General features: G+C 39.1%; 2 protein-coding genes across 2 annotated transcripts in view; both read left to right on the top strand.

Annotated features, from left to right (window-relative positions):
* Nucleotides 1–3051, top strand: part of LOC120441988 — a 5265-nt gene extending 2214 nt beyond the window's left edge. The window contains exons 2-6 of the mRNA XM_039617680.1: nt 634–954; nt 1143–1400; nt 1509–1658; nt 1794–1907; nt 2277–3051. Coding sequence (XP_039473614.1) covers nt 634–954; nt 1143–1400; nt 1509–1658; nt 1794–1907; nt 2277–2452 — 1019 coding nt within the window. The 3' untranslated portion in view covers nt 2453–3051. The remainder of the gene's footprint in view (nt 1–633; nt 955–1142; nt 1401–1508; nt 1659–1793; nt 1908–2276) is intronic.
* A 9736-nt stretch (nt 3052–12787) lies between these two features.
* Nucleotides 12788–41733, top strand: LOC116315123. The gene is made up of 8 exons (XM_039617672.1): nt 12788–12880; nt 13117–13306; nt 35996–36201; nt 38883–39203; nt 39409–39666; nt 39775–39924; nt 40059–40172; nt 40540–41733. Exons 3-8 carry the CDS (start codon nt 36153–36155, stop codon nt 40713–40715), a joined length of 1068 nt encoding a protein of 355 aa, XP_039473606.1. The 5' UTR covers nt 12788–12880; nt 13117–13306; nt 35996–36152; the 3' UTR covers nt 40716–41733.
* Nucleotides 41734–72089: the final 30356 nt, after the last annotated feature.

The raw sequence follows: 72089 nt of genomic DNA, 5'->3' as shown, positions 1-72089 counted from the left end.
GTCATCCTTCCTTTTCACCTGGACTTTTACTCACCATGTTAAGGTGGCCTGTCATGTTAACAAAAATGTTAACATTATCATATTTCACGGGTTGCATTTTTCCTTTTTAGAAAAGCGCAGGCTGCTTACAGCAATAAAAAAAATGAAATAAGACTATAATTGCATGAAAATTAATTAATAATTGTATAATTTGAATTTGTCATTTTCCAGTTGTAGTTTTTAAATGTTCATCAGCACAAGGAAAATAGTGCTGCTAGGTGAACCTTAACTGTGATTCACAGACCTGTACAATGTTCATCTGCAACAGACAGTGGGCCCAAAATGTATTTATCATTTGGATTTTTTATTTTCTGGCATTGTTTTTCTAACTGTTTAGCTCAACAAAGAACAGCATGAAGAAGAAGCAAATGGAAAATGGTTCTGTTAGCTAGTCTCTTAATGTGTATTAGTTACAAATTCTCCATTGCAGTGTTCACTGAGACAAACAGGGAGACCGTAGCCACATAACCACTATTTTTGTTCATGGTAAACATTTGCATATGCTACCACAATCCTTCTGGTCATAGAGGCTGAACACACTCGAAATTGTGACAATTTTTTCTTGTGTTCTTGTGTTTGCTTTTTTATTTACAGGTGTGAAAACTCACTGTGATGGCAGACAGGATGGAGCTCAGTGTTATGGAGCTTTGGGAGGAACTGTGGACATCCAGCTGATGGACAGCACCTCAGAAATACCTAGATACCAACTGTTAAAGAATTCATTAGTAGTACTATTCGTCAGAAATAATAAGGTTCTTTCTAATACCACAGAACGCAGGTCTCTCTTTTTTTCCAGTAATAGAACATTTAGGATCAATAACCTGAGCAGGAATGACAGTGGTAAATATACCCTTCAAACCTTTGATTCAGATGGACATTCATCAGGCGAGTGGACTTTACAGTTGTTTTTTCAAGGTAAATGTTGAAACCATGAATGAAACCATTAATAGTAAAGTAATATTGTTTTGGTATACTATATATCACATCTCACACATCTCAATTTCAGATACTGTGTTTTGTGCGTTCCCTGTTTTTCATTAGAGACTATAAAGAATGACCAAGATACCATTTTAAAAAACGTCATCTGTGTGTGTTTCTCTCAGCTCCTGTGTCCTCTGTCCTGCTGCTCTCTGAGTGTCTGTCCCAGGGAGAGAGGAGGGTGTCCTGCTCCTCTCAGGGAGGGGACAGTCCTCAGTACAGCTGGACTCTGGATGGACGCACACTGACAGATGCTGAGCTCCTTTCTGTAAATAATAAGACTAACATCATCACTCTGAAACAGCACGTCCTAGGACGTCTGGTCTGCTCAGTCAGGAACAACGTCAGTAATGTCCCCAAAGAAGAGATGATATCTACCTGTGGTGAGTGAGAACATAAATAATCTGATATATATATGATAATTACTAATTCATTAATTAATATGGTAACTTTGCACATCTTTAACAAATTATGTGTTTTTTTGCTCATAGGCTTTATTTTCATTAACTGTACTTCAGTCAATGGGACAAAGATATCAGAGTGGGTGTATGAAGCTAATAACACCCTGTGTACTCAACCAAAACAGACTTCGATGGGTAAAGACTATGGAACTACCATCAGTGATGAACCATGGTACATTAGTAAGTAAAAAGTAACTCTGTTACTGCAGATCCATTGATGTAATTTTCTCCTTTCCTCATTCTCTGTCTTGATAAAAAACAACATGTTTTTTGATTCAACCTACTATGTGTTTGTGCCTTTTATTTTTGAAACAGGGAATTTGCCACTGATAGGTGGTGTTCTCTCAGCGCTGGTAATTTTCTTGGTTGTTGGTGTAGCAGTCATATGTGCTCGGAGGAAAAAGCAAAACAGCAAACCTACAAAAAAGGGTACACTTGATTTCATCACTTATTTTGCTCAGATTGCTTTTTTGTTTTTTAGGATATACAGAATAGTTTAGCATAGCATTTTAAATACATTTTTGATTTCTTGTCAAGAGTTTATTGATAACTCTGTCATATATCAGTTAAATATGCAGATACTGCTGTCCTGCTACATTTAACACAAAAACTGGGAAAACAGCTCTGTCTAAAGGAAACAAAATCCACAAACTATAAACTCTAAAGCTCGCTAAAGACCCCATTTTAAAAGTCATATTTCGTGTGAATAATTTTACATTATCTCCTGTCTTTGTATTCCTTTAATCATTCACTTATTGTAATACTATATTTAAACCATCCCTTTTTGTTACTCTGCAGAGGAAGAAGATGACCAGGAAGTCTTTCCTGATGCCAAGTTTGTCAAAAGGCCGGCAAACCAAGCTGAGAAAAAAGTGGCGGTGGAGTACGGCCAAGTCAAGTCTGCAAAGCGACCTCGGAAGCCTAAACCAACAGGAACTGATTGTGTGTATGCTAACGTCCATAAAGTCAGGTGATGAAGTGCTCAGTGCTTTTAGACAGACAGCTCCACTGAAGGTAGTTGGAGTGAGGAGCTGATGTTAAGATATTCCTAAAGGTCCTTCATTTAATGTAAATTCCCAGCATAAAAATACAAACCATAGCTTATAAATGTTAATTTACTGGATTATTTAACTTTTAATGCACTGCTGTATTATATCAGGTTATTAACACATCTGTTGTTATATGACCTCTTGATTTAATTACAAAACACTGAGTGTTTTCTGCATCTGTACTCTGTGGAAGCCATATATAACACAGGTTATGACTGCTATTTAGGACTCTTTCTCTTTTAACTTGACTAGTTTTTCACTTGGTAAAGGTTCGACTAATGTGTAAATAGAGACATGATAAAGAGAAAGCACTTCATCCTTTAGGAAAATATGACTGTATAAAGTCATAAAGCTTCTTTTGAACCATACATGTTATGTAAAAAAAAAAAAAAACATCACTGGCTTTTAATATATTTTTGCTTTTGCAAAGATACGCTTTAACAATGTACTTGTATAATATAAATTGGATATATATACCCCTGAGAGTGAGTACATAGTAGTGATGGACAAGTAGAGGAAAAAGGCTGTAGTGACAGATGTAGCTATACCAAGTGATAGCAACATCAGGAAGAAGGAGCACAAGAAGATCGAGAAATACCAAGGGCTGAAAGAGGAGCTAGAGAAGATGTGGAAGGTTAGGCCAACAGTGGTCCCAGTTGTAATTGGAGCACTTGGGGCTGTGACTCCCAAAATGGGCAAGTGGCTCAGAGATTCCAAGAACAACATCCAAGATCTGTGTCCAGAAGAGCACAGTCCTAGGAACAGCAAAGAGACTGCACAGGACCCTCAAGCTCCCACACCTCTGGTAGAAGACCCCAGTTGAAAAAATAGAGACCACCCACAGATTGAGTGTGGAATTTATATATATACAGTGGTGTAAAAAGGTGTTTGCCCCATTCCTGATTTCCTTTTTTTGTATGTTTGTCACATTTAAATGTTTCAGATCATCAAACAAATGTAAATATTAGACAAAGATAACAGTAAAGTAAACACAAAATACTTTAAATAAAGGTGTTTATTATTAAGGGGGAAAAAAAATCCAAATCTACATGCCCCTGTGTGAAAAAACTGTAGGACTCTTAAAGTCCTATTAAGATGGCTTACAGCATTTGACACATGACAGTGCATATTCGGGTGTGGAGTTTGCTTGCCTGATATACATCCACTTCAACAAAAGGGTTCAATTATATATTCACCGCTATTTGTCCTTCTCGGGTTATTGATCTTAATTTTTGCATTAGTGGGACCAGAAACCTGTTTTTATGGTATAAAGTAGAACCTTATTGTTTCTCCCAGCGAGTACTTTTGATTGATCCTTTAACAGCTGGTATTTCAATATAAGTGCTGTCCATCACTTAAACAGCCACAGTTCCCCCCAAAGCTTCATAGTGCATCCAGTCTGCCTTCACAGAAAATTTCCACACCTGCAAATAGAAAAAGAGCAAGCATCACTATTTTGAGTTTTCAGTCCCGACCAGAAGGACTCTAACCACAACCTGTAAATGTGTACCTAAAACAGAAAAAAGCGTTTGGTTGCACCCATCTGCCTTAGTCCATGCTATGCAAAGGTGCTTTATGTAAGTCTGTGTCTGAAACACATTTAGGGTTCAGCTAACAACACTAAAGAACAGCTAAATATTATAACTGGAAAAGTCCATTAAATTACTTACATTTTATTTACCTGTTTAGCTTCATGTGACAAGCTCATAGCCTGCTGGGGCGATCGTGGCTCAAGAGTTGGCAGTTCGTCTTGTAGTCAGAAGGTTACCGGTTCGAGCCCCGGCTCGGACAGTCTCGGTCGTTGTGTCCTTGGGCAAGAAACTTCACCCGTTGCCTACTGGTGGTGGTCAGAGGGCCCGGTGGTGCCAGTCTCCAGCGGCCTCACCTTTGTCAATGTTCCCTATAGCTGTGGCTACAACATTACCATGTGACCTACTTGTGTGTCTGTTCACTTAGTGCGAAACCCACAAACCCACACACACATGAATACAAAAATACTCCCCACTGGAAAGTAAGCATACATTTCAGCCTCATCATCAAAAAGAGGGTGCATGATGTCTCCCTTCCTGATTCACTGGATGTTGTAGCTTAAAGATATTTAGTATTGAGTAAAACGCCTTGTTTAAAAAAAATGCAAATATTTTAACAAAAATAATGGTAATGATAAATTTAGGTTTTGCCTTAGAGAAGGAAAAGAATAAAAGCATGAGTTTTAGACCAGTGTCAAAAGCTTAGAGTCTACTTCACATTGCTGCAGGTGCTGTAGCGCCCCCTGTTGCAAAAGGCAGACATCACAGCATCCCCTGCAAATGCAAAAACATAAAGAAAGAAAAATGTTTTTAATAATATTCTTGTTCTTTTTCTTCAATGTGTGTTATCCAGTCATGATAAAACAATAACAATACTAAGCATTATGTTCAACTAATGTAATATAACCTAGTAAGCACTAACATGAACTACCAGCTGTTAACTGTCACAGCTATCACAAGGTATCACAGTAGCATGGAAACAAATTTCTGATATCAATTTTTTTTTTTTTTCATTTTTGGTAACTACCATCTCATAAAAAGAAAAAGCACAACGCCATCAGCAGATGTTCACAGAGGCTGTTGCTCTGTCTACTATTATCAGTGGCCTCATCTGAGTGATTAATTCTCCCACTTACAATAAAAACATGGTTACATCCACCATGATGCAAAAGTGACTCACACACATTTTAAACACTTTGGACACAGGCATCCATCATGAGGAAATACTTTGGCTGAACCTCTGAGAACTGAGCATTATAACCTCACAACCATATGAAGGTAATGCTGTGACTTATTATGACCTGCCGCCAAGCAGCTTAACATTATCAGTGGACATGTTTATGTGTTATTTAATCAGGACAAGTGACTCAAATCTAAAAATAGGCATTAATGTAAAGTACCACAGTAAGTACCAAACACCTCTCTCCTTTCCTCTCAGCTGTCATAGTGCCATAATGCTGTCAAACTAATTGCCTGTTTACATCCATCTTTTTCATTACTGTCACCTTGTGGCCAAAATCAGCTATTGTTGCTGGAAGCGACCTTGACCTCAAGGTAAAGGTAACATGTCAAGTTATCTGAAAATCTTATGAATGCGATAACTTGAGAAGGAGGCAATGTAGGATTTTGAACTCGAACAGGTGCATCTGCTAAAAAACTTGGACATGTTCAAATCCTGGTGATCTTGACCTCAATCTCCTCAGAAATACCTAGATACCAATTGTTAAAAAATGCATTAAATATACAGAATGTGAGAGAGAAAGGGGTATTTCTAACCCCACATCACATAGATCTCTCCTTTCTCCCAGCAACGGAACATTTAAGATCAAGAAACTGAACAGGAATGACAGCGGTAATCATAGCCTTTAAACTTTTGATTCAAGTGGAATATCATCAAGGAAATGGACTTTACAGTTGTTAATTCAAGGTTACCCCTCCACCCCCCCATTTGGAAGTCAGCCATAAATAGATTAAAAAACAAAGCAAAACATTATTTTGCAAAACTATATAATATGTGTCAGGAAATGTTAGATATATGTATTTTCTGTTTTCCCTATTCTTCATTAGAAATTATAAATAGTGATCAAGGTCCTGTTTTAAAAGTATGATTCAATGCAGAGAGGTCTATTAACACATAGTGAGTGAGAAAGGTGACTGAAGAAATACTCAATGCATCATGGGAATCCCCCAGCAGCCTACACCTATTGCAGGATAACTAAGGGAGAATTCAGGGTCACCTGGTCCAGCCCTAACTATATGCTTTAGCAAAAAGGAAAGTTTTAAGCCTAATCTTGAAAGTAGAGATAGTGTCTGTCTCCTGAATCCAAACTGGAAGCTGGTTCCACAGAAGAGGGGCCTGAAAACTGAAGGCTCTGCCTCCCATTCTACTTTTAAATACTCTAGGAACAACAAGTAAGCCTGCAGTGCGAGAGCGAAGTGCTCTAATAGGGTGATATGGTACTACAAGGTCATTAAGATAAGATGGGGCCTGATTATTTAAGACCTTGTATGTGAGGAGCAGGATTTTGAATTCAATTCTGGATTTAACAGGAAGCCAATGAAGGGAAGCCAAAACAGGAGAAATATGCTCTCTCTTTCTAGTCCCTGTCAGGACTCTTGCTGCAGCATTTTGGATTAGCTGAAGGCTTTTCAGCGAGTTTTTAGGACATCCTGATAATAATGAATTACAGTAGTCCAGCCTGGAAGTAATAAATGCATGAACTAGTTTTTCAGCATCACTCTGAGACAGGATATTTCTAATTTTAGAGATATTGCACAAATGGAAGAAAGCAGTCTTACATATTTGTTTAATATGTGCGTTGAAGGACATGTCCTGGTCAAAAATGACTCCAAGGTTCCTCACAGCATTACTGGAGGCCAAGGTAATGCCATCCAGAGTAAGAATCTGCTTAGATACCATATTTCTAAGATTTTCAGGGCCGAGTACAATAACCTCAGTTTTATCTGAATTAAGAAGCAGAAAGTTAGCGACCATCCAGGTCTTTATGTCTTTAAGACATTCCTGCAGTTTAACTAATTGGTGTGTGTTACCTGGCTTCATGGACAGACAGAGCTGGGTGTCATCTGCATAGCAGTGAAAATTTGTGCTATGTCTTTTAATGATGCTGCCTAGGGGAAGCATGTATAATGTAAACAGAAATGGTCCTATCACCGAACCCTGTGGAACACCATAATTGACCTTAGTGTGTGAAGAGGACTCTCCATTTACATGTACAAATTGGAGTCTATTAGATAGATATGATACAAACCACTGCAGTGCAGTACCTGTAACACCTACAGCATGTTCTAATCGCTCTAATAGGATATTATGGTCAACAGTATCAAACGCAGCACTGAGGTCTTGCAGGACAAGCACAGAGATGAGTCCACTGTCAGACGCCATAAGAAGATCATTTGTAACCTTCACTAAAGCTGTTTCTGTGCTGTGATGAGCTCTGAATCCTGACTGAAACTCTTCAAATAAGCCATTCCTCTGCAGATGATCAGTTAGCTGTTTGACAACTACTCTTTCAAGGATTTTTGATATGAAAGGAAGGTTGGAGATTGGCCTATAATTAGCTAAGACTGCTGGGTCTAGAGATGGCTTTTTAAGTAAAGGTTTAACTACAGCCACCTTGAAGGCCTGTGGTACATAGCCGATTATTAGAGATAGGTTGATCATATTTAAGATTGAAGAATTAATTAATGGCAGGACTTCTTTGAGCAGTTTTGTAGGAATGGGGTCTAAAAGACACGTTGATGGTTTGGAGGAATTAATTATTGAAGTTAACTCAGAAAGATCAATTGGAGAAAAAGAGTCTAACTTAACATCAATGGTACTAAAAGTAGCTGTAGATAATATTACATCTGTGGGATGATGATTTTTTCTCTAATGATAAGAATTTTATTTGTGAAGAAGTTCATGAAGTCATTACTAGTTAACGTTAAAGGGATTGTTGGCTCAGTAGAGCTCTGACTTTTTGTCAGCCTGGCTACAGTGCTGAAGAGAAACCTGGGGTTGTTCTTATTTTCTTCAATCAGTGATGAGTAGTAAGATGTTCTGGCTTTGCGGAGGGCTTTCTTATAAATCAGCAAACTATTTCTCCAGGCTAAATGATGATCCTCTAAATCTGTGACACGCCATTTCCTCTCCAGCTTACGAGTTATCTGCTTTAGGCTACGTGTTTGAGAATTATACCACGGAGTCAGGTACTTCTGATTTGAGGCCTTAGTTTTCACAGGAGCTACAGTATCCAGAGTTGTACGTAGTGAGGAGGTAAAATTATTAACAAGATGATCGACCTCTGTTGGAGTAGCGTTCAGATAGCTGCTCTGCTCTATGTTGGTACAGGGCATTGAAGATGATAACAGTGGGTGGATTATATTCTTAAACTTAGTTACAGCGCTTTCAGAAAGACATCTACTGTGATAAAGTCTACTCTCCACTGCTGTGTAATCAATTATTGTAAATGTAAATGTTATCAGGAAATGATCAGACAGCAGAGGGTTTTCAGGAAACACTGTTAAATGTTCAGTTTCTATGCCATATGTTAAAACAAGATCTAGAGTGTGATTAAAGTGGTGGGTGGGTTCTTTTACATTTTGAGAGAAGCCAATTGAGTCTAATAACAGGTTAAATGCAATGTTGAGGCTGTCATTTTTAGTATCTACATGGATGTTAAAATTCAAATATCAACGAAATACATAAAGTCAAAATAAGATTTATGCAGCTTAACTCTGCTTCTGCATTCATATTGAAGCTGAAGATGAAAGACTAGATACAGAGAAATAGTCAAAATGGTGAGAGTGGTTTTATCTGCTTGTCATCAGAAAACATCTGTGTCATATTTATATATTGATTAAAACTATTGCCAGTCACAAACCTGGAGCATCATGGTGCATCATGAAGGACATCAGGAGTAAAATCTTTACCATGTCAAACATGGTAATATGTCAAACACATATCAATTGTGTCAGTGGCCGTGTTAACAGCAACCTCCTCAGGTGCTGTTTGCCAACAGACTGCCAGTGAAAACTGTGACAAAGCAAGAGTGCATGTCCAACAAGTTGGATGTCAGAAGAGAGAGAGGAATTCTGGAGTAAGTCGGAGTATTTGTACCCAGGGATGGAGGCAGTGGTTCTTGGGCATATGAATGAAACAGGGATAATGACTAGGTGCTGCGTAGGTATGGTGTTATGTGGAGAAATGCAGAAAGACAGATGTTCATGGATTTTCCTAGAAGGTCGAAACTGGTTGTGATGAACATTTCCTTTAAGAAAAAGTTACATTTATGAGCTAAACCTCTGAGAACCTAATATTATAATCTTGTAACATAAAGTAACAGATAGCAGTATTTGTATAACAGTGTGATGGTAAAAAAAAAAAAAAAAAAAAAAGAGAGATGAAAAGACTAATGATTGTATGTTATGAGAGTTTAAACAGGGTTTGCTTCTTTGTGTGTGTGTGTAACTGTTGTGCTCTTATAGAGGATACGTTTGCAGATGAGATTCCTGCAGTGACCGCTATTCTTCTGCCCATGCAAAACATCATATTTCTTCTACCTATGGACTGGATAAAAATAGTGACCTTAAAAGTTTTTCTCAGTCAATTTGTCTCACAGTAGAAAAATCATTCTCATCACTCTTCATCCAGTTCTCAAAAGAGTTAATGCATTTTTCATGACACAGCCTCACCTGGACAGAAGACACACGACAATCAAAACCTTTCTGACATCTGCCAGACTATGAATTGTCATTCAATCACTTCAACTCTGTGATGAATGAATACAAAACTTTATACCACACTTTAAAGGAATAATCATTAAGTTTTCTTTTTCAAAACCTTACTGTCATGGTCCTGGGTCAGTGACCATGTGTTTTCTGTTTTGTGTCATTAATCTTTGATTTCTTGATGTGTCTTTGTTAGTTCTTAGGGTTTTGGTTCTTGTGTTTAGTGTATTATTATTCCAACCTGTGTCCTCCCCGGTGCTATGTTCGTGTCTCTGAGTTTGTGTTTGTAAAACAGTCTGTGAATTTCCTGTTTTACTTTGAAGGTCTGTGTCTCGTCAAGTCTAATTAGGTTCAGCTGTGTTCCCCTCTGGTGCGTCATTCCCTCGTTACCTTGTGTGTATTTATAGTGTGTGCCTGCCTGTGTTCCTTGTCGGCTTGTCTGTGTTACTTGGTGTATATCTGTGTCTCTCTGCTCTACATTCTCAGTGTCATTTCTGCGTTTCATCCTGTGTCCTTATGGTTTGTTCATTAGTTTTTCCCAGTCTAGGTTTTGGTAGCTCCCTGTTCCTTATTTCCTATTGTTGTCACTTTGCCATCACTATAAATAAACGCTCACTCGCATCCCTGCCAGTACCTGAATTTTGGGTCCTTTTCTCACAACACCACACGACTGCTGCTCCAGCCGTGACACTTACAGACTAGAGAGAGTACAGCAAAAATGTAGATGTAATGTAGAGTAAAAACAATTCAGACACAAAAAGGAAACATGAAGCACTTTTTTGATATGTTGCAAAATCAAGAAAAGCAAAATAATACTTGTTAAACTATATGAATCAGAAAAGAGACAACAAAAATATAATTAATCTAAAAACATAGCACCAACTGCTGTATAGTCCAGTAATTTACACTACATACATTCTGCAACCTCTTTATTAGGTACTAATTACAGTAATCAAAATATCTAATTAGCCTTTACATGAACAGCATGTCAAAGCATTTAGCATGTACAAATGGTCAAGTTCAAACCAAGCATCAGAATATGGAAGAAAGATGATTGACCTCTGACAGTGTGTTTCTGTATTTGTTCTGTCATACATATTTGAAAAAAAAAATGAATTTGATTATTGCAGTTTTTCTTGATTGCTTTGACCTGCCTAAAGATGCTGGGATCCCTCAGTTTTCATCATCATTATATCAGTAGTACAGAAGACACCTCTTGGAAATGTTTTAACCCTTTCTCATTGGATTGAAACATTTTTCACAAAATTTAGCAAAACAGTTAACACGGATGTCATTCAAGCAGTCCAAACCTCGCTGCTATGGTAACCAAACAGAAATCAAAAGGTTCCACATCTGTGTTGTTCTTTACCAGCATGTATGGAGGAGGTCTAAGGCAGATGAGAGTGAGTATCAAAAGTGGCAGTTTCTAATGCTGTAATAGATTTTATTTTGGTTTACATGTATTTTCTGTAATATTTCATGTATTTCAGTTTTCAGGCATTCTCATATTCAAGTGAGAAATGCATCAACACAGTAACAAATATCTTTAGTGGTGAAGTATGTGCAGAAACAACAGTAGTTTGTGAAAACGATGAGAATGATTAATGTGTTACTGATTTCAGAACTGCATTAAGAGTGGTGAGAATCATGTTTCTGCTGTGAGAATTGTGCAAATGCAATTGATAATATGTATATAAAATCAATTTAGTTAAGCTGTTATGTTTTGTCAGGGATCATGTTTATAAAATAAAGCAAGGCAATTAAGGTGGCCAGTAAAGAAGTCCAAAGCTGTATAATTTGTAATCACTAGAGGACGCCATTATGTAAAAATGACTGAGCTGATGGTGTTTCCATTATGAATTCAGTGTTCAGGTTTTAAAATCAAATGTTACATTTCAAACCAAGTTTGGCTTAACTATGTTTTTGTTGAGTGCAGGTAGGGTGGAGTGTGTGGAGATGAATTTCAGGTGTGACAGAAGGATAGCAAGAAGAGCGAAAGTGAAGGTTTGCAAGATTGTAGTGAGACATGCTATGATTTACGGTTTGGATCTGGAGGTTAAGATCTTCAATGGGAGTAACCCGAATGTACAAGACTTGAAATAAGTATCAGAGGGAACAGCTCAGGTTGAGGATTTTGGAGACAAAGTTAGAGAAGCAAGTCTGAGAGGGTTTAGACATGTGGTGAGCTTTTTAAATACAGGAGAGGTGTAATCAAGGGTGCTGAATATCGAGCTGCCAGGCAGGAGGAAAAGAGGAGGCCTGTAGAAGTAGATAATCTACCATGGCGAACTCTAGAGGGAGCAAACAAAAGAAGACAAAAAAGCTGTGGTCTTCCTGATCTGCCCAGGCAACTAATATATAATATCAGAGATTATATTTCAATCTCCACCCACATGTTCTGCTTTGGTTTTCTTCTTTCAGCATCTATTTTCCTCCACATACAGTATCATATACAGAAGTAATAGTTTGAACACACCCACATTGCCTAAACTATTTTTATTAAAAATCAAAAGCAAACAAGTAAAACATCAAAAAGCAGTTGTGTAGCCTATGCTCATCAGTCTACATTGAGCAGGAGCAGAATATAACCAAGAAGAGTTATTGACAGGCTCTGTGTAATAAAAGCTGCATGCATATTTGTGGTTTGAATGGTGACACTTTTTTTTGTGTTTCACTTCTTTCTGTGTGCAGTGACAGTAACAGTTGGTGTGCAATGACAGTGATGTCTCACATTATGCTGAAACCTAACATGAGACCTCGACACACAGAAATTTGGTACATTTCAAAACCACTGAAAAACACAACAATCATTAATGCCTGTAAAAATGTTTCAAGGTTTGACAGGTAAAAAAGAATTGACAGTTTTTCATTAAATTGGTAGGCAACTTCTTTCTTTTGTCTGTCTTTGCAGCTCTATTGTAGTCACATTAGTCACATCCTGCCTGGTCAGTGTTCACACGTTCTTATATGAAGATGATCACTAACAGGAAACATGGTCAGTGTAGGTTGTGCCTGTTTACATCTTGGTAAAGTAGAAGAGTTTGTCTGAAAGCTGCCTGCTGAATAGGCTGAAAAGAGAAGAAACACAGTTTGTGTAGGTGATGCTATTATCATATTGTTATATTATATTACTGTTGATGCTATTATTGCATTATATCTGTGGAGAGCTGTATTTAATTGTTTGAAATATGCAGCAGCTGTGGTATGAAGTGTGGTCACTGAATCGATGTTGATATTATCCTTAGTGTTCTGCAGCTTAAAGGTTGAGCTACACTTACGATAAATTTACACAAAAATAAAATTCATTATAAGTTTTCCTTGGATTTACAGTTGCCTGGATATTAAATGAAAGCTTCCTTTGCTACAATTTCCACTGATGTTTGTGGATGATTACTATTTACACTTATCACATGTAAGGAATCACTTGGACAGCTAAAAACTGTACCAGCACACACTGAACAGTGAGGAAAGATGGAAGCTGTGCTTGGATTGATGATTATTCTACTGGGAGTTGCTCATGGTGAGTTTTTCAGCTTCTTAGATGCAAAACTTTTATAATGTCAAAATCTTATATATCAACAGTGTGTTTTGAAGCCATGGCATGTGTTAGTAAATTTGACTACTTGAAAACAGCCAAGAGATCTCTTGTCTTTTATTTGTTTATAAGTTCAGCTTATTTATAGTATGCACTTAAGGTAAAAACAAGCAGTGCTGAGTTAAAGTAGTCATGTTGGCAAATACAGATTTCCAACATGATGAATGTGTTCATCAGTTTCAGTAGCTGTATGATGCAGTAGTGTTGAATCATATTTTTTTTATACTGGAAAAAATATAGCTGCAGATAAATGGAGAAATTGTTTACTCTGTGCATTTCTTTGTAGAATTTAGGCTGTTTTTCTTCATCCTTGCTGCACAAAACCAACTTCTGTCTGTAAAACTCTTATTAGTTTTTGTGGTTGAAATGGAATTACCTCATAATGGAATCTTTATACCTATTTTCTCTTTTTCCCCATCTAAGGATCTTTACTTTTTCAACTAAATGTTAAAACTTTAAATTAAAATTTCTTAAGGTACAAAAAGTAGCTTGGTTTATTTAAAATTTTATTGCCATGATTTCGTAGTTGTAGTTGTCATAGGTGACATATTATACACTGTTTACTTACCAAATTGCTTTAGTAGTACTCTATTTTCCGTACTATAAGGCGCATTTAAAATCCTTACATTTTCTCAAAAATCGGCAGTGCGCTTTATAATCCGGTGCGCCTTATGTATAAATTCTGGTTGTGCTTACTGACCTCGAACCAATTTTATGTGATAATCCATGCTCAAAAATCTGTCAAAAAGTTTTTTAGTATGACTTTGGTAAGCTACGAAGCCGCACTGTTGTTGGAGCATTATGGCTAACATAGTCAGGAGCCTTACGGAGTAATCTGGGTCCAAAACTCCGTCTGTTTCAAGTCCCAAAGTAAAATGAACACTGCGGCATCACTGGGAGTTAAAAACTTTCTAAATTCTTTCATCTTTAATAAAATGATCAGCATTGCTGCTTTACCAGGTGTAACAATTAAGTTCAAAATCCAGGCATCCATGAAAACAGAATTTATTAAATGTAATGGAGTTAGAAGTTACCGAGGAGTTAGCTTGCTAGTTTCCACCTAAACATGATATAACATGTTCTGACTGACAGATTTCGTAATCAAATTAAGACGTACAGCTCTGCTATCACTTCTGACATAAATGAAGACAGAAAACTAAACAGCAGTGACGTTTGTAATGTACACTATGTAAGCGGTATGTATAGACAAAGGCATGTCTTAATATTTAAATTCAGGTGTTTTCAGTTACATTTCCACAGGTATATTAAATCAAGCACCTAGCCATGCAGCCCACTTTTACAAACATTTGTGAAATAATGCAAAGCTCTAAAGGACTCCATGAATTGATCAAATAATGAAATAATACAATAAATCAAAATTCAAAGGATAAAACTAGGGACAAAAATTTTATAAAAAATAAAATGAATTGCAAATAGCATTAATAAAAAGACGAAACATGAACATAGCTATCAAGTTGAAGCCTTTAATTTGACACTATTATAAACTCAGTGTGTTTGTCTCATATGACTCTAATTAAAGATGTAGGCCTGTCGCTGCTATTATTACAAAGATTAATGATGTGAAACCTTTCAAGTATAAAACTAGGGACTGCTATCACTTCCAACATAGATGAAGACAGAAAACTAAACAGCAGTGACTTTTGTAGGGTTACTGAAGTTGGGCTAGCTGGTATATAATGATTTGCTACACACTGTTAGCCTTTGCAGTAATTTCCATAGCTTAGTACTGCAAAATCAACAGTAAAAAACTCTAAAGGATGTTAGCAGTTTAGTACTGTAATTTGCATGTAATTGTGGGAAAATTCCATGAGATTACATTATTTTTACGGTAACTCACCGTACTCATGGAAACAGCTGTAAAATACAGCAAATGTAACAACTGGTGATGTTACTGAGATTATACTATTACACCAACCGGATTTCTGTTGTTTTCTACTGTAGATCTAAGAGTAATTACTTAAATCCTCATTCAGAGTGTATTACCATAAAATGTGATTCACTGTGAAAGTAGTATAACATATAAACTACAGCATAATTTTTAACTTAAGGAGTAAGTTGCAGCCACACTAAAATTTAATTCCTTGAACTGAATGGAACCTCATATATTGATAAATGTATTTGTTAAGTCAAACAATGTGAAACATCAGTAATACTATTAATTAATAGTATACTTGTAAGGTTAGTATTGTGATAGAGTCGCGTATATTTTAATTATACTCTTGTAGACATTATGACATTATGCTAGTACAATTATGGTGAACAAAAAGTACATCTAAAAGTTAATTTCAAGAATACTGTTATGTACTAAAAACGGGGCCAATATAGTCCCAAGAAGCATTATTAGTATACGTACTAGGTAAGGTATACTTGGGAAATATAATTGAAGTATACTTATTTTTGTATGGCCAGCAACAAATACTAATGGCTACATTTAGAGTAATGTTTAAAAATGACTTAATTTAGCAGGGTGTTCCTTTTTTCTCTTCTTATTCTTTCTGGACCTTCATTTGTTTTGTATAAGGTGGTTCTTTTTAAGACACCTCTGCCTAACTACAGTGAACTAACCTAATAATATGCTCTGCACATTATCACAGTTTAGCGCGTTGGGTTGTGTTTTTAAAGCAATTGTTACGTTTTTAAAGCTTTTTAATGCGACAGGTGTGATAGCCGACACCACACCTTCACCTGACGTACAACGTGACGTATGATGCACACGTCGGGTATTCACTTTCAAAACAACAATGGGGATAGAAAGTATTGCTCGAGTGGTTAATGCTCCTTTCGCTGGTTGCCAACCACCATTAAATAACAACAAGAAGAAAATATTGATCTGCTTCTCTTAGTTTTGCACGTTTAAGCCGCAATTCACACTCAAACAAAGCTGCAAAGCAGGAGAACAACATGACCATCAACTATTCTGTGCCACAGATCCAGTTCGCTGCAGCACAGAGTGATGATGAGGCCGTTAACATGTGCAACTTAGAAGTAGTCAGAGGTAACTGGATGTTCAATCGGGTTAAATGCAAGGTTGACTGGATTATATCTGAAGATCGTATGCTATTCGTGATAACTCTGCTAGACTCCAAATTGCTCGTCCATGCGGGAGTATCCCAAAATTAAATGAAACCACTTAACACTTTTTCCTAAAACGGACTGACATGGGACACATTAAAGTTGGATCGGAACCAGCTAATCAGTCTGAAGGTAAGTGTTTTTTCACTTATTCGAGAGAAGTCCGAAATGCGTTCTTATTACTGTTTGTTTTGACTTTTAAGCTACCCTACCAAGATATTTCCATTCAAATGCTAAGACAAAATGTCAATAGCTATGAATGTGGAGACTCAAAAGACTAGTTAGGTAATAGTTGCCGATGGATTTATGAGACTTGATAGAAACTTGGGACGTTTGCAACAGGTGAATCGGTGAACTACCGAGGTTGCGCCCAAATGCTTAAAGCTGTTAGCTGGTCAGTGTTTTTTCAGGTGTGCTTGTACTACCTGTACGGTGCGGAGTGCTGACTAAGTCATGTTAAACCCATTAAAGCGTCGAGCTCAAATATCTTTTTGTTTTTGTGCACTGCTCTCTTGTCGGCACACATTTTCTGTTTATTGAAGCCTTTTGTGAATAATTTTGATCATGTAAAAACTGGGAATTGGTCCCTATTGACAATACTCTTATTTTTGCATTGCATATGTCATTCAGGAAAGGTAATTGGTCACTGAACTTTTGCAACTGTGTATTTCTAAATTTTGTGGCTTCAGTGCACGCAAATTTATATTGTTCAGTTTGCATGTTAAAAGCCTGCCAAGCACCCCAAGGCTGATTATGCTTGGTAAGAAGCCATTTATGAAATAGAGCTGATTAGACCATATTAAAATTTCTGTTTGGCACAGGAGCTTTTTCGTGGACACAGGTATCCAGTCTCTGTTTTGTTAGCTCAAATTTCTGTAATTTCCTTTATAAACCAAGGTTGTTGGACATGTGTCTCAGTGAATCCAGCAAAGTAACAATATCAAATTTCACATTACATATTACTGATCAACATAGTAATCTAGCTACACCAACAGCAAAAATACTGAAGTCAATACTGTAAAGTTTAACAGCAGAACAAACTATAAACTCCAAAATAACCATACAGTTGATTCATCTCTGGTAATTTAACTGGGCTGACTCTTTGTTAGGTGTGTTTAATGGGCAGAATAATTCCCAATTATGTACAATTATAATATGTTAAAACGGACTTATGTACATAAGGCCATTAATAATTAACTGTACAAAGCTATTTGCTTTATGACTATCTAGACAGTGTGAAGAAGTGAAGTATTGAAATTATTTTATGTTGCATAATGACAACATGTTGCCCCTATACATTTAAGGACAAAGTTCAATGACCGCCACCTGCTGGATGGTGAGTGCAGAGGGGCGTGTAATTGTTGAGCTGGACAAAGAGAACATCTTTGCTGATGCAATGTCAGTCTTCTTTGGTTCATTCTATGTATTGAACCTGGAATATCAGGAGTCAGCGTGTGCAAGGTTTTTGTAAGGATAAACCCTGAAGAGGAACAAAATGTACCTCCAAGGTTGGGACAAGCAGAAAGACTGGGACCACTGTGAAGTTAAAGGTTGTTCACATTAACCCTCATGTCACAACTTTCCTCCAGTGGCTTACTGAATTTGAGTGGAGAACTTCAAATTAGGTAACTGTTTTGCCACTTTTAGTGAATTTCTTGTATAATTTAAGTGACCAATGTGTTGTTACCTGTGTCTCCACAGATGATCCATGGCCCATGCTTTCTGGACATTTACACAAGATGAGCAACAATGAAGACAAGCTCTCTTGCCATCTTGCAAGACGCTGTCTCTGTCCAACAGGTTTTTGAGTGCAACAGTGTTGATTTTTTTCCTTCTTTTACCCGTTTGTTAAAAATTATTGCAGCTACTTACACTTTAATTGTCACATGTATTGGCTCACCCTACAAATCAATGAACTCAGTCCACAAAGCAAGATCAGGGTTCAGTGCAGGTCAGTCAAGTTCCTTCACACCACACACGCTCATCCATGTCCTTGTGGACCCTGCTTTGTGCATTGATTTGGTGGTGTGAGCCAGTATTTTGGACAAAGTGTATATAAAGGCAGAAGTGTGGGGCTTGATATTATATTCATTACAATTCAGTTTATTTGTATGGTGCCAACAAAATGAATGCCAAGGCACTTCACATTGTAGGTTTAAGACCCTACAAAATATAACTGAGAAAACCCAACACTTGAGCATATGTTGTCTGCCATGATATGGATATGACATAATATCGTTATTGTTTGTACAACCATCTGAGAAAATAATGGATTACATGGTTTAGTAAAAACAAGTGCTTCCTCAGTGAAAATATGTTTTCAGTTCTTTTCAGTTTTTGATTTTGGAAATGTGTATTTCTGCAGAGGAAAATCAGAACTGAAATAAAAAGTGGTGTAAAGCACATGAATTATATTTTGTGTGTGTGTGTCTATCTATCTATCCATCCATCCATCCAGTTTTTTTGGAACCCTCCAGTCTCTTACAGTATGTTACTGTTAACTGAAATTACGGTAAATTACGACCTGTTAAACAGTAAATGACCGCCTGTTGGGACACGGTATCCTCTAGCAGAGATGAATATTTTTGGTACTGATGATGCGTGATAACGGTAAGTTACTGGTTAATATATTGCAGTTTATTACCTTGCAGCGGGCTTATAGTGACATACCGTGAATAAACGGTAGTATACCAATTTCTTAATCACAGTATGATGTTACTTTGTTGACGTAATTTACGACATAACGACATAACGGTATCTCACCGTAAAAAAAAGCTACGGTGCGTTACCATAATTTGTCCAAGAGTATTATACCACACCAGCAAAAAACGGTATCATCCTGCAGAACGGTAAGCTACCGTAACACGGCGTCACGGTATGACGCTGGCAACAGTGACGCCAGTATGTTACCGTAAAGTGGCGATGAAAAGTCTAACAGTGCATGATCGCTAGCGACACAGCTATGCTAGCGTAACATAAACACAGTGAAGCTAGAGCAGTGGTTCCCAAACTTTTCTTGCCAGGCCCCCCTTTTTTACAAGAAAAATGTTCGCGCCCCCCCACCACCTAACCCCCGCACAAACACATCCTCCAAACACACACACCCATATTTTGTTTACAAACTCCATTGCAGTATATTTCACACCTCAAACATTTAGTAAACAATTAAGCAAATAACGGCAATAAATTACAGGTAGTAATAAAATATACTACTAACTCTTTTACGCTACGTCCACACCTACACGGGTATTTTTGAAAACTCAGCTGTTTCTATGCGTTTGGGCTTTTCGTCAACACGTAAAAGGCGTTGCAATTCACCGAAAACGGAGATTATTTAAAACTCCTTTTTTGCGTTTACGTGTGGACGAGGAATACAGAGTTCGTCAGGCAACGTCAAAGGTATGTGCCTCTTTTCACGTACGCTGTGCGCCACTTTATTGTTTACATGAGATGAATTGCAGAATGGCAGATAGAGACAAAATACTGTTAATCTGACTATCTTCAGGTTTTACAAATACAAATACACACGCAGTTACTGATCCTCCATGAAAGGCAGAGGCGTCACGGTGTAATTATTTTACGTGTAGTTGTTTTTTTTCCTGTGTAATAATATTCAACATTGCTATCAATACATTTTTCAAAAAATGTCTCTCTGTGCAAAATGGGTTTAAACACATAAACAGCTGTGGGATACTGTTTGTCCCTGATTTGAACCGGGGGAACAAATTACGGCAGGATCAGCCTGATATTATTTGTATCCCACTGTAACTTTACTGCATAAAGAGCTAACATGTCCAGAATGTCAGGAGTAGTGAGTTATTACAAGAAGTGTTTGTGAACTAAAAATCAAGAATGTGGGATACTGTTTGTCCGTGATTTGGAGAGCCCAGCGCTGCTCCCGACGCAGGGAAAACTAATTTTGCAGGGGAGACCTACCTTGGCACTTGTGCAGGTGAAGCCAAAGGGAAGATATGCTTCACCATATTTTCCTGTCTTTGGCTTGGAAGGCAGTTGGTTTGGAAACATATTTGGCGATGCTTCATCTCCTGCTTTGCGTTTATGTGGGAGCCCCGTCAAAAACCTGTCCACAGTGTCCAAGCGCTCTTTTTTTTTTTCTTTTCATACCGCGCCCCCCCTGCAATGGCTCTGCGCTCTGCGGGCCCCACACTTTGGGAACCTCTGAGCTAGAGGATGAATGCTAACTTTTTTCCACTCGATTAAAGTTAACGTGAGGGTTCCCGATGGTCAGGGACAAATGCAATCGCATGGCAGGATGCTATAAACAGACCAAACTTCAGTCAGGAGAACAACTGATATAACCCATCCACAATACGAGGTTAGTCATTAATATACTGCAACAACACAGGAATAGAGCAGCTGCAAGAAGATTCAACATTCATGAATCAATGGTATGGAAGTGGAAGAAGCAAGAAGAATGAGTTTGAGTAAAATTGACTTATCTGACGCTTATCTGATGTGCCTTATGTAATGAAAACAGACCCGTTCATGGACAGTGCACCGTCAAAGTCAAAGTCAAAGTCAGTTTTATTTGTCAATTTCTTCAGATGTACTTGCCATACAAAGGAATTGAAATTACATTTCACACTGTCCCATGCGTAGACATAGACAACAATAAAGTGCAGATGCACAACATTTAGGTAACATACAGGATATAACAAGACAGGACCTACACATAACATATAATAAAGTGTTCCACAGTGCGCCCTGGAAAGTAGTGTACTAGTCTACTTGACGTAGTCCCAGGTTGTGGTTGGTAAGTGTTTTTGTTTTAATGCAGCATAAGACTGTAGCAGCAGTAATAGTAATATAAATAATATAAATAGTGCTAAAGAAAATACTAAAAATACTAAAAATACTAAAAATATATAGCAGCAGGTGTGTGCAATTGTAATGCAGAGGTAGTCGTTTCCAGTCAGGAATGTGGAGAGTGTTTCCTTGTTGTGGAGTGTGTGTGTGTGTGTGTGTGTGGGGGGGTAGGGTCCAGTCTGTCTTCCTATACTCCTGCCAGTCTGGTGGTTCTGCTGGCTGGGAGCCGGGAGGGGAGAGAGTTCAGCAGTCTCACAGCCTGGTGGATGAAGCTGTTGGTGAGCCTGGTAGTGCGGGAGCGGAGACTTCTGTATCTTTTTCCGGAGGGCAGGAGGCTGAACAGACAGTGCGCGGGGTGGGTTGCATCGTTGACAATTGTGATGGCTTTGCGGGTAAGGCGGGTGGTGTAGATGTCTTGCAGGGAGGGGAGTGGTACACCAACTATCCTCTCAGCTGTTCTCACAATGCGCTGTAGAGCTTTCCTGTTATAGTCAGTGCAGCTACCGCCCCACACAGTGATGCAGCTGGAAAGGATGCTTTCAATGGTTCCTCTGGAGAATGTGGTGAGGATGGGTGGTGGAGCACTTGCCCGCTTGAGTTTGCGCAGGAAGTAGAGGCGCTGTTGTGCTTTCTTGGCCAGTGATGCTGTGTTGGTGGTCCAGGAGGGTCTCGCTGATGTGCACCCCAGGAACTTGGTGCTGCTCACCCTCTCCACCGCAGCGCCGTCGATGGTCAATGGGGGTGACAGGTGGGGCCTCTCTGGAAGTTGACAATAACCTCCTTGGTCTTGCTAACATTTAGCAGGAGGTTGTTGTCTCTGCACCACGTGGTCAGGAGCTCAACCTCTTTCCTGTAGTGGGTCTCATCGCCCTTGGTGATGAGCCCCACCAGCGTTGTGTCGTCCGCAAACTTCACAAGGTGGTTAGAGCTGTAGGTTGTTGTGCAGTCATGTGTCAGCAGGGTGAAGAGCAGAGGACTGAGCACACAGCCTTGTGGAGCCCCCGTGCTCAGGGTGATGCTGTTTGAGACCTTGTTGCCCACATGCACCGCTTGAGGCCTCTGGCTGAGGAAATCCAGCAGCCAGTTGCAGAGGGAGGTGCTAAGGCCCAGTCTGTCCAGCTTACAGATGAGTTGTTGTGGTATTATGGTGTTGAATGCTGAGCTGAAGTCTATGAATAGCATTCTCACATATGAGTCTTTCTTGTCCAGGTGAGTTAGGGCTGGGTGGAGGGCAGAGCAGATTGCATCTTCTGTGGATCGTTTCGCTCTGTATGCGAACTGGTATGGGTCCAGGGTGGGAGGCAGGGTGGATTTGATGTGTGACATGACTAGTCGTTCAAAGCACTTCATAATAATGGGTGTCAGTGCCACGGGGCGGTAGTCGTTGAAACAGCCTGGGGATGGTTTCTTTGGCACAGGTATGATGGTGGCAGTCTTGAAGCATGATGGGACAGTGGCTTGCCTCAGGGAGATGTTAAAGATGTCTGTGAAGACATCCTTCAGGTCCTCTGCGCAGTCTTTCAGCACACTACCAGGGATGTTATCTGGACCCGCTGCTTTCCGGGCGTTGATGGTGATGAGTGTCCTCTTCACGCTGGCAGCAGACAGGCACAGAGGCTGGTCGTGTGGAGGTGGTGGTGTTTTCTGTGGGCGTGTGTTGTTCTGTGCTTCAAATCGTGCAAAGAAGCTGTTCAGGTTGTTGAGCAGAGTGGTGTCGCTCTCACAGCTACGCGCTGCAGGCTTGTAGTCTGTAATAGCCTGGATGCCTTGCCATAGGCTTCGTGCGTCCCTTGCTATCATTGAAGTGGGAGGTTATCTTGTGTGTGTAGTCCTGTTTCGCTTTCCTGATGCCACGGGACAGGTTGGCTCTCGCTGTTCTCAGGCCTATTTCATCCCCAGCTCTGAAGGCCTTGTCTCTGGCCTTCAGCAGCCTGTGGACATCTCCTGTTAGCCATGGCTTCCGGTTGGCTCGGGTTGTGATACTTTTCATTTGTGTAACATCATCAATGCATTTGGTGATGTATGAGCTCACCGTGTCTGTGTACTCCTCAATGTCTATGATGTTATTGTAGGTGGCTGCTTCCTTGAATATGTTCCAATCAGTTGACCCAAAGCAGTCTTGAAGAGCAGAGGTGGCCTCCTGTGGCCACACTCTTACCTCTTTCGTAACAGGTTTGATGACCTTCACTCTCTGTCTGTATGCTGGCATTAGCATAACAGTGAGGTGATCAGAGGTGCCGATGTGGGGGAGGGGGATGGCTTTGTATGCTCCTTTTTCCTGTGTGTAGACCAGGTCCAATGTGTTGTCTCCCCTTGTTGGAAAATGTACATGCTGATGAAACTTTGGAAGAACAGTTTTAAGATCAGCATGATTAAAGTCTCCTGCGAGGATGATGAAACCGTCTGGGTGTGTTGTTTGTTGCTCACTGATGGCCTGATACAGTTCGTTCAGCGCCGCATTTCTATCGCTGTTGTTGCTAGATGGAGGTATATAAGTAGCGACCAACAGGATCGAACTTATCTCCCTGGGCAAGTAGAAAGGGCGACACTTCACGATCATGAACTCCGCCAATGATGAGCAGTGTTTGTGTACTACAGTGGCATCACGACACCATTCATCACGGATGTAAACACAGACCCCGCCACCTCGGGTCTTGCCTCCGTCTACGAGAGCCCTGTCGGCTCTGTAGCATGCTAGCTGCTCCAGTTGTATGGCCGAGTCCGGAATGTTGTCCGGAATGTTGTCATTAAGCCATGTCTCAGTCTCAAGATGGCGGCGCGTGTAGACGCAGCGACCTCACGCTCTCCTGAAAATGCGGTGTTTTGTTTGTCAAGTAAGTGTCTTTCTGCAAGTGTTTTTCGGATTACACTTAAAATCCAATGTGCCTTATGGTCTGAAAAATACGGTATATTTAGTTGTTAAGATATCTCTAAATTTTGGACTTTACTACTGTAACTTTGCAAGTTTGTTGCAAAGTTTGTAGTGACCGTATCCTGGAGCCTCTATTACCTGTGACCAGAGATGGGCAGTAACGCGTTACTTGTAACGCGTTACTGTAATCTGATTACTTTTTGCAAGTAACGAGTAATGTAAGGGATTACTATTGCAAAAACGGTAATTAGATTACCGTTACTTTCCCGTAGGAACGCTGCGTTACTGCGTTACTAAAACCGTGATTTTTTTCGAGAATGTCTCATGACAGTGACGTAGGCGAGTGCGACGTTCGTGACAACAGCTGTCTGCAGATCAACAATGGATAATATATCGAGTGCGGGACAGAGTGTAGCATGCAGCGTTTAAAGCGTGGAAGTACTGACCTTATTTTGAGTTTGATTCCATAAAAAGTGACAAAAACATTAGTGTCTATTGTGTGTGGGAAGAAACCTAAACTTCCAAGCAAGCAGCGAGTACGCTACGACATATGTGAAACTCACAGAGAAACTCGCGGATTCTTCCACTGACCGCTGCGGCACACCAGCACCAGTGTAAACCTCCGCCTACCCCAGTCCTGCTTTACAGGTGAAAATAGAGCAACAGGACCGCTAGTCTTTGATTTTATTTATTTTCTGCTGTGTTTTACTTTCATCTATTTGAAAGAGTGAGTGTAAACACAAAAAAATATTTTATTTTATGTGCTGGAATGTGCAGAAAATAGGTTTAAATGTTAAACAAATTTCTTCCAGTCAGAGAATGTTCCATATAATTAAGTTTTTGCTTGATGCATAAAGTTAAAAGATTTAAAGTTTTAAAAAGAGACGTTTCCATTTGATTGCATTTTGTATGATGGATTATGCAGAAAAAGTAGAATTGGGCTGAAAGATCTATCGCTTTATTACCTATTCAGGTTGTAAATTGTGTTTTTAAAAAGTAACTAAGTGACTAAGTAATTAATTACTTTTGAAAATAAGTAATCAGTAAAGTAACGGGATTACTTTTTGGGGGGAGTAATCAGTAATTAGTAACTGATTACTTTTTTCAAGTAACTTGACCAACACTGCCTGTGACATATAAGACACAATGCCAGGTATAATACCTTGTTTTTATACGTTATTACCAATTAACCCACCGTGAGTGAAATATTCAAAAATATTTTTTTCATTGCTTCAGTGATGCTTAATATTCTTTTTTGTTGGGTTTTTTTCACAAAAATATTTTTGAATTTGCAGGTGTGGAAACTTACTGTGATGGCAGACAGGATGGAGCTCAGTGTTATGGAGCTTTGGGAGGAACTGTGGACATCCAGCTGATGGACAGCACCTCAGAAATACCTAGATACCACTTGTTAAAGGATTCATCAAAAATATTGGATGTGAAACACAAAAGAGTCTTCATGATACCACAGAGAACAAATTTTTATTTTTCCTAGTAATGGAACATTTAGGATCAGTAGCCTAAACAGGAATGACAGTGGTAAATATACCCTGCAAACCTTTGATTCAGATGGAAGAACATCAGATGAGTGGACTTTCAAGTTGATCTTTCAAGGTAATTTTGTCCATTTCAAGAAATGACTACAATGATTATATATATTGCTTAACAAATGTAAAAACACCAAACATTTTACACTTTATAGATAAATACTTTATAGTATTTAAAATATAATTTGGATTAAAGGGCTAATAAATATTGGTGCATGAAAAATTATAGAAACATAAAAATTGCTTTGCTAATCATCAATAATGTTTATTTAAGGCAGGTGTGGTATAAACTTTGCATTAGATGGTAGCTTAATAAATGTGTTAAGCCCTGTAAATTTAACATTATTTTTGGTAATCTACATAACATATCATCTTATTTAATATATCTCATATTCTGTGTGGTATAGATGGTCCTTTACTTTACAACATAAACAGCTTGAGACAACTGTTGTTGTGATTTGTTGCTATTAATAAAATTAGATTAAATTAGATTGAATTTGTAAATTAAATGTAACTGTATTTTGTGGCTATAATTCTCTTCCTTATATACTATTTAGAATGAACAGTTCTGACATATAATATCAAAACTCATCTGTGTGTGTTTCTCTCAGCTCCTGTGTCCTCTGTCCTGCTGGTCTCTGAGTGTCTGTCCCAGGGAGAGATGAGGGTGTCCTGCTCCTCTGAGGGAGGGGACAGTCCTCAGTACAGCTGGACTCTGGATGGACGCACACTGACAGATGCTGAGCTTCTTTCTGTAAATAATAAGAGTAACAACATTATTCTGAAACAGCATGTCTCAGGACATCTGGTCTGCTCAGTGAGAAATCATGTCAATAGTGTCTCCAAAGAACAAAGGATATGTACTTGTGGTGAGTAAGAACATGATGCAAAGATATTTTTAGAGCTATGAGCTTTACATTTGTCATAAATTATTGAAACAGCAAATGAATTCCTCAGGATTCATTTTCATTAACTGCACTTTATCTGATGGGACACACATAACAAAGTGGGTGCTTGCAACCAAAAATACCCTGTGTATTAAACCAACAATGGGCCCTATAACAGTCTCTGACACTGCTCTAGGTAAGAAATCAATCCTCTAGTAGTATCACTTACTCCAATGGTAACTCAGTTATACATAAGTGAACCCAGTCAAAGCTCTAATTTAATGTGATATTTGTGTCTCTGAACAGATAACTCCTTACTTTTATGTGGTTTGAGAGCAATCTTGGGAATTCTCTTATTAATTGGGATTTTCATCTACTTTGCTTGGAAGAAAAAGAAAACTGAAAAAGCTGCTGTCCCACAAACAATGGACTATCCAGACAACTCTGTTCTGATGGTTGAAATGACAACTTCTACTTCTTGCAACGCGTAGTGTCAACTTTCATCTGCTGACATTTCACATCTCTGTGAGTGTGAAAATAGCACTTAGATGACACGTATCTCTTGTTTTTATTCACTAATCATGTTTTACATTTACACATCTTACACTGAATGACCATGAGAATGTCTGAGTATCTTCTGTATTTGTATTCTGTGGAAACTAATATAACAAATGTTGTAATTGTAAGTAGTGTAGTCTTTTAATTTGACACATTTTTTGTCAAGCTTATGGTGGCCTAAAATCAAATTTTTACATAATTGCAAATAGAAATAATCAACCCACCAGAAACTACTGTTTGTACTAATCTGAATTTGAGCACTCTCAAACTATTTGCAAGTGGTTGAAATTAACAGCCCTTACAGTGTACTTTTCTTTTGTTATTGCTACACTGTAACAATATATTTGTAGGACATGGTAATATTTATAGTGTGTATTAGATGATTTACAGACATAGTCACACAACTCAATAACAGTTGTGACTAAAAGACGATTTAATAATGTAGTCAATCATAACTGAATAATGTAAAAGGTACCATGGTCACCAGGGTTTTTAAGTTCTCTTTAGCTTTGCATTTTGAAAATCTTTGTTACATTATTCTGCATTGGTTTCATTTCTATGTTGTGAGGGGTTTACCTAAGGTTTTTCTTAGTGTTTTGTGATCTTGTTTCATCAGTTCTTTTGGTAGCATTTCAGTCTGGTTTATGTATTGCTGTGTTTTCCTGCTTCCCTTGTGTATCTGCTGGTTCTGCCTTTTCTGTATTTGTTTACCTTTCTGTCTTTGTGTCAAGCTCATATGTCGTAGTCTAGGTATCAGTGTTAGTCATTTCCTGTTTTACTTTGATAGTCTGCCGTCCCTTGTGCTTTGTGTTCTGTTTTGTTTCTCTTATTTCATTAGCCTGGGATAAGTGTCAGCTGTACTCCCACCTCTTGCCTGTTCCCTCATCGTCCTGTATGTTCATATATGGCCTGAGTCTCATTTTGTTTTTTGTTCTGTTCTTCCTCTAGACAGTGTGCCTCTTGCTGTGTGTTCTGCGGTCCATGTGTCCTACCATGTGAACCTAGTTCATTAGTTCCTGTTTCCACCTTGATTGAATTATTTTGTATTCTGTATTTTAGTTTTTGTTCGTTTAGCAATAAAGCTGTTTTGAGTTTAACTTCTGTCTTTGGGTCCTAACCTTCCTGCTACACAGCCAATGACATGTGACACAGGAAGCATGATGTTTAGAGTGTGAAACAATAGCACAGTGTGACTGTCCATATCTTATCAAGTTGTACAGTTTGAGAGCTTCTGCTTATAAGAAGATCTGTCGACTTGCTTTGCCATGTTTTCTAAAATTCAACCAGCAATATTGTAAACAAAACATTTCAAAACCTTTGTTTTTAAATGGATACATGGACTGATACTGTGATGAGGTCAGAAACTGCAATGGATTTCAAACTTATATGACCACTGTAAAACTGTTACCTATTAAATAGGTCAGTACAAGAAAGCATCGATGATAAAGAGTATTTTTATTATTACAGCAAGTATGAAATACCCTAAAACACCTTTTAGTATCAAGAGCTGTTTATTTTGGGTTCCTCTAATACCTTTAGGGCCTTTGAGGTAGTGCAATAAAAACTGCATTCATTTAAATCACTTTAAACTGAATATGGTCAGGCAAAGCTTTAACTGGCCAAGAACACAGTGTGCAATCTTCTACTAAGACATTTACTTTGAAAGGAATAGTATTGTACTCATGTGTTTTCTTTGTTTCCTTTAAATGTTTTTTGAAAAGTTTGCAGTACAATAAAATGGAATAGAATAGAACTTTATTGTCATCGTACATGTACAACGAAATTGTGGGTGCTCCACACCACCTGTACAGGAATAAAATGGAGATAAGATGGAGAGAACGTGGTAATGAAAGATATTTAGTGACTTATCAACCACAGCACATTGACCATTGGAGGTTTCACAAGCAACAAGCTGAGTAATGAGAAACCTAAGTGACCTCCACCCTTTCTTGCATAGCCTAGCACACCTGACAACAATGCTGTGGGTGGTCTGGGTGGAGGCACAGGAGAGACACATAGCTACTCTCAGCTCATGCTTGAAGGTGACAGTTTGTGGCAATAATGTTCACATGCAGTGGTTGTTCAGCAGAGCATGAAGAAACTTTCGATATTTGCATATACTATATACTACCATGGAAGCCACATCTTGTGACATGAGCATGATGTTTTATTTAGTTTTATCTGGGCATTTGCTTATACTGAACCTGCATGACTTTCTCATGTTTGTTTTCACCGGTTTTAACAGTGTAAAAGGTCAGTTGTTGTAAGAATTTATTTTTTTATTTTTACAATAGGAAACTCCTTCAGTTTCTTGTGGTACAGTGCGGAAAGTCACTCGATGCAGCAAAATACATCTATTGAAAGTAGAAAAATGTAGAGAATATGAAAATTTCTTTCTGTTTTATTTTTTGCTTGAAAGTACAGATGGTTTCTATTGAGGTAATTCAGTGAATTTAGGGCACAGTGCACCACTCTCACTGACATGATGGTTTTTACCAAACAGTTTCTCTCTTGTCTTCCCTGTGGGGACATGGTCAGGGAGGGCACTCCCTACTGCTCCCCAGGATGTGGGAACTTGATTCTAGGGTGTGACTGGCTGTTCTGGTGTGGTTGTTGACCTTCTCCTTTGGGGTTTGTGGTCTGGGGTAGCTCAGGCCTCTTCAGTATGGGGGAAGGACTGCCAGGTGTTGGGCAGTTCTCGTATGGTTGCGACCCTTTTCTTGGCTCATGGCAGGAGGGCCAACTTATGGTGGGGTAGGCTGCCCATTGCCTCCAGTTATCTGGTGTTCTCACCCTTTAGCCATGAGTTCTTCATCTGGGCATCCCTCTTCCCTCTGCTGACCCTGGTCTTCTGGTCTTTCTCTGTCAGCCTCTGGCTCCTGGGGCGGGTGGTGTTATTGTGCCTTCTCACCCTCATTATCAAGTAAAATGCATGAGAAAGTCCAAAGTGGCAGAGAAGTATGTGAGGGTGATGCAGGACATTTATGAGGACAGCAAGACAGTTGTGAGGTGTGCAGTAGGACTGAAAGATGGGTTTGAGGTGAGGATGGGATTACATGGGGGATTGAACCTCTTCATGCTTGTAGTGGTGATAGATAGGTTGATAGATGAGGTCAGGCGAGAATGTCTATGGACTATGATGGTTGCAGATGACATTGGGATCTATGGTGAGAGTATTAAGCAGGTGGAATTCAATTCAGCACAATTTTATTTATATAGCACCAAATCACAACAAAAGATGCCTCATTCCACTTTATATTGTACGGTAAAGACCCTACAGTAATACAAAAAAATGATATGACCTCCTATGAGCAAGCGTTTTGACGACAGTGGGAAGGAAAAACTCACTTTTATCTGGAAGAAACCAGCAGAATAACGCTTAGAGAGGGACGGCCATCTGCCGCAACCAGTTGAGGGTGAGCAGATGAAGACAGAACAAAAACACACTGTAGAAGAGAGCCAGAGATTAACAATGACTAATAATTAAATGCAGATTGGTGTATAAACACATTGTGGAATAATGTCTGGAGTGGTGGAGATATGCTCTGGAGAGAATAAGAGTGAAATTCATTAGAAACAAGACATAATACATGTGTGTGGATGTCAGGGAGATGGGTGAAAAGGTAAAAATGCAACAAGAAGAAGTAGTGAGAGTGGATTAATTTAAATAACAAAAATTCAAAGCAACAGACAATGCATTAGAGAGGTAAGGAAGAGAGTGGTGGCAGGTTAAACTGGGTGGAGATGAGTGTCTGATATGTTACAGAAGGATAGCAGCATAAGTGAAAGGGAAGCTTTATGAGATTATAGTGAGACCTGCTACACTGAAAAAAAGGGATTGGCCAGCTCTTGGATTTATGTAAGCATCTTGCGTATATTTAACACAATTGCCTCATGCTTTAAAGTTAAGTGTAACTATATAGTGTAGAAACTACGTCATATGCAGAGAGGGTAGATTAAATTGTTCATATCATGTTGGAGTGAAGTAAGACAATAATATAGCAATGTTAAATCTCGCGACACTGCACGGGTTTCAGTCTCGCGCGCTTTGGATCGTGGTTTCAGGAAGGCATCCATCTCAGTCAAGTCGAGCAGCCATCTTTACTTTTCTTGGTGTACCGAAAAGAAGTAAATTGGGTGGTTGTTACATTAAAAAAGTCTACCTTTTAATTTGAACACAAAAGTTTCATGTTTCTATCTTGAACGTAATTAAATCATGTAGGATCTGAAATTCAACTTAATTTGTTCTTGTTGAGATGACATGATACAATCTAGTAAGAGTGGTTAGTTGATGGACTCATGAAATTAACAAGATCACATGAGATTTCAAAATCACTGAAGTTATAAGAGGCACACAACACACATGTATGCTATTGCTTTTTATTGTGGTGTAACCTATGAAAGACAAAAACGTAAAGAAAATTCTGCATCAAGCCTCTTTGATAAACCTGGGTTGGTGGCATGGTGGTTAGTGTTGTTGCCTCACAGTAAGAAGGTCCTGGGTTCAAATCCACAATCTGGTGCAAGTGGTTGTTTGTTTCTTTGTTATAGACTTGTGAGCTCTCCATGGTGTACCCTGCCTTGTAACCTATCACTTCAGGGTTATGCCCCAGCCCCCCTGCAACCAGGATAAAGATAGGAGGATGGTAGTTGTTGTAGATCCATTAAAATTTTATGGTAACTTTGTTGGACATTATATAATATGAAGATAACATGTAGTATTTAAGTGACAAAGTAGTATTGGGGTAAAAGTTATTGAATACTGTTGAAACAAAATGACAAAATTGTGTAGGATTAAATATTCCAAGAGCTCAACTTACTTCATCTAAACATGTTCCAATTGCGTTTTCTGAACACAAAATGCACATGTTTATTGAATATGAATAAGTTGTGTTGATTTAACTCATTTGTTTAAGTTTCTGCCAAAGCAAAACATTTGTGTGCAACCAATGTCCACTATTGAATCAAGTATATCCAACATGGCCTTTTTTTCAGTGTATGATGTATGGTTTGGAGAGTCTGCTGTTGTCAAAAAAACAAGAGACAGAGCAAATTTAATGTTTCATTTCCTTTTTCTTACTTTAGTCTGGCATCCTTCATATATATATATTATATATTGTATACAAATGTAAGATGTTGAATACATGCACAGTGAACATTGAAACTGTTCTATATAAAAAACCCCAATAAACAATTAAAAAAGATATTGTGCTGCATCCTATCTTCATCAGTACAGACTTATATTATATGGGAAGAGCACAATATTCATTATTAGAACCTCTACTGGCATGCACATAACCTTAACACACAAAACTTCAGCAACACAACAGTCGTGAATGTCTGTGAATGTGTTCTGAGGTTTGAAGTAATCTATTTTTTAAATGTATTAAACAATATATATATGGCTTTATTATACAGTGTATTTTTGTCATTTCTGTGTTCAATTAGCTTCAAACTGGATATAAATCAATTGTCCTTGATCATTTTATTTAGTTGTAAATATTAAAAGTACTTTTGAGAATTGGGTTTCTCTGACATACATCCTGCCTGGTCTGAGTTCACACATTTTTATTTGAAGCTGGTCACCAACAGGAAACCAGTTGTGCCTGTATGCACAGAGTGTGCAAAGAGGCCTGTTTGCATTTAGCCTCTCCCCGTTTGCATCTTGGTAAAGCAGAGGAGTTTATCTGAAAGCTGCCGACCGAGTTGACAGAAAGTGAACAGAGAGGAAAGAACTTAAAGAAGTCCAGACACTTTTCTTTCCAAGCTCCTTAGACTACGATGACCTGGATGTCTGAGAACCTTAACAGACAAACAGAGAGGAAACACGAAGCTACATTTGGACTGTGGGTGGTGCTATTAGGAGTTTCTTATGTTTAGCTCTGTTTAATTATTTAAAATATGCAACAGCTCTGTTATCAAGTACAGTCACTGAGTAGCTTTTAATAACATCCTTTGTGTTAAGTTCTGCAGCTTAAAGCTTCACCTATGCTTGTAAAACTTTACACAAAAAATACTTCATTGTAAATCTTGGTACATTTTGATGTACCACTGACTGTAACTATAATTGTGGCTGATGTAGCTGCTGTATGATGACGCTAATTAATATTTATAGTTTGACAGCTACTGAATGTGTCAATAGACTCTGTGAGAAGCAAAGTTGGGTGATTTTGACACCATCTATTAATATCACATTGCAATTTTCATTACACTGTTATGACCCCTCGCTTGTCTGTGAAGTCTAGGGGGCACGAGGGTGTAACACACGAGGGCAACAGCACAAGCCATACATAAGCTCATAAACCATCAGTCAAAGATTTATTTTACAATTTTACAAACAACTATTTACAATTAACTTAAGTAGGAGGAGAAAAGGAAGCAAATTCCTCTTCAGGGTCTCCAAGGACAAAACAACAAACAAAAAATCCTCCTGGAAAGAAACGAACACATTAAACTCTAAAGTGAAACAAAAAAACACAAACAAAGAAAAACAAAACAGAAGAAAAGGTTTGCATTAATAAAAATAGTGAAGGAACCATCATTATCTCCTGGCACAGATATCAGTGAAACTGAGACAGGAAAAGTGGATTCAGAAGGTTTCTCTTTTAGATGGGAATTTTGGGGGATTTCTTCCCCAAAGTCAGTGGAACAGTTTCAGCATGTTAATATAACACAGGTGTGTCTGCTTCCACCGTGCAGGTGTGTGGAGAGGCTGGTGTAATTTATGCTGCTTTTAACTTAACTCTGACCTGCAAATTTTGCTGAAAGGGAACAACTGTGTGTGGGTACCAATACTAGCACTTGTCACCAGGTTGAAAAAAAACAAAACACTGAGCAGTTTTCCTATCATATAGCGTTTTCATGTTACTTTGAGAAAAGGAGAGGCTCAGAACTGTGTGACAAAATCAAGGACAAACACTTTTAGCATCCCTCATACATTATGTCCAAACAGCAGCTCAGCAGGGCTAAAACTGAGAGATATCTGCTTTGCCTTGTGAGCAGCAAACAGCAGGAAAGCGAGACCTTTATCCCAGTGTCTCTCACTGAGACTGTCTCTCAGTCTCAAGGCAGTATTTGTGCATCATGGCCTTTAAAGTTTGATGCTACATGTTTGTTTGAGGCGAGAGATTTTATATTCGAAATACCTAAAGATTGCAGAACCACACAATCAACAATTACACACTCTAAAGACTCACCAACTGCAGAATGATAGGAACAGGTTGCACAAAGTGGTTACACTTAACAGCAATTTGACAAGTGCTACAGGTTTAGTTACATCAGTTTTAAGACCCAGTCAGAAAAAATGTTCCCAGCACTCAGTAGCCAATGATGGAGGATGCGGTCATGTATTTGTAACTTCTAAATGACCAGACTGTGAATGTTCGTGGGCTAGCTGCAACACACCTTGGCTGCACCCCTTGGGAACTACCATCTGCCATACCACACCCTAGTCCTCATCTTGATTTTCCTGCTTTAACTTAGGCCCATTTGTGCATAAACAGGTCATCTTTCAAGAAGATGCCTTTTTTCTCACTTGTTGTTTCTGTTACTTCTATAAAACATTTAGCAAGTGTAGCATCAGCTTTCTTGGCTTTCCTCTGGGATCCATGTGACATAAGTAGCAGAAGACTTACAGATGTAGCATTAAGTGTGTTCTGATCACAGGCTGTGGACTCTGAAGGGCTGACTCGGGTTTACTTATCCTCTGGTAAAGAGAGAAGCCCCTAACTTTTCTCTCACAGTGTTAGTGAGCTCACTGTGTGTTTATAATTTTAGATTTGGCACTAATTGTTGTTTTATAATCTTATATTATAACTGCTTGAAGAAAGGTTGAATAAATTAGTGCATTATTACTAACTGTGGTCTACCAAGTGATGCACAGCACTTCAGAAATATCTAGACACCAATTAAATACATTTGCTCTAAGTTTTTTTCACTTTTTTTTCCAAGTGACCATTATAACATGAGAAACTTAAGTTAGCTTGAGAACAGGAACATTACAGTGAAAAGGCATGCTTCGAAAAGTGTGAATAGCACAGTGTGGCTGCACATATTTTATCAGCTTGTACAGTATGTGTACTTCCTTTGCATTGCTGTGAACATCATAACAAGCGTCTTCAGTAACAAAACATTGTGAAACTCGAGTCTTAAACAGAATGACATTGTGATGAGATCTGACACTGATTGTAATACATCTCAGTGCATCTGACCACTGTGAAGCCATCATATACAAACAGGTCAGTACAAGAAGTCAATACAAGAGAGCTGACAAAATGTTAATCTTTTAAAAACTGAACCATGAGATAACTGCCAAAAAAATTCTAATTGTTTGAAAGTTGAGAGTTTCAATTGCTTAAAAGTGTATTGTGCAATTTATTTAGGGTTTACACAGGAAAAAAATCACACAGATGATGTAGAATTTTAGAAAAAACTAAAAAAAACCCTGTATGTATCAAATATGATATACTAGGCAATAAGGGGTTCTCAGATTGATGACAGAATAATATCAATATTATTATTATAACTATGCTAACCAGTGTAAAAATGCCCAAATATAATTTATCATGGACAGAGGGCATGGACAAACGAAAGAAAAAAGAATCACGGGTTAGACATATATTTTTTAATTTTTTTAATTTATTACAGTGTTTATAGATGAATAGATTATTTTTTATGGGCTGATTTATATTTTAGGCATGCTCAAAACATCACTTAGTAATAAATAATAAATGCTTCTCCTCCCTTCCTCGCAATCCATCACACATGAATCTTTTTTCTTGAAAGCTAAAAGAGGAAGGAAAACCGACACCACTTCCGTTTATCCCCTCAGTGCATGAATATACAAGTACAACTTCAAAACCGGACGCCAACGTTTTCACTCGCCTCTGAGGCTGATTACTAACACATTGGAGTCCATTCAGAGCACCACACCCACCTTTGTTTTTGAGGGAAAAGCTGCTAACTTGATCAACACAGGCTGAACAGACATGGAAGCTGCAGTTGGACTGTTGCTGGTGTTGCTTAGAGTCTCTCATGGTGAGTAACTTATTTTTGTCATGTCGTCTCTACTTATTAATTTCATAATCAATAATATGTTTCCAGCCATGATTAAAAAGGAGAGAGAGAAGAAAAAGCTTTATTTAGCTAAAGATATTTTGTTCAACATATGTTGAACAAAATATAGACATGGTGCTGCGGCTTTGTCACCTCTAAACGGTGCTGCTTGTTTCTGTTTGGTGTAAGCCCGTTATATAACTGAGAGTGGACTTCCAAAGTTTTTGAAAATGAAAAGATTTTGGTTCCTTGATAATCCTTTGACGTTTTTCCAGTTTCAGACTGATAAGCTGCTGACCACGTCATTATCCACCACTTCTTCATTGCATCTGACAATTGTAAATCAGATAAGTTGCTCTTGGGATACAGAGCTGAGCTGAACTGATGATAAATGAAGCACATTTGCAAATGTTATACAAATTATGCTGCTACACATTTGTACACTTCACCGCTTAACACAGGCCTGTTTTCTAAATCATCAAGTCTTAAGCAGTGCTGTGCAATACTGCAAATGTTGCATGATCCCATATCAAGTAAACACAGGTCCAGTATTGCTGATACCAATACCGATACTGATACCATTAACTTGTAAACGACATAACTTATCGTATGTAGTTGAGAGCATTGTGTCATGACTGGTGAAATGAATCAATATTTTTATTGACCATTGTGATTTTTATTTTCCACAATAATTATTTGACACAACAAAACACGCTTGTACTTTGAAACTCTGTTTTGGGGCACCTGCAATGTAAATGTATGTTTCTCTAAAGCACTCTAAACCCAAATTAATACAATTCAGTAAACTACATACTGAACTTAGAGGCCAGAAACACACTATAGATCCTGTCGTACTAGTATCGATCCAATACCAATAACAGTGCTGGTATCAATACTATTGATATTTGTGACAAAACATACTCATTTGAGTGGCCTGTTAATGAAGGCTATACCTTCATTAACAGGCCATATAGGCTATACCTATAAGGAAACTATATTGCTGAGGTATGAGTATGATCAACAAGCTACATTAAGCATATTTACTTTTGAAGAAATATTTGTTTTGTAATATTAGAGGTTATATTGACACGGATGTGACAGTTTTTTGGTTTATTTGGTGAAATCAGATGTAGGGAGTGAAGCTCTATTGTATGAACTTCAAGTACTCTAAACTTACTATGACACATCTGCTTCAAGATGAACTAAACTGCACTTAATTACCAGCCTTAGGGTCCTGGGCCCACCCACTTCAACGAGGGGTCTGTTCTGACTGCTCCAGAGAACTGTTTTCTTAGGTTTTATTTTCAGGTACTAAATGTGTTTTCTTTTCTCAAATGTTTTAAGTTATCATAGACGAATTCTGACCAAGCACAACTGATAGGTGCATCTACTGTATGCAAACACGTGTGTGCAGTGGTTGTTTAGCAGAGCATGAAGAAACTTTCCTTTATTTACATACTACTGTGGAAGACACATCTTGTGACATGATGAAGGTATTCTATTTAGTTTGGTCTGGAGGTTTGGTTATATTGGACCTAAATTAGTTTCTCATTTTTATTTTAATGCCATATTCAGTGGGGGGAAAGTCATTTGTCCTCCTATTACACAATTTACTTTTTTCACAGTAGTTTACAACCTGCAACAAAAAATAAAAAATGATAGAAAATGAGAAAACCTACTGCTTGCGTAAGTAGATCCAAGTGTCACGAATGCCATCCCACATTTCAAATAAGTTTGTTGGCTTTGTGGAGACTTTCGGACATCATTCCATTTGTGCTCCTAAATGAGAATGGCCTTATGATGGGCCACTTTTTCCAGATCAGCTATCAGTTTCTTGAACATCCATAAGTTTTTACCAGCTATTTGAATTTTTCGCCAAATGTGGTTTACATTATGATAATAGCGTGCTGCAAATACTCATTATTTATGTGATTATATGCTTTGAACTCTCTCAGGGAAGAGATTTGATAGAATGCAGTTCTCTGTACATCGCTGGCAAACACTGTAATTTTGCACTCAAATAGCAAAAACAGCTTCATCAATGTCATCCTTCCTTTTCACCTGGACTTTTACTCACCATGTTAAGGTGGCCTGTCATGTTAACATTATCATATTTCACGGGTTGCATTTTTCCTTTTTAGAAAAGCGCAGGCTGCTTACAGCAATAAAAAAATGAAATAAGACTATAATTGCATGAAAATTAATTAATAATTGTATAATTTGAATTTGTCATTTTCCAGTTGTAGTTTTTAAATGTTCATCAGCACAAGGAAAATAGTGCTGCTAGGTGAACCTTAACTGTGATTCACAGACCTGTACAATGTTCATCTGCAACAGACAGTGGGCCCAAAATGTATTTATCATTTGGATTTTTTATTTTCTGGCATTGTTTTTCTAACTGTTTAGCTCAACAAAGAACAGCATGAAGAAGCAGCAAATGGAAAATGGTTCTGTTAGCTAGTCTCTTAATGTGTATTAGTTACAAATTCTCCATTGCAGTGTTCACTGAGACAAACAGGGAGACCGTAGCCACATAACCACTATTTTTGTTCATGGTAAACATTTGCATATGCTACCACAATCCTTCTGGTCATAGAGGCTGAACACACTCGAAATTGTGACAATTTTTTCTTGTGTTCTTGTGTTTGCTTTTTTATTTACAGGTGTGAAAACTCACTGTGATGGCAGACAGGATGGAGCTCAGTGTTATGGAGCTTTGGGAGGAACTGTGGACATCCAGCTGATGGACAGCACCTCAGAAATACCTAGATACTACTTGTTAAAGGATTCATTAAAAATACTAAATGTCAGAAATAATAAGGTTCTTTCTAATACCACAGAACGCAGGTCTCTCTTTTTTTCCAGTAATAGAACATTTAGGATCAATAACCTGAGCAGGACAGACAGTGGTAAATATACCCTTCAAACCTTTGATTCAGATGGACATTCATCAGGCGTGCGGACTTTACAGTTGTTTTTTCAAGGTAAATGTTGAAACCATGAATGAAACCATTAATAGTAAAGTAATATTGTTTTGGTAATGACTATATATCACATCTCACACATCTCAATTTCAGATATTTTCAGATACAATTTCAGATTTTGTGCGTTCCCTGTTTTTCATTAGAGACTATAAAGAATGACCAAGATACCATTTTAAAAAACGTCATCTGTGTGTGTTTCTCTCAGCTCCTGTGTCCTCTGTCCTGCTGGTCTCTGAGTGTCTGTCCCAGGGAGAGATGAGGGTGTCCTGCTCCTCTGAGGGAGGGGACAGTCCTCAGTACAGCTGGACTCTGGATGGACACACACTGACAGATGCTGAGCTCCTTTCTGTAAATAATAAGACTAACATCATCACTCTGAAACAGCACGTCTCAGGACGTCTGGTCTGCTCAGTCAGGAACAACGTCAGTAATGTCCCCAAAGAAGAGATGATATCTACCTGTGGTGAGTGAGAACATAAATAATCTGATATATATATGATAATTACTAATTCATTAATTAATATGGTAACTTTGCACATCTTTAACAAATTATGTGTTTTTTTGCTCATAGGCTTTATTTTCATTAACTGTACTTTAGTCAATGGGACAAAGATATCAGAGTGGGTGTATGAAGCTAATAACACCCTGTGTACTCAACCAAAACAGACTTCGATGGGTAAAGACTATGGAACTACCATCAGTGATGAACCATGGTACATTAGTAAGTAAAAAGTAACTCTGTTACTGCAGATCCATTGATGTAATTTTCTCCTTTCCTCATTCTCTGTCTTGATAAAAAACAACATGTTTTTGATTCAACCTACTATGTGTTTGTGCCTTTTATTTTTGAAACAGGGAATTTGCCACTGATAGGTGGTGTTCTCTCAGCGCTGGTAATTTTCTTGGTTGTTGGTGTAGCAGTCATATGTGCTCGGAGGAAAAAGCAAAACAGCAAACCTACAAAAAAGGGTACACTTGATTTCATCACTTATTTTGCTCAGATTGCTTTTTGTTTTTAGGATATACAGAATAGTTTAGCATAGCATTTTAAATACATTTTTGATTTCTTGTCAAGAGTTTATTGATAACTCTGTCATATATCAGTTAAATATGCAGATACTGCTGTCCTGCTACATTTAACACAAAAACTGGGAAAACAGCTCTGTCTAAAGGAAACAAAATCCACAAACTATATATTCTAAAGCTCAATGAAGACCCCATTTTAAAAGTCATATTTCGTGTGAATCATTTTACATTATCTCCTGTCTTTGTATTCGTTTAATCATTCACTTATTGTAATACTATATTTAAACCATCCCTTTTTGTTACTCTGCAGAGGAAGAAGATGACCAGGAAGTCTTTCCTGATGCCAAGTTTGTCAAAAGGCCGGCAAACCAAGCTGAGAAAAAAGTGGCGGTGGAGTACGGCCAAGTCAAGTCTGCAAAGCGACCTCGGAGGCCTGAACCAACAGGAACTGATTGTGTGTATGCTAACGTCCACAAAGTCAGGTGATGAAGTGCTCAGTGCTTTTAGACAGACAGCTCCACTGAAGGTAGTTGGAGTGAGGAGCTGATGTTAAGATATTCCTAAAGGTCCTTGATTTAATGTAATTTCCCAGCATAAAAATACAAACCATAGCTTATAAATGTTAATTTACTGGCTTATTTAACTTTTAATGCACTGCTGTATTATATCAGGTTATTAACACATCTGTTGTTATATGACCTCTTGATTTAATTACAAAACACTGAGTGTTTTCTGCATCTGTACTCTGTGGAAGCCATATATAACACAGGTTATGACTGCTATTTAGGACGCTTTCTCTTTTAACTTGACTAGTTTTTCACTTGGTAAAGGTTCGACTAATGTGTAAATAGAGACATGATAAAGAGAAAGCACTTCATCCTTTATGAAAATATGACTGCATAAAGTCATAAAGCTTCTTTTGAACCATACATGTTATGTAAAAAAAAAAAACATTACTGGCTTTTAATATATTTTTGCTTTTGCAAAGATATGCTTTAACAATGTACTTGTATAATATAAATTGGATATATATACCCCTGAGAGTGAGTACATAGTAGTGATGGACAAGTAGAGGAAAAAGGCTGTAGTGACAGATGTGGCTATACCAAGTGAATGCAACATCAGGAAGAAGGAACACAAGAAGATCGAGAAATACCAAGGGCTGAAAGAGGAGCTAGAGAAGATGTGGAAGGTTAGGCCAACAGTGGTCCCAGTTGTAATTGGAGCACTTGGAGCTGTGACTCCCAAAATGGGCAAGCGGCTCAGAGATTCCAGGAACAACATCCAAGATCTGTGTCCAGAAGAGCACAGTCCTAGGAACAGCAAAGAGACTGCACAGGACCCTCAAGCTCCCACACCTCTGGCAGAAGACCCCAGCTGAAAAAATAGAGACCACCCACAGATTGAGTGTGGAATTTATATACAGGGAGTTCAGAATTATTAGGCAAATGAGTATTTTGTCCACATCATCCTCTTCATGCATGTTGTCTTACTCCAAGCTGTATAGGCTCGAAAGCCTACTACCAATTAAGCATATTAGGTGATGTGCATCTCTGTAATGAGAAGGGGTGTGGTCTAATGACATCAACACCCTATATCAGGTGTGCATAATTATTAGGCAACTTCCTTTCCTTTGGCAAAATGGGTCAAAAGAAGGACTTGACAGGCTCAGAAAAGTCAAAAATAGTGAGATATCTTGCAGAGGGATGCAGCAGTCTTAAAATTGCAAAGCTTCTGAAGCGTGATCATCGAACAATCAAGCGTTTCATTCAAAATAGTCAACAGGGTTGCAAGAAGCGTGTGGAAAAACCAAGGCGCAAAATAACTGCCCATGAACTGAGAAAAGTCAAGCGTGCAGCTGCCAAGATGCCACTTGCCACCAGTTTGGCCATATTTCAGAGCTGCAACATCACTGGAGTGCCCAAAAGCACAAGGTGTGCAATACTCAGAGACATGGCCAAGGTAAGAAAGGCTGAAAGACGACCACCACTGAACAAGACACACAAGCTGAAACGTCAAGACTGGGCCAAGAAATATCTCAAGACTGATTTTTCTAAGGTTTTATGGACTGATGAAATGAGAGTGAGTCTTGATGGGCCAGATGGATGGGCCCGTGGCTGGATTGGTAAGGGCAGAGAGCTCCAGTCCGACTCAGGCGCCAGCAAGGTGGAGGTGGAGTACTGGTTTGGGCTGGTATCATCAAAGATGAGCTTGTGGGGCCTTTTCGGGTTGAGGATAGAGTCAAGCTCAACTCCCAGTCCTACTGCCAGTTTCTGGAAGACACCTTCTTCAAGCAGTGGTACAGGAAGAAGTCTGCATCCTTCAAGAAAAACATGATTTTCATGCAGGACAATGCTCCATCACACGCGTCCAAGTACTCCACAGCGTGGCTGGCAAGAAAGGGTATAAAAGAAGAAAAACTAATGACATGGCCTCCTTGTTCACCTGATCTGAACCCCATTGAGAACCTGTGGTCCATCATCAAATGTGAGATTTACAAGGAGGGAAAACAGTACACCTCTCTGAACAGTGTCTGGGAGGCTGTGGTTGCTGCTGCACGCAATGTTGATGGTGAACAGATCAACACACTGACAGAATCCATGGATGGCAGGCTTTTTGAGTGTCCTTGCAAAGAAAGGTGGCTATATTGGTCGCTGATTTGTTTTTGTTTTGTTTTGAATGTCAGAAATGTATATTTGTGAATGTGGAGATGTTATATTGGTTTCACTGGTAAAATAAATAATTGAAATGGGTATATATTTGTTTTTGTTAAGTTGCCTAATAATTATGCACAGTAATAGTCACCTGCACACAGATATCCCCTAAAATAGCTAAAACTAAAACAAACTAAAAACTACTTCCAAAAACATTCAGCTTTGATATTAATGAGTTTTTGGGTTCATTGAGAACATGGTTGTTGCTCAATAATAAAATTATTCCTCAAAAATACAACTTGCCTAATAATTCTGCACTCCCTTTATATACAGTGGTGTAAAAAGGTGTTTGCCCCATTCCTGATTTCCTTTTTTGTATGTTTGTCACATTTAAATGTTTCAGATCATCAAACAAATGTAAATATTAGACAAAGATAACAGTAAAGTAAACACAAAATACTTTAAATAAAGGTGTTTATTATTAAGGGGGAAAAAAAATCCAAATCTACATGCCCCTGTGTGAAAAAACTGTGGGACTCTTAAAGTGGGACTCTTAAAGTCCTATTAAGATGGCTTACAGCATTTGACACATGACAGTGCATATTCGGGTGTGGAGTTTGCTTGCCTGATATACGTCCACTTCAACAAAAGGGTTCAATTATATATTCACCGCTATTTGTCCTTCTCAGGTTATTGATTTAATTTTTGCATTAGTGGGACCAGAAACCTGTTTTTATGGTATAAAGTAGAACCTTATTGTTTCTCCCAGCGAGTACTTTTGATTGATCCTTTAACAGCTGGTATTTCAATATAAGTGCTGTCCATCACTTAAACAGCCACAGTTCCCCCCAAAGCTTCATAGTGCATCCAGTCTGCCTTCACAGAAAATTTCCACACCTGCAAATAGAAAAAGAGCAAGCATCACTATTTTGAGTTTTCAGTCCTGACCAGAAGGACTCTAACCACAACCTGTAAATGTGTACCTAAAACAGAAAAAAGCGTTTGGTTGCACCCATCTGCCTTAGTCCATGCTATGCAAAGGTGCTTTATGTAAGTCTGTGTCTGAAACACATTTAGGGTTCAGCTAACAACACTGAAGAACAGCTAAATATTATAACTGGAAAAGTCCATTAAATTACTTACATTTTATTTACCTGTTTAGCTTCATGTGACAAGCTCATAGCCTGCCGGGGCAATTGTGGCTCAAGAGTTGGCAGTTCGTCTTGTAGTCAGAAGGTTACCGGTTCGAGCCCCGGCTCGGACAGTCTCGGTTGTTGTGTCCTTGGGCAAGAAACTTCACCCGTTGCCTACTGGTGGTGGTCAGAGGGCCCGGTGGTGCCAGTCTCCAGTGGCCTCACCTCTGTTAGTGTGCCCTAGGGTAGCTGTGGCTACAATGTAGCTTGCCATCACCAGTGTGTGGATGACTGAATGTAGTGTAAAGCGCTATACAAATACAGGCCACTTATTTACCATTTTGCTGTGTCACTACTACTAATACAACTTACACTACTAATGAAAAAGAGACACTGTAGGGTCACTGTTCCTATCTTCAACTAACAAAGGATCAGTATCATCTAACTACTGATCCCCTCATACACAATCCTCCTCAGGGTCTTGTCCTGTCTTCTTTTAGGGCATGATGCAGTGGATCAGCCCTCTCCTGTTTGTTATGGTGGTTACTCGGAATTCTACACAGGTTTTAAACATGTATTAATGTGAAGCATTGTATTTGCTTACTTAAAACAATCTGAAGGGAGGGGGGTGAAAAAGTGACAACTGCTGTTGACATGGCCAACATTACCATGTGACCTACTTGTGTTTCTGTTCACTTAGTGCGAAACTCCCAAACTCACACTCACAAACCCACACCTACACACACATGAATACAAAAATACTCCCCACTGGAAAGTAAACATACATTTCAGCCTCATCATCAAAAAGAGGGAGCATGAAGTTTCCCTTCCTGATTCACTGGATGTTGTAGCTTAAAGATATTTAGTATTGAGTAAAACGCCTTGTTTAAAAAAAATGCAAATATTTTAACAAAATTAATGGTAATGATAAATTTAGGTTTTGCCTTAGAGAAGGAAAAGAATAAAAGCATGAGTTTTAGACCAGTGTCAAAAGCTTAGAGTCTACTTCACATTGCTGCAGGTGCTGTAGCACCCCCTGTTGCAAAAGGCAGACATCACAGCATCCCCTGCAAATGCAAAAACATAAAGAAAGAAAAATGTTTTTAATAATATTCTTGTTCTTTTTCTTCAATGTGTGTTATCCAGTCATGATAAAGCAATAACAATACTAAGCATTATGTTCAACTAATGTAATATAACCTAGTAAGCACTAACATGAACTACCAGCTGTTAACTGTCACAGCTATCACAAGGTATCACAGTAGCATGGAAACAAATTTCTGATATCAAATTTTTTTTTTTTTTTTTCATTTTTGGTAACTACCATCTCATAAAAAGAAAAAGCACAACGCCATCAGCAGATGTTCACAGAGGCTGTTGCTCTGTCTACTATTATCAGTGGCCTCATCTGAGTGATTAATTCTCCCACTTACAATAAAAACATGGTTACATCCACCATGATGCAAAAGTGACTCACACACATTTTAAACACTTTGGACACAGGCGTCCATCATGAGGAAATACTTTGGCTAAACCTCTGAGAACTGAGCATTATAACCTCACAACCATATGAAGGTAATGCTGTGACTTATTATGACCTGCCGCCAAGCAGCTTAACATTATCAGTGGACATGTTTATGTGTTATTTAATCAGGACAAGTGACTCAAATCTAAAAATAGGCATTAATGTAAAGTACCACAGTAAGTACCAAACACCTCTCTCCTTTCCTCTCAGCTGTCATAGTGCCATAATGCTGTCAAACTAATTGCCTGTTTACATCCATCTTTTCATTACTGTCACCTTGTGGCCAAAATCAGCTATTGTTGCTGGAAGCGACCTTGACCTCAAGGTAAAGGTAACAAGTCAAGTTATCTGAAAATCTTATGAATGCGATAACTTGAGAAGGAGGCAATGTAGGATTTTGAACTCGAACAGGTGCATCTGCTAAAAAACTTGGACATGTTCAAATCCTGGTGATCTTGACCTCAATCTCCTCAGAAATACCTAGATACCAATTGTTAAAAATGCATTAAATATACAGAATGTGAGAGAGAAAGGGTATTTCTAACCCCACATCACATAGATCTCTCCTTTCTCCCAGCAACGGAACATTTAAGATCAAGAAACTGAAGAGGAATGACAGCGGTAATCATAGCCTTTAAACTTTTGATTCAAGTGGAACATCATCAAGGAAATGGACTTCACAGTTGTTAATTCAAGGTTACCCCTCCACCCCCCCATTTGGAAGTCAGCCATAAATAGATTAAAAAACAAAGCAAAACATTATTTTGCAAAACTATATAATATGTGTCAGGAAATGTTAGATATATGTATTTTCTGTTTTCCCTATTCTTCATTAGAAATTATAAATAGTGATCAAGGTCCTGTTTTAAAAGTATGATTCAATGCAGAGAGGTCTGTTAACACATAGTGAGTGAGAAAGGTGACTGAAGAAATACTCAATGCATCATGGGAATCCCCCAGCAGCCTACACCTATTGCAGGATAACTAAGGGAGAATTCAGGGTCACCTGGTCCAGCCCTAACTATATGCTTTAGCAAAAGGGAAAGTTTGAAGCCTAATCTTGAAAGTAGAGATAGTGTCTGTCTCCCGAATCCAAACTGGAAGCTGGTTCCACAGAAGAGGGGCCTGAAAACTGAAGGCTCTGCCTCCCATTCTACTTTTAAATACTCTAGGAACAACAAGTAGGCCTGCAGAGTGAGAGCGAAGTGCTCTAATAGGGTGATATGGTACTACAAGGTCATTAAGATAAGATGGGGCCTGATTATTTAAGACCTTGTATGTGAGGAGCAGGATTTTGAATTCAATTCTGGATTTAACAGGAAGCCAATGAAGGGAAGCCAATATAGGAGAAATATGCTCTCTCTTTCTAGTCCCTGTCAGTACTCTTGCTGCAGCATTTTGGATGAGCTGAAGGCTTTTCAGGAAGTTTTTAGAACATCCTGATAATAATGAATTACAGTAGTCCAGCCTGGAAGTAATAAATGCATGAACTAGTTTTTCAGCTTCACTAAGAGACAGGATATTTCTAATTTTAGAGATGTTGCACAAATGGAAGAAAGCAGTCTTACATATTTGTTTAATATGTGCGTTGAAGGACATGTCCTGGTCAAAAATGATTCCAAGGTTCCTCACAGTGTTACTGGAGGCCAAGGTAATGTTATCCAGAGTAAGAATTTGGTTAGATACCATATTTCTAAGATTTTCAGGGCCGAGTACAATAACCTCAGTTTTATCTGAATTAAGAAGCAGAAAGTTAGCGACCATCCAGGTCTTTATGTCTTTAAGACATTCCTGCAGTTTAACTAATTGGTGTGTGTTACCTGGCTTCATGGATAGATAGAGTTGTGTGTCATCTGCATAGCAGTGAAAATTTGTGCTATGTCTTCTAATGATGCTGCCTAGGGGAAGCATGTATAATGTAAACAGAATTGGTCCTAGCACCGAACCCTGTGGAACACCATAATTGACCTTAGTGTGTGAAGAGGACTCTCCATTTGCATGCACAAATTGGAGTCTATTAGATAGATATGATACAAACCACTGCAGTGCAGTACCTGTAATACCTACAGCATGTTCTAATTGTTCTAATAGGATATTATGATCAACAGTATCAAACGCAGCACTAAGGTCTAGCAGGACAAGCACAGAGATGAGTCCACTGTCAGAGGCCATAAGAAGATCATTTGTAACCTTCACTAAAGCTGTTTCTGTGCTGTGATGAGCTCTGAAACCTGACTGAAACTCTTCAAATAAGCCATTCCTCTGCAAATGATCTGTTAGCTGTTTGACAACTACTCTTTCAAGGATTTTTGATATGAAAGGAAGGTTGAAGATTGGCCTATAATTAGCTAAGACAGCTGGGTCTAGAGATGGCTTTTTGAGTAAAGGTTTAATTACACCCACCTTGAAGGCCTGTGGTACATAGCCGATTATTAGAGATAGGCTGATCATATTTAAGATTGAAGAATTAATTAATGGCAGGACTTCTTTGAGCAGTTTTGTAGGAATGGGGTCTAAAAGACACGCTGATGGTTTGGAGGAAGTAATTATTGAAGTTAACTCAGAAAGATCAATTGGAGAAAAAGAGTCTAACTTAACATCAATGGTACTGAAAGTAGCTGTAGATAATATTACATCTGTGGGATGATGATTTTTTCTCTAATGATAAGAATTTTATTTGTGAAGAAGTTCATGAAGTCATTACTAGTTAGCGTTAAAGGGATGGTTGTGATGGCTGTGGCTACAATGTAGCTTGCCATCACCAGTGTGTGAATGTGTGCGTGAATGGGTGAATGACTGGATATGTAAAGCGCTTTGGGGTCCTTAGGGACTAGTAAGGCGCTATATAAATACAGGCCATTTACCATTTACCATGGTTGGCTCAAAAGAGCTCTGACTTTTTGTCAGCCTGGCTACAGTGCTGAAGAGAAACCTGGGGTTGTTCTTATTTTCTTCAATCAGTGACGAATAGTAAGATGTTCTGGCTTTGCGGAGGGCTTTCTTATAAAGCAGCAGGCTATTTCTCCAGGCTAAATGATGATCCTCTAAATCTGTGACACGCCATTTCCTCTCCAGCTTATGAGTCATCTGCTTTAGGCTACATGTTTGAGAATTATACCACGGAGTCAGGTACTTCTGATTTCAGACCTTAGTTTTCACAGGAGCTACAGTATCCAGAGTTGTACGTAGTGAGGAGGTAAAATTATTAACAAGATAATCGACCTCTGTTGGAGTAGCGTTCAGATAGCTGCTCTGCTCTATGTTGGTACAGGGCATTGAAGATGATAACAGTGGGTGGATTATATTCTTAAACTTAGTTACAGCGCTTTCAGAAAGACATCTACTGTGATAAAGTCTACTCTCCACTGCTGTGTAATCAAATATTGTAAATGTAAATGTTATCAGGAAATGATCAGACAGGAGAGGGTTTTCAGGAAACACTGTTAAATGTTCAGTTTCTATGCCATATGTTAAAACAAGATCTAGAGTGTGATTAAAGTGGTGGGTGGGTTCTTTTACATTTTGAGAGAAGCCAATTGAGTCTAATAACAGATTAAATGCCATGTTGAGGCTGTCATTTTTAGCATCTACATGGATGTTAAAATTCAAATATCAACAAAATACATAAAGTCAAAATAAGATTTATGCAGCTTAACTCTGCTTCTACATTCATGTTGAAGCTGAAGATGAAAGACTAGATACAGAGAAACAGTCAAAATGGTGAGAGTGGTTTTATCTGCTTGTCATCAGAAAACATCTGTGTCATATTTATATATTGATTAAAACTATTGCCAGTCACAAACCTGGAGCATCATGGTGCATCATGAAGGACATCAGGAGTAAAATCTTTACCATGTCAAACATGGTAATATGTCAAACACATATCAATTGTGTCAGTGGCCGTGTTAACAGCAACCTCCTCAGGTGCTGTTTGCCAACAGACTGCCAGTGAAAACTGTGACAAAGCAAGAGTGCATGTCCAACAAGTTGGATGTCAGAAGAGAGAGAGGAATTCTGGAGTAAGTCGGAGTATTTGTACCCAGGGATGGAGGCAGTGGTTCTTGGGCATATGAATGAAACAGGGATAATGACTAGGTGCTGCGTAGGTATGGTGTTATGTGGAGAAATGCAGAAGGACAGATGTTCATGGATTTTCCTAGAAGGTCGAAACTGGTTGTGATGAACATTTCCTTTAAGAAAAAGTTACATTTATGAGCTAAACCTCTGAGAATCTAATATTATAATCTTGTAACATAAAGTAACAGATAGCAGTATTTGTATAACAGTTTGATGGTAACAAAAAAAAAAAAAAAAAAAAAAAAAAAAACAGCTGAAAAGACTAATGATTGTATGTTATGAGAGTTTAAACAGGGTTTGCTTCTTTGTGTGTGTGTGTAACTGTTGTGCTCTTATAGAGGATATGTTTGCAGATGAGATTCCTGCAGTGACCGCTATTCTTCTGCCCATGCAAAACATCATATTTCTTCTACCTATGGACTGGATAAAAATAGTGACCTTAAAGTTTTTCTCAGTCAATTTGGCTCACAGTAGAAAAATCATTCTCATCACTCTTCATCCAGTTCTCAAAAGAGTTAATGCATTTTTCATGACACAGCCTCACCTGGACAGAAGACACACGACAATCAAAACCTTTCTGACATCTGTCAGACTATGAATTGTCATTCAATCACTTCAACTCTGTGATGAATGAATACAAATCTTTATACCACACTTTAAAGGAGTAATCATTAAGTTTTCTTTTTCAAAACCTTACTGTCACGGTCCTGGGTCAGTGACCCACTGTTTTCTGTTTTGTATCATTAATATTTGATTTCTTGATGTGTCTTTGTTAGTTCTTAGGGTTTTGGTTCTTCTGTTTAGTGTATTATTATTCCAACCTGTGTCCTCCCCGGTGCTATGTTCGTGTCTCTGAGTTTGTGTTTGTAAAACAGTCTGTGAATTTCCTGTTTTACTTTGAAGGTCTGTGTCTCGTCGTGTCTAATTAGGTTCAGCTGTGTTCCCCTCTGGTGTGTCATTCCCTCGTTACCTTGTGTGTATTTATAGTGTGTGCCTGCCTGTGTTCCTTGTTGGCTTGTCTGTGTTACTTGGTGTATCTCTGTGTCTCTCTGCTCTACATTCTCAGTGTCAGTTCTGCGTTTCATGCTGTGTCCTTATGTTTTGTTCATTAGTTTTTCCCAGTCTAGGTTTTGCTAGCTCCCTGTTCCTTATTTCCTATTTTTGTCACTTTGCCATCACTATAAATAAACGCTCACTCGCATCCCTGCCAGTACCTGAATTTTGGGTCCTTTTCTCACAACACCACACGACTGCTGCTCCAGCCGTGACACTTACAGACTAGAGAAGGTACAGCAAAAATGTAGATGTAATGTAGAGTAAAAACAATTCAGACACAAAAAGGAAACATGAAGCACTTTTTTGATATGTTGCAAAATCAAGAAAAGCAAAATAATACTTGTTAAACTATATGAATCAGAAAAGAGACAACAAAAATATAATTAATCTAAAAACATAGCACCAACTGCTGTATAGTCCAGTAATTTACACTACATACATTCTGCAACCTCTTTGTTAGGTACTAATTACAGTAATCAAAATATCTAATTAGCCTTTACATGCAGTTTTTCTTGATTGCTTTGACCTGCCTAAAGATGCTGGGATCCCTCAGTTTTCATCATCATTATATCAGTAGTACAGAAGACACCTCTTGGAAATGTTTTAACCCTTTCTCATTGGATTGAAACATTTTTAACATAATTTAGCAAAACAGTTAACACGGATGTCATTCAAGCAGTCCAAACCTCGCTGCTATGGTAACCAAACAGAAATCAAAAGGTTCCACATCTGTGTTGTTCTTTACCAGCATGTATGGAGGAGGTGTAAGGCAGATGAGAGTGAGTATCAAAAGTGGCAGTTTCTAATGCTGTAATAGATTTTATTTTGGTTTACATGTATTTTCTGTAATATTTCATGTATTTCAGTTTTCAGGCATTCTCATATTCAAGTGAGAAATGCATCAACACAGTAACAAATATCTTTAGTGGTGAAGTATGTGCAGAAACAACAGTAGTGTGTGAAAACGATGAGAATGATTAATGTGTTACTGATTTCAGAACTGCATTAAGAGTGGTGAGAATCATGTTTCTGCTGTGAGAATTGTGCAAATGCAATTGATAATATGTATGTAAAATCAATTTAGTTAAGCTGTTATGTTTTGTCAGGGATCATGTTTATAAAATAAAGTAAGGCAATTAAGGTGGCCAGTAAAGAAGTCCAAAGCTGTATAATTTGTAATAACTAGAGGGCGCCATTATGTAAAAATTACTGAGCTGATGGTGTTTCCATTATGAATTCAGTGTGACAGAAGGATAGCAAGAAGAGCGAAAGTGAAGGTTTGCAAGATTGTAGTGAGACATGCTATGATTTACGGTTTGGATCTGGAGGTTAAGATCTTCAATGGGAGTAACCCGAATGTACAAGACTCGAAATAAGTATCAGAGGGAACAGCTCAGGTTGAGGATTTTGGAGACAAAGTTAGAGAAGCAAGTCTGAGAGGGTTTAGACATGTGGTGAGCTTTTTAAATACAGGAGAGGTGTAATCGAGGGTGCTGAATATCGAGCTGCCAGGCAGGAGGAAAAGAGGAGGCCTGTAGAAGTAGATAATCTACCATGGCGAACTCTAGAGGGAGCAAACAAAAGAAGACAAAAAAAGCTGTGGTCTTCCTGATCTGCCCAGGCAACTAATATATAATATCAGAGATTATATTTCAATCTCCACCCACATGTTCTGCTTTGGTTTTCTTCTTTCAGCATCTATTTTCCTCCACATACTGTATCATATACAGAAGTAATAGTTTGAACACACCCACATTGCCTAAACTATTTTTATTAAAAATCAAAAGCAAACAAATAAAACACCAAAAAGCAGTTGTGTAGCCTATGCTCATCAGTCTACATTGAGCAGGAGCAGAATATAACCAAGAAGAGTTATTGACAGGCTCTGTGTAATAAAAGCTGCATGCATATTTGTGGTTTGAATGGTGACACTTTTTTTGTGTTTCACTTCTTTCTGTGTGCAGTGACAGTAACAGTTGCTGTGCAATGACAGTGATGTCTCATTTTATGGTGAAACCTAACATGAGACCTCGACACACAGAAATTTGGTACATTTCAAAACCACTGAAAAACACAACAATCATTAATGCCTGTGAAAGTGTTTCAAGGTTTGACAGGTAAAAAAGAATTAACAGTTTTTCATTAAATTGGTAGGCAACTTCTTTCTTTTGTCTCTCTTTGCAGCTCTATTGTAGTCACATTAGTCACATCCTGCCTGGTCAGTGTTTACACGTTCTTATATGAAGATGATCACTAACAGGAAACATGGTCAGTGTAGGTTGTGCCTGTTTACATCTTGGTAAAGTAGAAGAGTTTGTCTGAAAGCTGCCTGCTGAATAGGCTGAAAAGAGAAGAAACACAGTTTGTGTAGGTGATGCTATTATCATATTGTTATATTATATTACTGTTGATGCTATTATTGCATTATATCTGTGGAGAGCTGTATTTAATTGTTTGAAATATGCAGCAGCTGTGGTATGAAGTATGGTCACTGAATCGATGTTGATATTATCCTTAGTGTTCTGCAGCTTAAAGGTTGAGCTACACTTATGATAAATTTACACAAAAATAAAATTCATTATAAGTTTTCCTTGGATTTACAGTTGCCTGGATATTAAATGAAAGCTTCCTTTGCTACAATTTCCACTGATGTTTGTGGATGATTACTATTTACACTTATCACATGTAAGGAATCACTCGGACAGCTAAAAACTGTACCAGCACACACTGAACAGTGAGGAAAGATGGAAGCTGTGCTTGGATTGATGATTATTCTACTGGGAGTTGCTCATGGTGAGTTTTTCAGCTTCTTAGATGCAAAACTTTTATAATGTCAAAATCTTATATATCAACAGTGTGTTTTGAAGCCATGGCATGTGTTAGTAAATTTGACTACTTGAAAACAGCCAAGGGATCGCTTGTCTTTTATTTGTTTATAAGTTCAGCTTATTTATAGTATGCACTTAAGGTAAAAACAAGCAGTGCTGAGTTAAAGTAGTCATGTTGGCAAATACAGATTTCCAACATGATGAATGTTCATCAGTTACAGTAGCTGTATGATGCAGTAGTGTTGAATCATATTTTTTTTTAACTGGAAAAAAATATAGCTGCAGATAAATGGAGAAATTGTTTACTCTGTGCATTTCTTTGTAGAATTTAGGCTGTTTTTCTTCATCCTTGCTGCACAAAACCAACTTCTGTCTGTAAAACTGTTATTAGTTTTTGTGGTTGAAATGGAATCACCTCATAATGGAATCTTTATACCTATTTTCTCTTTTTCCCCATCTGAGGATCTTTACTTTTTCAACTAAATGTTAAAACTTTAAATTAAAATTTCTTAAGGTACAAAAAGTAGCTTGGTTTATTTAAAATTTTATTGCCATGATTTCGTAGTTGTAGTTGTCATAGGTGACATATTATACATTGTTTACTTACCAAATTGCTTTAGTAGTACTCTATTTTCCGCACTATAAGGCGCATTTAAAATCCTTACATTTTCTCAAAAATCGGCAGTGCGCTTTATAATCCGGTGCGCCTTATGTATAAATTCTGGCTGTGCTTACTGACCTCGAACCAATTTTATGTGATAATCCATGCTCAAAAATCTGTCAAAAAGTTTTTTAGTACGACTTTGGTAAGCTACGAAGCCGCACTGTTGTTGGAGCATTATGGCTAACATAGTCAGGAGCCTTACGGCGTAATCTGGGTCCAAAACTCCGTCTGTTTCAAGTCCCAAAGTAAAATGAACACTGCGGCATCACTGGGAGTTAAAAACTTTCTAAATTCCAACATCTTTAATAAAATGATCAGCATTGCTACTTTACCAGGTGTAACAATTAAGTTCAAAATCCAGGCATCCATGAAAACAGAATTTATAAAATGTAATGGAGTTAGCAGGGAGTTAGCTTGCTAGTTTCCACTTGATATAGCTTGTTCTGACTGACAGATTTCGTAATCAAATTAAGACGTACAGCTCTGCTATCACTTCCGACATAAATGAAGACAGAAAACTAAACAGCAGTGACGTTTGTAATGTACACTATGTAAGCGGTATGTATAGACAAAGGCATGTCTTAATATTTGAATTCAGGTGTTTTCAGTTACATTTCCACGGGTATATTAAATCAAGCACCTAGCCATGCAGCCCACTTTTACAAACATTTGTGAAATAATGCAAAGCTCTAAAGGACTCCATGAACTGATCAAATAATGAAATAATACAATAAATCAAAATTCAAAGGATAAAACTAGGGACAAAAATTTTATAAAAAATAAAATTAATTGCAAATAGCATTAATAAAAAGACGAAACATGAACATAGCTATCAAGTTGAAGCCTTTAATTTGACACTATTATAAACTCATAGTGTGTTTGTCTCATATGACTCTAAATACAGATGTAGGCCTGTCGCTGCTATTATTACAAGGAGTAATGATGTGAAACCTTTCAAGTATAAAACTAGGGACTGCTATCACTTCCAACATAGATGAAGACAGAAAACTAAACAGCAGTGACTTTTGTAGGGTTACTGAAGTTGGCCTTGCTGGTATATAATGATTTGCTACATGATCGCTAGCGACACAGCTATGCTAGCGTAACATAAACACAGTGAAGCTAGAGGATGAATGCTAACTTTTTTCCACTTGATAAAAGTTAACGTGAGGGTTCCCGATAGTCAGGGTCAAATGCAATCGCATGGCAGGATGCTATAAACAGACCAAACTTCAGTCAGGAGAACAACTGATATAACCCATCCACAATACGAGGTTAGTCATTAATATACTGCAACAACACAGAAATAGAGCAACTGCAAGAAGATTCAACATTCACGAATCAATGGTACGGAAGTGGAAGAAGCAAGAAGAATGAGTTGAGTAAAACTGACTTATCTGACGCTTATCTGATGCGCCTTATGTAATCAGGGTTCGTACGCTTTTTTCAGGGTCAAATTCAAGCACTTTGTAAGCACTTTCAAGGTCCCTTTTTAAGCTTTTCCAGCGCACAGTTGCAGCAACTGTGACGTTCACTAGTACAACTGACACACAAAACAAAACGACTACACTACACACTAACTACACAAGAAAACACACTAACTTGAGACTCCAAACATGATAAACATCACAAATCTCTCGCGTATCAAAACTCTCTCTCTCTTTTTCGCTCACTCGCTCTCTCTCTCTTCCCAACAACCAAATACCACATGTTGCCGTATCATTTTTGATTGGTCGACATGGTACATTTTTCCACCAATAGGGAAGGAGTGTTTTTCTTTTTCACTCACAAGCAAAGCGTGTTTGCTAGTGCTCTCCATAAAAACGCCGTTTTACCGTTTCTTCCGGAGTAAACGCCAGTTTTAGTCAGAACCCCCCCGCCCCCAAAAACATCGGTTTTACGTGACCTATCAACACAATTTAAAAACTGGTATATAGCTTGAAGTCTGCACGTTCGACCCAAGTTGAAATGGAGACTCTGGGTCCGTCGACCCCAGAGAGTTAATCAGAAAGCCTTAAGTTAGCTAGTTATGTATCGGGCTAATGTTTAAAGCTTTCACTTGAGTAAATTAACTCATATTACTGCTAAGTAATGTTAGCTAAGTTCACAGGATATTCCGTAATAAGCGCTGCCATACTGCATCACACTCGGTGCATTTCAATCATTTCTCCAGCGAGTTTGATAGCTAGCAAAATAATAACCATAATTTTAAAAAATAGCATGTGTAACGTAGGGAGAACGCAAACTCCGCCATTGTTGTTTTCCATCAAACACTCATTAAAACAGCAACCTACAGGTATGTTAGCGCACTCATCCCCGACTGTCCGAGGGAGGGGCGGGGTCACATATTGAAACAGACGCAGCCCAGGCGGGGAAATTTTGCTTTTGCGTCTCATTTTATTTCTCTATCTGATAAGAAAACAATTCAATCAGATAGCTATTTATTGTGAATGAAATACAGTTACATTTTCAAGCACTTTTAAGCACCACATCTGAAATTCAAGCACTTTTCAAACCTTGAAAAGACGACATTAGAATTCAAGCATTTTCAAGGATTTCAAGCACCCGTACGAACCCTGTGTAATGAAAACAGACCCGTTCATGGACAGTGCACCTTATAATCCAGTGTGCCTTATGGTCTGAAAAATACGGTATATTTAGTTGTTAAGATATCTCTAAATTTTGGACTTTACTACTGTAACTTTGCAAGTTTGTTGCAAAGTTTGTAGTGACCGTGTCCTGGAGCCTCTATTACCTGTGACATATGGCCTGTAAATGGCCTGTATTTATATAGTGCTTTTACTAGTCCCTGAGGACCCCAAAGTGCTTTACATATCCAGTCATTCACCCATTCACACACACATTCACACACTGGTGATGGCAAGCTACGTTGTAGCCACAGCCACCCTGGGGCGCACTGACAGAAGCGAGGCTGCCGGACACTGGCGCCACCGGGCCCTCTGACCACCACCAGATATAAGACACAGTGCCAGGTATAATACCTTGTTTTTATACGTTATTACCAATTAACCCACTGTGAGTGAAATATTCAAAATTATTTTTGTCATTGCTTCAGTGATGCTTAATATCTTTTTTGTTGGGTTTTTTTTCACAAAAATATTTTTGAATTTGCAGGTGTGGATACTTACTGTGATGGCAGACAGGATGGAGCTCAGTGTTATGGAGCTTTGGGAGGAACTGTGGACATCCAGCTGATGGACAGCACCTCAGAAATACCTAGATACCACTTGTTAAAGGATTCATCAAAAATATTGGATGTGAAACACAAAAAGAGTCTTCATGATACCACAGAGAACAAATTTTTATTTTTTCCTAGTAATGGAACATTTAGGATCAGTAGCCTAAACAGGAATGACAGTGGTAAATATACCCTGCAAACCTTTGATTCAGATGGAAGAACATCAGATGAGTGGACTTTCAAGTTGATCTTTCAAGGTAATTTTGTCCATTTCAAGAAATGACTATATATAGCTTAACAAAAGTATAAAAACACCAAACATTTTACACTTTATAGATAAATACTTTATAGTATTTAAAATATAATTTGGATTAAAGGGCTAATAAATATTGGTGCATGAAAAATCATAGAAACATAAAAAATTACTTTGCTAATCATCAATAATGTTTATTTAAGGCAGGTGTGGTATAAACTTTGCATTAGATGGTAGCCTAATAAATGTGTTAAGCCCTGTAAATTTAACATTATGTCACGGCTCGGGGCAGCGGCCGTGTGATGAGAGGAAAGGAGGACTCAGATGCAACACTTACTAGAGATGCAGGGAGGTTTATTTACAAAAGGCAGAACACAAGGTGGGGATGGCACAACAGAACTAAGGATAAACTGAACTGGGAAAACTAAGCTATAGAACGGCAAACCTGAAACACGAGAGGAGGACAGCAGGGAGAGCACGTAGTGGAGTCACGGAGAGGAAAACGGAGCAATGCAGAGTAGGCAGGGTGACACTGAGTGATGAACACAGACGACACGACGAGGAACTGAGGGAAACACACTATAAATACACAGAGGGACACTGGGCAATCACATACAGGTGGGAGACACAGCTGGACCTGATTAACCTGACGAGACAGGGGAACACTAACACCAGGGACCAACAGAGGGATCACAAACCCAGAAACCCAGTATCTAAAATCCCAAAACACAAACCATCCCATAACAGCCCGCAAATAATAACAATAAATACCCCAAACACAAAATCCCTGAGTCATGGACTCAGGACCATGACAGTACCCCCCCTCAAGGGCTGGCTCCCGACAGCCCCAAAACACAAACAAACCACCAAGCCCAGGCGGGCGGCGGGAGGCCCAGGACAGAGGGACCAGACCAGGACTAAAACGGAGGCCCCAGAGTCCCAAAATGTTCACAAAACATACAGGGGAGCAGATACTGAAACATAGTTCAGGTGGCCGGCCTGGGGCCCGACAACACAGAAGGCCAGGACGGGACAGTTCAGGAGACGGGCCACGAAGAAGGCGGTGGCGGCCACAGGGGTCCGGAGGCCGGCCACGCGGAAGGCGGTGGCGGCGAAAACCTAGTTCAGGAGGACAGCCACAGGGGTCCGGAGGCCGGCCACGCGGAAGGCGGTGGCGGCGAAAACCTAGTTCAGGAGGACGTCCACATCGGCGATGACGACCATCCAGCGGCCTAGAAAACGGCCAGTGAAGATGAGGTGCCAGACGTGGACCGGATGGCGGTGTGCCAGCAGAACCAGGCAAGGACGAGGAGAAGGGTGAGGCCGAAGCCAAACCAGGCGAGGCCGGAGCTGATACAGAGGCCGGGCCAGGCGACGCTGAAGCTGAAGCAGCAGGCGAGGATGCTGAGGCCGATGAGGAGGCTGGGCCAGGCGAGGATGCAGTCACGAAGGCTGGACCAGACGTAGAGGAGGCTAATGATGATGACGCTGCAGGCGTGGGTGAGGAAGAAGAGGCTGCAGCTGGCGAGGAAGAAGAGGCTGCAGCTGGCGAGGAAGAAGAGGCTGCAGCTGGCGAGGAAGAAGAGGCTGCAGCTGGCGAGGAAGAAGAGGCTGCAGCTGGCGAGGAAGAAGAGGCTGCAGCTGGCGAGCATTCCTGAGACGGAGGCACTGCAGGCGGCGGCGTGGAAGCCGGAGGTGGTGATGGAGCTGCTGCTGCAGGTGGTGCAGCCGGTGATGGAGCTGCTGCTGCAGGTGGTGCAGCCGGTGATGGAGCTGCTGCTGCAGGTGGTGCAGCCGGTGATGGAGCTGGTGCAGGTGGTGATGGAGCTGCTGCAGCTGCTGGTGCAGCCGGTGATGGAGCCGCTGCAGCTGCAGGCGGTGGTGGTAGCTGGACGGGCTCCTCGGTCCCCCCAGCGAAAACAGGCTCGAAACCAGTAGGCATGGAAGCCCCGGGCACACATGAGGGAGGCTGCAGCTGCACAGAGCACTGACCCTGCTCAGGCAGTGACAGCCAGGTGCAGTCCATAGCTGGCATCTTGGCCTCCAGGGGTCCAGAGTAAGCTGAGGGCTGTAACCCAGCCTCTGGGGAAGCCCTGGAGTGAGTATCAGTCTCTAAAGTTACCAGCGTTTGAGAAACGGTTCCATTGTGAAACAGTTTGTCTCCCTGCTCTGAAACAGCGGTGGAAAAACATTGTGAAAATTGTGACTCAGCCATTAACTGAGCTACTGACTGAGTCATGGACAGAAATATGGGTTGCAGTGACGTTAGCGGTGATGGTAGCTGAGTGGCTGACTGAAATGGTGGCTGAACAGGAAATGGCTGTGCTACTGACTGGGGAGCTAATGGTTGTGCTACTGATTGGGGAGCTAATGGCTGAACACAAAACTGGGCCGGTGAATGGCGATAAAGTCCTGGCTCGGAAGGAGCGGCAGAGACACAGTCTTTTGGTTTTGCAGAATGTTTATAGACCCCCACTTGGGAGGGGTCTGTTACCACGAAGGTAGGTAAGCTATACATGTTGTCTCTCATCCCGCTCTGAATAGCCCCAGAAAATAAAGTCCCGGAATCTGGGGGAGCCAAAGCATCCCGCTCACTCACCGCCACTGGCTGCTCGGAAGGAAATGCAGGCGGGGGATGAAGTCCTAAATCCAAAAGGAGAAATTCCTGCTCCCACGGATATAGCGAGCCCAAAAGCCATGGGAGACCGGTCACCAGACGCTGTAGCCGCTTCTCTATAGCGCGCTGAGACTCATAATCCTGGCTTTCCAGCCACAGGTCGATGAGCTCTTGAGTGGCATCGATGAGGTTCTCCCGTAGCTCTTTAGACGGGTTAAGTGCTGCTGGGTCCATCTTGTGGTCGCGTCATACTGTCATGGCTCGGGGCAGCGGCCGTGTGATGAGAGGAAAGGAGGACTCAGATGCAACACTTACTAGAGATGCAGGGAGGTTTATTTACAAAAGGCAGAACACAAGGTGGGGATGGCACAACAGAACTAAGGATAAACTGAACTGGGAAAACTAAGCTATAGAACGGCAAACCTGAAACACGAGAGGAGGACAGCAGGGAGAGCACGTAGTGGAGTCACGGAGAGGAAAACGGAGCAATGCAGAGTAGGCAGGGTGACACTGAGTGATGAACACAGACGACACGACGAGGAACTGAGGGAAACACACACTATAAATACACAGAGGGACACTGGGCAATCACATACAGGTGGGAGACACAGCTGGACCTGATTAACCTGACGAGACAGGGGAACACTAACACCAGGGACCAACAGAGGGATCACAAACCCAGAAACCCAGTATCTAAAATCCCAAAACACAAACCATCCCAAAACAGCCCGCAAATAATAACAATAAATACCCCAAACACAAAATCCCTGAGTCATGGACTCAGGACCATGACACATTATTTTTGGTAATCTACATAACATATCATCTTATATAATATATCTCATATTCTGTGTGGTATAGATGGTCCTTTACTTTACAACAAAAACAGCTTGAGACAACTGTTGTTGTGATTTGTTGCTATTAATAAAATTAGATTAGATTAGATTGAATTTGAATATTGAATTGAATATTCTAAATGTAACTGTATTTTGTGGCTATAATTCTCTTCCTTATATACTATTTAGAATGAACAGTTCTGACATATAATATCAAAAGTGATCTGTGTGTGTTTCTCTCAGCTCCTGTGTCCTCTGTCCTGCTGGTCTCTGAGTGTCTGTCCCAGGGAGAGATGAGGGTGTCCTGCTCCTCTGAGGGAGGGGACAGTCCTCAGTACAGCTAGACTCTGGATGGACGCACACTGACAGATGCTGAGCTTCTTTCTGTAAATAATAAGAGCTACAACATTATTCTGAAACAGCACGTCTCAGGACATCTGGTCTGCTCAGTGAGAAATCATGTCAATAGTGTCTTCAAAGAACAAAGGATATGTACTTGTGGTGAGTAAGAACATGATGCAAAAATATCTTAAGAGCTATGAGCTTTACATTTGTCATAAATTATTGAAACAGCAAATGAATTCCTCAGGATTCATATTCATTAACTGCACTTTATCTGATGGGACACACATAACAAAGTGGGTGCTTGCAACCAAAAATACCCTGTGTATTAAACCAACAATGGGCCCTATAACAGTCTCTGACACTGCTCTAGGTAAGGAATCAATCCTCTAGTAGTATCACTTACTCCAATGGTAACTCAGTTATACATAAGTGAACCCGGTCAAAGCTCTAATTTAATGTGATATTTGTGTCTCTGAACAGATAACTCCTTACTTTTATGTGGTTTGAGAGCAATCTTGGGAATTCTCTTATTAATTGGGATTTTCATCTACTTTGCTTGGAAGAAAAAGAAAACTGAAAAAGCTGCTGTCCCACAAACAATGGACTATCTAGACAACTCTGTTCTGATGGTTGAAATGACAACTTCTACTTCTTGCAACGCGTAGTGTCAACTTTCATCTGCTGATATTTCACATCTCTGTGAGTGTGAAAATAGCACTTAGATGACACGTATCTCTTGTTTTTATTCACTAATCATGTTTTACATTTACACATCTTACACTGAATGACCATGAGAAGGTCTGAGTATCTTCTGTATTTGTATTCTGTGGAAACTAATATAACAAATGTTGTAATTGTAAGTAGAGTAGTCTTTTAATTTGACACATTTTTTGTCAAGCTTATGGTGGCCTAAAATCAAATTTTTACATAATTGCAAATAGAAATAATCAACCCACCAGAAACTACTGTTTGTACTAATCTGAATTTGAGTACTCTCAAACTATTTGCAAGTGGTTGAAATTAACAGCCCTTACAGTGTACTTTTCTTTTGTTATTGCTACACTGTAACAATATGTTTGTAGGACATGTTAATATTTATAGTGTGTATTAGATGATTTACAGACATAGTCACACAACTCAATAACAGTTGTGACTAAAAGACGATTTAATAATGTAGTCAATCATAACTGAATAATGTAAAAGGTACCATGGTCACCAGGTTTTTAAGTTCTCTTTAGCTTTGCATTTTTGAAAATCTTTGTTACATTATTCTGCATTGGTTTCATTTCTATGTTGTGAGGGGTTTACCTAAGGTTTTTCGTAGTATTTTGTGATCTTGTTTCATCAGTTCTTTTGGTAGCATTTCAGTCTGGTTTATGTATTGCTGTGTTTTCCTGCTTCCCTTGTGTATCTGCTGGTTCTGACTTTTCTGTATTTGTTTACCTTTCTGTCTTTGTGTCAAGCTCATATGTCGTAGTCTAGGTATCAGTGTTAGTCATTTCCTGTTTTAATTTGATAGTCTGCCGTCCCTTGTGCTTTGTGTTCTGTTTTGTTTCTCTTATTTCATTAGCCTGGGATAAGTGTCAGCTGTACTCCCACCTCTTGCCTGTTCCCTCATCGTCCTGTATGTTCATATATGGCCTGAGTCTCATTTTGTTTTTTGTTCTGTTCTTCCTCTAGACAGTGTGCCTCTTGCTGTGTGTTCTGCGGTCCATGTGTCCTACCATGTAAACCTAGTTCATTAGTTCCTGTTTCCACCTTGATTGAATTATTTTGTATTCTGTATTTTAGTTTTTGTTCGTTTAGCAATAAAGCTGTTTTGAGTTTAACTTCTGTCTTTGGGTCCTAACCTTCCTGCTACACAGCCAGTGACATGTGACACAGGAAGCATGATGTTTAGAGTGTGAAACAATAGCACAGTGGGACTGTCCATATCTTATCAAGTTGTACAGTTTGAGAGCTTCTGCTTATAAGAAGATCTGTCGACTTGCTTTGCCATGTTTTCTAAAATTCAACCAGCAATTTTGTAAACAAAACATCTCAAAACCTTTGTTTTTAAATGGATACATGGACTGATACTGTGATGAGGTCAGAAACTGCAATAGATTTCAAACTTATATGACCACCATAAAATTCTTACCTATTAAATAGGTCAGTACAAGAAAGCATCGATGATAAAGAGTATTTTTATTATTACAGCAAGTATGAAATACCCTAAAACACCTTTTAGTATCAAGAGCTGTTTATTTTGGGTTCCTCTAATACCTTTAGGGCCTTTGACGTAGTGCAATAAAAACTGCATTCATTTAAATCACTTTAAACTGAATATGGTCAGGCAAAGCTTGTTGGAGGAAATCTCCCAAATAGAAGGCTGCCAAAGTAAAACAGAGACACAGTGAGACAATATAATCAATCACATGTACATGGGGTGAACGTCTCTAATGAGAGTCTTTATTCTTTATTGCAGGTTATATAGGCATGTAGGTTACACAGCAGACGGAGGCAGTCTCCGCCTGTTCTCAGAATATAGATTGCTTAACTGACAAATGCATATCTTACTAAACATTCTGTCCGTACTATACTAAACGTCTGCTTAAGTTGCATTTTCCGTTCTTCTTTACACAGGAACTTGTCTTCACAGGCATTTGATAAGCATAGGCAAGGCTTCATGTTTATCAGGGTGAATCGTCATTCAGAGTTTACACAATCACAGCATATCATTCAGAGGTTTACACAGTTACAAGCAAAGCATATTTGAATAATAAACAAAATCTTTTCACATTTCCCTCCTGTTGTTTAACTTTCACACTAGTTAAAACACCATTGGTTTATTATCTGTGCATGATTTCTTGCAGCGCATTTTTAATCAGCACGTCATACATTGGTGTATCACAGTATTTCAGTGTCAGGTGGATCATCATCATCTTCGTCCATGGTCAGTGTCAGGTATGCCTGCACATGAACTGCAACAACTTTATTAATCATTGATTGTGCACATGGCAAAATACAAGAAGTAAAACAACAGAGTAGGAGTAGAAGAACTCCTACAAAAACCAGTCCTTTTATTAAAAGAGATTTCCAGGAACCACTCAACAGCCAGGTAAGCCAATCTTCAGTGTTCGTGACATAGTCCTGTTGCTGAGCGTCCCTGAGTTGTTTCAGCGTGTGCAAGGCGTCGGTCATGTTGGAAGAGTGAACATTATCTGGAATGTATGTACAGCATGTGTTGTTAAAGAGTATACAAAGTCCTCCTTTCTCGGCCAGAATTATGTCCAGTGTTGGGACTAACGCGTTATTAAGTAACGCGTTACAGTAACTACGTTATTATTGTGGTAACGAGCACGGTAACTAGTTATTATGCCAAAACCAGGAACGCGTTACTCGTTACTGGGATTTAGATAGGCTCGTTACTCGTTACTTCGTGTGGTGGATATCGCGGAGCTTCCACAGATTCAATAACATTAGCAAGTGGTGGAGGCCAGCAGGTGGATGAAGGAAAAGGGAGGCAAGAGGAGAGACCCGAAGCGACCGCCGGTCCGAGTGTCAGGTGAACTGAACTTCAGGTAAGAAGTTATGACCTGCAGTCTATCGGAGTCAGATATAAACCAAGTTTAGGTGGAGTTTATTTTCGGTATGCTGACATTTTCGTACTGCGTGCTAGCTAGCATGACGGAGTTTCTATACAGCTGTGTGGGTGCTATGTTACTGATGTTGAACTTTATTTTGTTCATACGGTTAATTATTAGAGTTGCCAACCGTCCCGTAAAAAACAGAATCGTCTCGTTTTCAGAGAAAATATTACGCGTTTCGTACTGAGGTGAAAAGGAACAGTTTGTCCCGGACTTCAGCTACAATGAAAAAGACACAAAGCTGAAGCTGCACAGCTGCCTCATCTTCTCTCATTCTCTCCCGTTTCTACTTCAATCACGAAACTGATCAATGATCAGCTGATCGGCTTTTCTCTCTTGTTTATTTATCGCTCACTTTGCGCCAGAAAGAGGAAACCAGCGGATGTCGCGTTAAACAACAGCAGCACGTTTAAGCTTGATCAGCTATTGTTAGAATTTATTTAATATTAATTTCTAGTATCAGCTGATGTTTGCTGGAGCCACAGCTGTAAAGCTGCTGGTCATGATGTCGGTTTGGTTATCTGGTGAGAGGGAAACATGAAGATGAAACCAGGAGATGTCCTTACTGAATCATCAGAGCTGAACAGGTGATGGAGAAACAGGTTTACCTTTTAGGTGACATGAATGAGTTGAAGGGAAGTTATGAACCGTTTCTGAGAGACAAATAACACCAGGATCCTTTTCTAAGTAGCTGACAGCTGGTAACTGTGCAGGGGCGGGTCTAGCAAAGTGTTGCCAGGGGGGCAGGTAGGGCATTAACAGGAAAGGGGGACAAGGAAATACTTTTCTTTATTATTCTCATTTAAAATGTCTCGCTTTTAAAAAAAAAAATTATCTGAGTCTTACAACAAACAATTGATAGATTGATACATATATACCATCAGAACAGTGTGCATCACTGTCACAACAGTGTTTATTTTCATTCAAAGGCTTTATGATTTTTCCTATAATGGTGGGCCGGTCTCTAGTCAAAATGCCCGGGACGATTGTTTTGTCCCAGTCCAGCCCTGTATGCAGCTCATCTGCAGTCTGGTGTTACCTACATCTTCCTATTCAGAAGGCAGAATTTCCAAGTTCTGAGTACAATCAAAAGCACCACGACTGCAGTTTTTGTGTTGGATGTAAAAAGCAGGCTAGAATCATGGCGGCGGTCAACGACGGTCCAGGCGGGATTTCTCTCATGGAAATGTGCACATTATTTTTCCTTTCTATTGGTAGGTGGCACAGTGCACTTGTGGCAAGTAAGCAAGCTAGAAGACTGACAATCTTGCTGGGTATCCAGTTACGGAAGCAACACATTAGCAAGAGAATTCTGAGTAAAACCAAAGTTACTTTCCCTAGTAACTAGTTACTTTGAAAGTAACGAGTAACTCGAAGTAACTGAGTTACTTTTTTAGAGAAGTAACTAGTAATGTAACTAAGTTACTAATTTAAAGTAACTTACCCAACACTGATTATGTCCAATGCGACTCGGTGTTGCATCACAGTTATGCGCAGGGCATCAGTCTCTTCATTTTGTTAATTGTTGATTTTGCACGAGGCATTCAGGAACAGTCCAAAGCGGTAATCCAAACTTTCAATTCTTAACATGTTCTTTCCGGTGCCCACCCATGGAAACAGTGAGTGGAGGACCTTTTGTCCGGTGGTCCAAAGCTTAAATCCCTCTGGCACATCACTGCCATAGATGGGGTCATGTGGTTGCACTGCGGAGACGTCTCGTCGTCGTCTTGTAGTCTGAGAGATATTTACAGCTGACATCCTGAAGGTGTGGTCTGAAATGAAGATTGGGGCACAGGTGCCCGTCCATCCGGGTGGCAGTATGAAGTAGGCACGTTGTCCACACAGCCAGTACTCACTGTAGGGTGTCCAGTCGTTGCCAGTATAGGTGAAGACAGTGTCCCAGCCTTGGTCCCAGTCCGTGCTTGACAGGTACCAGTCATATTCGTTCCACTTGTCACCTTGATAGCCTCCAATGTGGAATGACTTTAGTGGGATGGCTATTGTCAGGAACACTGAGAACACAAACATGAAGCACAGGGTTGTGACTGTTGTCAGCTGGCATCCTGTTGTCCAATATTGACGTCGTCTATGTCCATCTCTCCTTTCTCCCTCAGTGGAATCTTGGGTTCTTTGTCTAGCATCTCCATTCCTGTGAGTGTTCTCCTCTTCTCGACCACCAGACACACCCGTAGCCTCTAATGAGTAGACCTCAGCCAGAGGAGTGGGATCACGAGTGTTGCCACTGATCACCCTACCCCCCACCGAGCGAACACTAGAGGTTGGGGAGGACCAGAGTCTAAACTTATCACTCACTTTTTTGCAGTGGCTTTGGTGAATCCAAGATGGTCTTTCTGCTATCTTACAGGCGGTAGGTGTGGTGAGTAGCACTTGATAAGGACCTTCCCACCTTGGTGAGCTCCAATTTCTCCTTTGGAGTACTTTAATCAGGATCCAATCACCTGGTTTCAACCTGCAAGATACTGGAGAGTTGTTTAGAACAATCTCTTTATTTTCAAGTAATTTCAAGTTGTGAGTTTCTGAGAACTTTGTGTCAGTCTCATCCACATTTTTACCAGGCCTATACACTCAGGCCATGGTCTCCCTGTTTCTTCCATGCATTTTCTCAGTCTCTGTTTTATTTCCTAGTGCTTCAGAGACCTTACTGATTACCTCATTGACAAAGTGTGTCCCATTATCTGATCTTATCAGAGTGGGGATGCCATATGTTGGAATAAAATGGTTACGTAAGCATTTTGCTGAAGTTTCGAAATTTAGAGTGTAAAAGTGTTTTGGAGATTATATCTCCTATCCCTCCTGTTGACGCATGGAGAGTAACTCCATGTATCACTAAGGCTGCTGTTTTGTGTAGAGATTTTGGAAGTATTGGTTTTCCTTCACAAATCATCAAGTCATCTCTTAGTTGCGCTCCACATTTCAGCCATTTCCTTTGCTCAGCTGTGGGAGCTGCTTTTTGTTCATCCTTTGTCAGTAAAATTGTTTCCCTTTGTAATTTCATAGTCATTCTTCTGATGTGCTGCACACTTGCAAATTGCTAAATGTCGCATCACATGAGGAGTTTCCTCCCATGTAAATTACTTGTGTTGCATCAATCAAGCAGAAAGCATCTCACAATTTATTGTATTACCAACTAAATTTATTGTCTGGTCACTGCTTGGTCATACCAGACTCTCTCTGTGTCTTCATTTTTCCTTCTCTGTTTTCACAAACGTTTCACCTATTGTCCTGCAAGCTGGAGAGTTAAATGTCAGTAGTGGGTCAATTCAGCAGTTGATAACAAAACTATTAAGTTTTTCCTGTTTTAACACCAATGTGAGATATAGAGGTGCACATATAGTGTGTGCTCTAGTGTAAGCTGCTCTTCATTGCATGTATGTGTGTTAATGCGCTTGCATGCAGGGCCTCTGGGCCTGTCTCACCCAAAGGGCATTTTCTTAACAGTTGCCTTTCACTCGCGTGTGTTAAGAAAGGCAAATGTGCTTGTAGCAGTTGTGAGATTATTATGCTGTCATATATTACATTATACCTGTAATCAAAATGAGTGAATCATGATACTGCTGTAGGCCACATCATACTTCTTGTGTAATCAGTATGTAGTTTTAGTTTGCATCACACTTCTTAGTTAAAAGAATGTGAAAATCATTAGATTTATTAGATAGGTTTGTATTATCCTATACTGCTGATTCACTGCTGATTTACTGTGAGTGAGTTACACTGTTTCATGACATTTCATACCGCTGAGTTATGAGAAGAGTATTGTGTTCAGAGAGCAGAGGCCTCTCTTTTTTTTTTTTTTTTGTGATAGTAAAGAGCCACGGGAGCGTCACCCCCACCTTTGGTGGAGGCAGAAAAACAGGGAGCCAAGGTCATAACTCAGGCTCACAAAGAGTCAGAAAGAACGTGAATGCTTAGTTTTGTGGCTGTGGCGCATTTTGTATAGCTTCTTTTCTTTGTTGAGTAGCTTTCTGCCTTCACCTGAGGGTGTGCCCTAAGCATGTGACTTCAGGTCTCCATAATTGGAGTTTATTTAAAGATAAATAAGATGATTTCATATATTGCTCGCAGATCATGCACTAGACGGTATGTTGCAGTATTAGCCTGGTTCAATACTTAAACAAAACATCACTCTTTGTTTTATTATTATTATTATTGTTATTAGTATTATTATTATTATTATTATTATTATTATTATTATTATTATTATTATTATTATTATCCTGTCTCAAAACAGAAAATGAAATTGTAGTTGTTCTTGGCTGAGAAACACAAAACCTCTCCTTTTTTTTTTTTTTTTCAAAACAAGAAACTAAGTTTTAATCTCTCAGCCTTGTCACATAAAACAAAACAGATAACCCAGCTCTCAGCTGGCTCTGGACTTTATCATCATCAAGGACACAAAAAAAAAGAAAAAGCTGCTGCCAGAAACAGAGCAGAAGTGTGAGGAAAAACTGAGCTCACAGACAGCTGCATGTGTGACCTTTAATATGCAGCTTCTGCTCTAAAAACAAATAAAAAATGTAACTTGCTCATCAGCTTGGTAGTGTCCACATATTTAATTCATTTTATTCAGCTTCTCAAACCTGTAGCTTTAGCTGTTGTATACAGGGTTTGGCTTATTAGTTGTTAGTATAGGTTTGCTCTTCATCTTAACAAAGTCTCATCTAAGATGACAGGTTTACAAGCAGGTCAAGTGTCTCTATGCACCTGATTAGTGTAGTTATTTCCTTATTTTCTTCATCTCCTATATCATCTCCTATATCCTATATATACTGAGTTTGAGCAAACCTTAAGCTTGAATCAGACTACTTTTAACAACCATTCACCTCATATCATAACTGACTGAGGTGCCTCTTCCTATTAATAGTATGTCATTATTAATGTTATCATTGTATTGTTCTTCCTTTTTATAACAGCAATAGTATATCACAATACACTACTTTACTACTAATATACAATAGTATATTAGTTTATATTTTATTATGTATCCATCACGGGTCTGTGTGAACCTGCAGCTTCACACCTTCCCAAGCTGGAGACATTTTCCTTGGCTGAACAATGACACAGCCTTAATATGCCTTATGCATCTCTCTTTTTTATTTGATATATTTTGTGTGAATTATCTGGTTTCACGCATTCTATTCATTCAGCTTGGTTGTCTTCCCAATTTTGTTTCATTGCTTTAATTTAAGTTAACCTTAATTTAACCTTTTGTTTATTCCACTTCATTCCTCTTTCCATGCTTTAAAATATTACAACTCTTGTGTATGCTTTGATTTCTTTTTAGCTTCCTTTTCAGTATTTATTTCTGCTTGGAGGGTTTCTTATAATTTAGTTAATGCATTTTCCCTCCCACGTGGGACATTTAGTTTTCTTTGGATTTCTCCATCTATATGCACTAATTTGTCCGGCGCCTGGACATTTCTTTTCTAGCCACTGCTCGTCAGCAGTGAGTTTTGTTGCTTTATTTCCCATTTTCTTATTTGTTTTATATGTTTATTTCTACTTATTTTATTTATTTCTTTATGTATTTAGCGCTTAGTAATACACACACACACACCTGCGGCGCTTTCACTGGCACGAGAACAGAGAGAGGTGGCTGACACGCCCTTCTACTTTTGAGCTATTCTCAAAAGCGGTGTCGGCTTTATGTGATAAAACACGACCTTCCTCTCAGCTCACCAGTACTTCAGCGACCAACAGTAAACAAATCAGTGGAATAGTTCAGCCTCCTTATTGTGCTGTAAAAATCAACTTATTCCACCAAAAAAGACAATAAAAGACAGACAGTTTTAACGCGCGTTCACGCTACCAGCCTCTTAAGGCGAGCGTAGTGCTTCCAGCCACTGTGGGCGAGCTAGGCCTATTTTACCCTTTCGGGGAGCTACCAATCACTTATGACGAGCTCAATATTTATTTTAGTGCTTCCAACCCTCTGCGGGCGAGCTGACTACCAGTCCTCAAGACGAGCTTAATGCTTCCAGTCTCTCTTGGACGAGTCTATTTCTTTTCGTTTTTTTTTTTTTTTTCGCAAACCTTTATTATCTCAAAGTAGTCTGTCTTACCTTGGCGCTGGTTTCTTCAGATGCACCTGATCAGCCCCCGACGGTGCGGACCGCTTGTAAAACGTTGGCCAAGACCCGAATTCACGTCCTTGGACTTTATCACACACCTAGTGCGTGAGCTGCCGGCAGACTTCAACGTGGGCTTCTCGCACCGACGGGACCTGGTGAGGCGCCTCTTATGGGAGCTGCTTTAAATAGGCCGTCCCATCCGGCTCGAAGGACCAAGAAATGTTGGAGGAAATCTCCCAAATAGAAGGCTGCCAAAGTAAAACAGAGACACAGTGAGACAATATAATCAATCACATGTACATGGGGTGAACGTCTCTAATGAGAGTCTTTATTCTTTATTGCAGGTTATATAGGCATGTAGGTTACACAGCAGACGGAGGCAGTCTCCGCCTGTTCTCAGAATATAGATTGCTTAACTGACAAATGCATATCTTACTAAACATTCTGTCCGTACTATACTAAACGTCTGCTTAAGTTGCATTTTCCGTTCTTCTTTACACAGGAACTTGTCTTCACAGGCATTTGATAAGCATAGGCAAGGCTTCATGTTTATCAGGGTGAATCGTCATTCAGAGTTTACACAATCACAGCATATCATTCAGAGGTTTACACAGTTACAAGCAAAGCATATTTGAATAATAAACAAAATCTTTTCACAAAGCTTTAACTGGCCAAGAACAACAATGAAAGCAGCTTTATTTATATGTATCACTGGAGGGTGCCATTATGCGAGAGATTTACAACAGTTGTCTTGGTGTTATGCCTTCAATGTTCAGGTCTTAAAATGAAATGAGAAGCACTCAGAGTGTGCAAACTTCTACTAAGACATTTACTTTGAAAGGAATAGTATTGTACTCATTTTGTTTTCTTTGTTTCCTTTAAATGTCTTTGAAAAGTTTGAGGTACAATAAAATGGAATAGAATAGAACTTTATTGTCATTGTACATGTACAACG

The sequence above is a fragment of the Oreochromis aureus genome, linkage group 2 (genome assembly GCF_013358895.1).
Source record: "Oreochromis aureus strain Israel breed Guangdong linkage group 2, ZZ_aureus, whole genome shotgun sequence".
Classification (NCBI taxonomy): domain Eukaryota; kingdom Metazoa; phylum Chordata; class Actinopteri; order Cichliformes; family Cichlidae; genus Oreochromis; species Oreochromis aureus.
This window is presented reverse-complemented; position numbering and strand designations above follow the sequence as displayed.

Excerpts from the sequence above, each read along its gene's own strand:
- LOC116315123 (XM_039617672.1), top strand. The coding sequence starts at position 36,153 with ATGGAAGCTGCAGTTGGACTGTTGCTGGTGTTGCTTAGAGTCTCTCAT. Across the intron at positions 36,202-38,882 it reads GTTGCTTAGAGTCTCTCATG|GTGTGAAAACTCACTGTGAT; the intron begins GTGAGTAACTTA and ends TTTTATTTACAG. Across the intron at positions 39,925-40,058 it reads TGATGAACCATGGTACATTA|GGAATTTGCCACTGATAGGT; the intron begins GTAAGTAAAAAG and ends TTTTTGAAACAG.